This window comes from Pinus tabuliformis, chromosome 8 (assembly GCF_031772625.1).
Source record: "Pinus tabuliformis cultivar Carrire ecotype Pingquan chromosome 8, CPIR1, whole genome shotgun sequence".
Classification (NCBI taxonomy): Eukaryota; Viridiplantae; Streptophyta; class Pinopsida; order Pinales; family Pinaceae; genus Pinus; species Pinus tabuliformis.
The window spans coordinates 632,935,860-633,007,948 of NC_142294.1; the positions used below are offsets into that span (position 1 = coordinate 632,935,860).

General features: G+C 35.7%; 2 protein-coding genes across 2 annotated transcripts; one reads left to right on the forward strand and one right to left on the reverse strand.

Annotated features, from left to right (window-relative positions):
* Positions 1-17,570: 17,570 nt before the first annotated feature.
* On the reverse strand, positions 17,571-41,601 carry LOC149237102 (cysteine-rich receptor-like protein kinase 2). Its single transcript, XM_089369146.1, has 6 exons — positions 40,719-41,601; positions 32,404-32,543; positions 32,234-32,303; positions 31,672-31,906; positions 31,379-31,523; positions 17,571-17,903 (listed from the first exon to the last, which is right to left on the reverse strand). The coding sequence occupies exons 1-6, from the start codon at positions 41,599-41,601 to the stop codon at positions 17,571-17,573; spliced, it is 1,806 nt and encodes a 601-aa protein (XP_089225272.1).
* Positions 41,602-45,309: 3,708 nt separating this feature from the next.
* On the forward strand, positions 45,310-48,185 carry LOC149237103 (uncharacterized). The gene is made up of 5 exons (XM_089369147.1): positions 45,310-45,465; positions 45,553-45,927; positions 46,004-46,440; positions 46,874-47,021; positions 47,331-48,185. Exons 1-5 carry the CDS (start codon positions 45,310-45,312, stop codon positions 48,183-48,185), a joined length of 1,971 nt encoding a protein of 656 aa, XP_089225273.1.
* Positions 48,186-72,089: the final 23,904 nt, after the last annotated feature.

Consider the following 72,089-nt stretch of genomic DNA (forward strand, 5'->3'; position numbering starts at 1 on the left):
TTCGGCACACTCCAAACTTAACATATATTTTTTTCAATATTTTTAAACGTTTTATTTTTTAAAGATGATATAAAATTATGTTATTCCATATTAATATCTAAATGTTTTATTTATGCTTGAGAGTGAGAGCTATTTTTACAACATTTTTTGTGTTGTAATATCAACAGCAAACCAAGTGAATACAATGAAAGTAGATTATTGATATTTTATAATGTTTTTTTATTAAGGCTAATCATATATATATATATATATATATATATATATATAATTTTAATTATAAGTGAACAATATTTTTTTATTTAGAAAATATTTTATTTTTATTTTAAAATGGACACACTCAAGGAATTACACATTGGATCCATACTCAGATAAAGGAATTCCACAAAGCCCTCATACTTAGATGTAAAATGTTGTGCAATAATAACTTTTAAGAAATTGAAGAAAAAACTTAAATTTTATAAAAAATTAATAAATAAAATAAGATTATTTAAAAAAAATTAAGATAATTATTAACAACTATCATAATATTAATAATAATTATAATGGTAAATAATACTAATTAAATAAATGAAAAAAATTCTAATATTTTTCCATAAATCAATACTATTCTCATAGAATACTAATTGTTCTTTAAATTTTGAATGCAAATTTCAATCAATGGCCTTCGGGTGAGTGAAAGTTCGCAAGCCAACCACATGATCGGGTATGATAAATATTTCCTTACCTAAAATCACAATGTATTAACTGTTTCCCTGTACACTTGTCGCTTTGCTTTGCATAGGGTAGGACCCGCGGGTGCGCTGTCGCTTTTTAGGTTAAAGTGAATTCAATGTCTCGAGCTCCCCACTATCCGGGGCTGAACCAGTAACAGATGTGAGACCTAACCTTTATACATGATAGGCTTCCGACTGCAAAAGTTTTTAGACGATAAACGATTCCAGTGAAAAACGTCATCTGTAAAGGGCCATGAAGAGGTGGGCCCAACCAGCCACGTAAGTAGGTTATGGGAATGTGCAATCGGGATAAGGGTTGAAGTTATAGAATTAAATATCAGGCTCATAATCATTTTTCAAGGCCCAGTCCATCTCAGGACACGGACGTTCCTAAGTGACATTCTACGTGGAAGGACAGGACGTTCGACTTATTCGTGGAAGGGATTGCAGGCGTCGGATTGATTCGGCTATTGAACCCGATGATGAAAACCAGAAACAATGGGAAAATATGGACAGAAAAATTGTACTTCACTTGAGTATCAGCACTTTTTTTTTTGTTTTTATAACAAGAAAAAGCGACAAAAAGTTGTTACATACTAAGCGATATGATCCCCATGAGCTTCGGGAAACAAAAATGAAACGCCCAGAAAGGAAAGGAGATGCAAGAAGCATCAGCACTTATCTGTTGCATCATTGGATTAGCCGCTTCCGGGGCTGTCGATTTCCATCCGAGTGAAACGCTACCAACTCCTTGACATCATGATGGTTGCAGCTAAATAGAACATATAGCCTGTTTGACATACTGTAAACGTTATGGCCATCACACCCTCCTTCAGCTTTTTCTGGAAAAGGACAAGGTTTGTGAATCATCCAATAATTTCATTTTACTGTTCCTTTAATTTGTGATGTTTTGGTACGTAAATTACTGCTTCGAGCAACCGAAGCATCATTATGTTGCCCTGAAACCTGATTATTATAAAAGCGCTAACATAAAAGATTGTTTCAAAACTAATAAAGTTCAATGATTATTTTGTTTTTATAATGTGATCTTTCACACGGTGGTTAGGTCGAGAGAGGGCTGTCACTGATGACTTTCAGTTGTATAAATTTTCAGACCATCTCAAAAGGATGGGACTTTTGAGCATGAAATATAATTTCAATAAAATAATAAACAATTTAAGTGTAGGTTAGATGTGATGGTAATTCATAATTTTTTTATTTTTTCCTCCGGTGAGTTTGATGTCTTTGCGAGAGCTTACAGCTTTCTATTTAAAACGGAAACTTATCGCATGTGTGCATTAATCATATTTTAGGATAATGTAACTCATAAAACCATTTTGGAATGGTGTCAATCGTTTAGGATTCACTATTATAATTTTAAGCTTATTATACTTCTAAGCTTATTACAAGTGCGTATTGATTATATTTTAGGATATTGTAAGTCATAACACTATTTGGACACTATTTGGAAGGGTGGTAATGGTTTAGGTTTTAATATTATATTTTTAGTGATTATGTGTAAGGTTTGAATTCACTTTCTTATATTAAGTTTAGTATTTATTTTCTATTGGGTAGGATTTTCACTATCACATTCTAATCTTAATTGGTTTTAGGACTTTTTTTAGTTTTTATTAGTAAAATGTTGTTATTTATGTTTGATGAGTTTGTTTTTGCTTAGTTCAAGGTTTCCATTTATCTCAAGCATGTTTTATGATTTTTTAATTAAGATTTATTTGTTTTTATGAACATTGTGGTGTGGTATAATTTATTTGATATTTTTTTTATTATGATGGTATAAATATTAATTTTGGTTTTGGTTATGATATATTAATTTAAATTATTATTTTTAGTTATCATATGGTATAGTAAAAATATATAATTTAATTTGGAAATGAAAAAAATAATTTATTAATATATACTAGTATGGAAATAAAATAACGTACATGAAATACTATTCACATTCACAATTATACTATTTTGTAGAATTCATTGATGTTGGTTTTATGGCAAGGTCTAGTTTACAAAAGGTGTCTAAAGGATGGTTATAATACTTCCATGTGCATAACACTTTACGGACACTTTAAAACATGCACATACATAAAATTCAGCAATGATTTGAGCCTATGTTTCATACCTCTCTTTAAGTGAAGAATGTAAAGAGTTATTTCATTTTAGAGAACTATGTCATTGTGTGTAAGAGCATGTGCCATTCCTTCAACACATTGTAATATTGTTGCACATGTTGTAACTAGTAAAAGTGTAAAACCACTACTTTCTCTTGTCTCTCTAAGTTTGTATGTTGCGAATTTTATAGTTAGGTTATGATGCTTACATAAATTCATTATGATTTAGTCTAATTTATAGATGAAAAATAAAATTCAAGAAAGAATTTGATTTTTTGTTATTTAAAACACAATTTTTAAATACATAAATAATTTGGGCACCTTGAAAAACTCACGAGACACTCGAATTCTACGTATTAAACAACATAAACTCAAGTTTTAAATGTCTAAATCTTATGAGTCATATTCATCCTTTAGAAACTGCATTTAAACCTTTAAAATCATAAATACTCATGAAAGTACAATTGTAACAATTGTAAGTTCTATAGCATAATTTTTGTTGACACATATTTAGTAATATTGTTAATTATATTAAAAAATGTCTTATCATATTATTGATTATATCAAACTATTTAACATGTATATTAAATTTCAATTAAATATATGTAATGTTACATTAAATGGACAATTTCAAGCTATTGAACATATATATCGTCTGAATTATGATGTAATTAATGCTATATTAAACGAACAATTTTTCACACTGTATTTAGTTTGAAGCTTGGTTTTATTCCATGTACAAAAGACAACTACTAGTTGGAGAGAAATAAGTTAGGTTAAACTATAAAAGCTACTAAACCTTTAAAAATGCTAATATTATTTTATAGTTTTTATTTTTTTAATACTTTAATAATAAAATTTAAGATATTTGATTGTTTGAAAGAAGAGACCTAATGTTAATAACTTTCCAAAGTATTTTCACATTTCCTAAAATGAAAATTATTATTGATGATGATGATGATGATGATGATGGTTAACGTCCACTGAGACCAAATAATGGTCTATCGGACCTAAAGAAACAAATTATCTATTTTGATTTAAGATTTTATTCCTATGCTCAAAAAGCTTGGAGAGAAGCCTCCCGAGCTCACTATAATTTTGACATTGTAAAAGGCTAGGGAGGTCAGTATTGTAACAAAGATTGTGAAACTGAGATCTAATGTGGTTATACGCGGGGCACTCTAAGAGGAAGTGGTTTTCATCCTCGATGTTCCTATTCTTACATATATGGCAGATCCTTTCCGTCCATGGCGTTTTAGGAACTGCCCAACGACCTGTTTCACTATGGAGCTCATGAGAATTCGTTCTAATCTTTGCTATATTAATTTTCTTCTTTGAGCTAGTTAAAATAGAGAGATACTTTTGATCTTCTAGGGTGGGGTTGATGACCTTCTTATAATAACTTAATTTTCTTCTAGCCACTAAGTCTTTCTGACACCACATTTTTTCTTTGAACTTAGAAGTAACAATATCTTTAATGTTATTTATGTTTTGCAATGCATCATTTTCGTTGATCTCCCAATAGTTTAACCAGGCCCTTGTGTCTTTATGCCACCCTCGATTGAGCCTTAGGTGGTTTTGGCTAGAATTTAATTATTTAATATAAAATTTAGTTTAAAAAATATTATTTTTGAAATACATTTTGTTTGTAAAATTTAATTAAAAATATTATATTATATATATATATATATATATATATATATATATATATATATATAATTTTCAACTATTCACCCTATTAATTAATTTTTTTAAGGCTAAATTATTATGTCAAGCCTCTTTGTTTTAAAGTATTTTTATGGAATAATTTTTTTTTTAATTTGTAATTTATTTAATTATGGTTAATTATAATATTTAGGAATTTTCTTTTAACTTTTTAACTTTATGAGTTTATTCATTTTATTTTAATTAATTTAATATTTAATTTACTATCGGGAGCAAATTTTTCAATTTAAATTTTATTAATAATCTTTAAATTTTATTTTTTAAATTTAATATTTTAATTCTTTTTAATTTATTTCCATTAAAATAAATTGAAACCATCATAATATTTAATTACGCAGTAAAGTGTTCCTTCTGAAATGAACTCCCGTCAAAACTAGTGCTAAGTGTCTTTGTTAATCATCATCGGATCAAACGTTAGACAACTCAAATGTTTCCATCCATTGACTGTTGTCAACTGACTCCTTGATTTACGCTGTCAACTGAATTTTTCAGTTCAGCCGTTCCAGCGTTTTTATTGTGGGTTTTTAATGCAATTGGAGTCTTGACATCCACCGATCCGGATGTGCCATATCAAATTACCGGTTTCTTAATTGCAGTAAGCATTACCAAGAAATTCATCAGGTACTCTACTTCTTCATTTGAGCGGTTAGATGATGGGGTCGCTTCCATTATCTCATCGATGAATGAGCGTCGTTTACATTATCTGGCTGATGAATCAGCAGGGTGGTTGATTGTTTCATGGGCAAGCGATAATTTCTCCACATCGCGCGACTGTGAGGAAGATGACATTAGTTTTTACCATGAAATGCCATTGAAATAACATTGATTTCCCTGCCCAAGATATCTAGCGTTTTTGGGGAAACAATTTGAGTAGGTCAGAGTTTATGGCCTAGGTTTGAGCGATGGAGCAGCGAAGTAGCTTCACTGATTCTGCGTGAGATTTGAGCAGTGGAGTAACGAGGTAGATTTACTGGCTCTGCTCCAAATTTGAGCAGTGGAGCACCCACGTTATGATCCGATGACAACAATTGAATGGTTTTAGTGGTGTTATTGGTATGTTTTTGTGCCATTGCTTAATCTTGTTTCATGACTTTTTATTTATATGTTTATGATATGTTTTTCATTTTGTAACCAGGTTTTTGATAGATTCTATGTCCATCAGGGCGTTCAAGAACATTGAAGAATCTGTAGATATCCCATGCCTGAGTACTCCACTTCAGCCTTTAGAACGGGGAAAAATTAAAGGGGTCACATAAGGAGGAAGGGTTAAAACAAATTGGAGCAAAACTTTGTTTGTCGCCTCTTACTAATCTGTGAATGCATGCAGGGATATGGAGCTCCCTGCGTTCAAAATCGTAACAATGCCACTGCCAATAATATCAACAATGCTCATTTTGATTTTGATGTTGGAATGATAATTTCAAACTGCAGATTTTTTCTCTGCGGTGCGATCGCAGATCGCATATCGCACTTCCTTTCTTGCCAACCTTCACCACGTCCTCTAGATTGTCTGCGATTGCGATCTTGCGATGCGATCTGATCGCATATCGCAAATCACATGATTTAAAGGTTATAAGAGCGGTGGAACATCCTCTCTCTTCTTGCGATGCGATGGTGTGATAAGCCATGCATTAAATTCCAGAAAGATATTTTGAGCTATGTAATTAATGATATTTATTAGGGTTGGTAAATGTAGGTGAAATTTTAAATTTTATTATTTTTTATTTCACGGAAGTATGGGAAAAGCAACACGTATTGTAAAGATATTTTGTGTTGTTCATTATATAAAAAACAAGAATGCAAGAGCAGAGACGTGTGGAGAGTATTAGCAAGAAGAGCTCTTTCTTCTCTGCAACGCACAGCAGTGCTGAAGATATAATTTTCTAAGATAGTGGAATCAGATTCTGGAACTGAAGTTCCTGTTGTAAATCCCTCTAAGTCGAGGAAGACTATTTTGTAACAGTATTATCTTTGTTGTTTTCAAATAAAGATCCTATAGAAAACCAGAGCGTTGTTCTCTGTGCAAATTTCTTTTGTGTTTGAAATCAATAGAAATTTCCAACATGGTATCAGAGCGAGTCTAGGCACTCAGTGAGTAAAAAAAAACAGAGTTTGTTTTTTCACTGTAGGAGCTGTAAGAAGCTTATTGAGCATTTTTTTTTCTCTAGCAGAGAAAGTTTTTGCTTGTTTTTTTTTACAGTCAGTATCTCTTCTTTATTTTTTCACAAGTTAAGATGGCAGATGCAGGAACTGGTTTGACAAATCCCAACTACCACAGTTTAATGGGAAAAACTACAGTTATTGGTCCATAACAATGAAAGCACTGTTTGCTTCTCAAGGAATATGGGAGCTGGTTGAAACTGGCTATGCTGAACCTGTAGATGCAACAACACTGGCTGCTTTGACAGTAGCAGAAAGAGACCAGTTGAAGGGCGACAAGAAGAAGGATGCCAAAGCCCTCTTTTTCCTCTTCCAATCAGTGCATGAATGTGTTTTTCCGTGGATTGCAGCAGCAACAAAATCCAAAGAGGCATGGGATATTCTCAAAACTGCCTATCAAGGCATGGAGAAGGTGAAGACTGCAAAGTTGCAGATGTTGAGGAAAGACTTTGAAAATCTTAGCATGAAGGAATCTGATACAATAGATTCATTCTTCACTCAGGTTATTGGGTTGATAACCCAGATAAGATCTCATGGTGAGATTCTTGAAGATAGAAGGATTGTAGAGAAAATCTTGAGATGTTTACCCTCAAGGTTTGAATCTATTGTGGTAGCAATAGAAGAAACAAAAGATCTCTCACAGTTCACGGTAGATGAGCTGAGTGCTTCTCTTTTGTCTCATGAACATAGACTGAGTAGAGGAACAGATTCCTCATTTGAGCAAGCATTCAAGACTCAGATGTCTTTTGGCCAAAGAAGAGGTTGAGGTAGAGCAAATAACAGAGGTCGTGGAAGAAGCCAAAACAGAGGCAGCAATTATCCTGCAAGCACAAGCGGAAGGAGCTGCAATCAGAACCAAGATGAAGGTTCAAGCAAACAGCAAGCTCATGGACAAAGGTATGACAAATCCCAAGTCCAATGTCATTATTGTAAGAAATATGGGCACTATGCCAATGAATGTAGGAAAAAGAAAAATGACATGAATAATAGGCAAAATGCTAATTTTGCAAATGAAGAAGAAAAGAATCCAAAGAATGTGTTATTAACATGTAACATAGCACAAGACAAACAAGAAGATTTTTGGTTCTTAGACTCAGGTTGTAGTAATCACATGACTGGAAATATTGCAATGTTTGCCAATCTGGATGAAAATGTGAAATCTAAGGTAACAACAGGGACTGATGATACAATATCTGTCAAGGGTAAGGGCAGAGTCAGTATCCAAGCAAAAAATGGAGAACAGATGATTGTGCCAGATGTATACTATGTACCTGGTCTGAAATGTAATCTTTTGAGCATTGGACAGCTCATTAACAAAGGTTACAATGTGTTCTTCAAAGATGATTTGTGTACAATCAGAGACATACCTCCAGGTAAGAAGATCATTGCATAGGTGCAGATGACCAGCAATAGAACGTTTCCTCTCAAACTCAAGGTAGATTTGAAGGAAGGCAGAACTATTGCGGCTGTAACACAAGAAGTGTTTCAGGAACAACTGAAAGATGTGAATTGGTTGTGGCATTTGAGATTTGGACATCTCAATTTCGGAGGCCTGAATCTGTTGCACAGAAAGGGAATGGTAAAGAGATTACCATTGATCGAGAAACCAGACAGCCTGTGTGAAGGCTGCATCTTGGGCAAGCAACACAAAGAAAGCTTTCCAGCAGGAAAGAGTATAAGGGCAAAAGCACCATTGGAAATTGTTAATTCTGATGTGTGTGGACCGATGCAAACACCATCATTTGCCGGAAATAAATATGTTTTAACTTTCATTGATGATTACACTAGAAAGACATGGGTGTATATGCTGAAACAGAAGAGTGAAGTGTTTGAGAAATTCCGCCACTTCAAAACTCTTGTTGAAAAGCAGTGTGGGCATTATATCAAAGTGCTCAGAACAGATAGAGGATGAGAGTACATCTCCCAAGACTTTCTGCGTTTTTGCAGAGAGAATGGCATACAAAAGCAGTTCATCGCAAGGTATACACCTCAGCAGAACGGTGTTGCTGAAAGAAAGAATAGGACCATTCTTGACATGGTCAGAAGTATGCTGAAGGCAAAACACTTGCCGTATGTGTATTGGGCAGAAGCTGTTACTTGCGCAGTTTACATCTTGAATAGATGCCCAACTAAAGCTGTCATGAACAGAATACCAAAAGAGGCATGGAGTGGTCAAAAACAAACTGTCACTCACATGAGAGTATTCGGTTGTGTGGCATATGCACATGTACCGGATCAACTAAGGAAGAAGCTTGATAGTAAGGGCGAGAAGTGTGTCTTTATTGGCTATTGTAATGAGTCAAAAGCATACAAACTCTATAATCCATCCACCAAGAAATTGATAGTAAGCAGAGATGTGCAGTTCATTGAAGATGAAGCTTGGGATGGAAGCTTAGAGAAGACAGTGAAAGTGAAGACAATTGTGTCTCATGAAGAAGAAGAGGAAGGGATAGCAGCAAATAATCCTTCCTTGGTTGCCCCTCCCACACCACAGCAGGTAAAGCAAACCACACCACAATCTGGAATTCGAACAGCCTCAAGAAATCAAGGAAGTGCTTCTCCAAGCACACCACAGGGATCAGATATACCCTCAAGTTCGGATGGAACTCCAAGCACACCAAGAAGACCAAGATTCAGAAATCTGAATGAGATTTATGAACAAGGAGAGGTAAGTAACAATACTGGTCTGAATTCATTATTCGCTTTGTATTGTCATGTTGATGACCCAGTCCATTTTGAAGATGCTGTAAATGAAGATAAATGGATTGAAGCAATGAATGAAGAAATTGGTGCAATTGAGAAGAGTAAAACATGGGAGTTAGTGGACCTCCCTGAAGGCAAAGATGCCATTGGAGTTAAGTGGGTCTATAAGACCAAAAGCAATGCTGAAGGCAAGATTGACAGACACAAAGCAAGACTTGTTGTGAAAGGCTACAAGCAGCAACAAGGCAAAGACTATGATGAAACCTTTGCACCAGTAGCAAGGATGGAAACAGTCAGAACAGTGTTGTCTATTGCGGCACAACACAAATGGAAGATTTATCAGATGGATGTTAAATCTGCATTCCTGAATGGAGTGTTAAAAGAAGAGGTTTATGTTGATCAACCTCCGGGCTATGAAGTTGAAGGCCAAGAGCATAAAGTTTGTAAACTGAAGAAGGCTCTTTATGGGCTGAAGCAAGCTCCAAGAGCATGGTACAGCAGAATAGATGCTTATCTGATTGAGAATGGGTTTGACAAGTGTGATGGTGAACCCACACTCTACATAAAGGAGAATGACGGTAAGATTCTTATCGTTGTTCTATATGTAGATGATTTGATTTTTACAAGCAATGATGCTTCTCTCATTGCTGATTTTAAAGCAGTCATGAAAAGTGAATTTGAAATGACTGACTTAGGCTTCTTAAGATATTTCCTTGGAATTGAAGTAAACCAAAGTGAAAATGGCGTTTTCATTTCTCAAGATAAATATGTAGAAGCAGTGTTAAAGAGATTTAATATGCAGAACAGCAAAGCAGTTGTGACTCCAACTGTAGTGGGGTTGAAATTGACCAAAGAAGACAGCAGCAAATATTTTGATCCAAAACTATACAAGAGCATAGTTGGCAGCCTTATGTACTTGACTGCAACTAGGCCGGACATTATGCATGCTGTGAGTTTAATTTCCAGATTTATGGAAAGACCGAAAGAGACTCATTGACAGGCAGCCAAGAGGATTCTAAGGTATGTGAATGGAACGAAGGGGTTTGGTATTTTATACTCCTCTTCTGAAAGTTTCATGTTGACAGGTTACACTGACAGTGATTGGGCTGGAAGTGTTGATGATAGGAAAAGCACATCAGGATATGTGTTTCATATGGGATCGGGAGCCATCTCATGGGCTTCCAAGAAGCAACCAGTTGTGGCTTTGTCAACAACAGAGGCAGAGTATGTGGCAGCAACAGCAGCAACATGCCAAGCAGTGTGGCTGAGAAGAGTTCTCAGAGACTTGTGTCATGAACAAGGAAAGGGCACAACCATTTACTGTGACAATAGCTCAGCAATAGCATTGTCTAAAAATTCTGTTTTTCATAAAAGGACAAAGCACATAGACACCAAATTTCACTTCATACGTGAATTGGTTAACAATGGTGAGATTGTTTTGCAGCACTGCAGAACAGAGGATCAGCTAGCTGACATCCTGACAAAACCATTGGCAAAGAAAAGCTTTGATCATTTCAGGAAATGCCTGGGTATGCAGAAAAAACCCAGCAGTTAAAATTAAAGGGGAGTGTTGGAATGATAATTTCAAACTGCAGATTTTTTCTCTGCGATGCGATCGCAGATCGCATATCGCACTTCCTTTCTTGCCAACTTTCACCACGTCGTCTAGATTGTCTGCGATTGCGATCTTGCGATGCGATCTAATCGCATATCGCAAATCGCATGATTTAAAGGTTATAAGAGCGGTGGAACATCCTCTCTCTTCTTGCAATGCGATAGTGTGATAAGCCATGCATTAAATTCCAGAAATATATTTTGAGCTGTGTAATTAATGATATTTACTAGGGTTGGTAAATGTAAGTGAAATTTTAAATTTTATTATTTTTTATTTCACGGAAGTATGGGAAAAGCAACACGTATTGTAAAGATATTTTGTGTTGTTCATTATATAAAAAAAAAAGAATGCAAGAGTAGAGACGTGTGGAGAGTATTAGCAAGAAGAGCTCTTTCTTCTCTGCAACGCACAGCAGTGCTGAAGATATAATTTTCTGAGATAGTGGAATCAGATTCTGGAACTGAAGTTCCTGTTGTAAATCCCTCTGAGCTGAGGAAGACTATTTTGTAACAGTTTTATCTTTGTTGTTTTCAAATAAAAATCCTGTAAAAAACCAGAGCGTTGTTCTCTGTGCAAATTTCTTTTGTGTTTGAAATCAACAGAAATTTCCATCATTTGATTCATTGCATATTTCACATGAAATAGTGAAGGATAGTCACTGGTGCGACGTTGATTTAGGTGGCAAGAAATGACACAAGCCAACACTTATTGCATTACTCCATTGTGGCACATTCTATGTGGTAACAAGTAAATGTTTAGAATGTGAACAAGTCAGCGAAAAATTGGTTTCTTAGAAAAATGTTTGTGTGTTAAAAGCTTAAGTTTTTGGTGTTTTTATATGCCCCTCGTTTAATATTACAATCACGACCTATTCAAATATTAACTAATCAATACAAATTTTTGGCTCCGTCGTAGGCACATGTTTTAATTTTAGGCGTAAGTCATATTTACCAGACCTCATAATTTTACGAAGATCTTCGAGGTTCATACATTTTAATGTGTTACAGTAATGAGAAGGATTGTAACCATTTCATGTTCTATTTTATAATTCCCTAGTGTCGACTTGTCGTGACCATATTGTCAACTTGTCCTGACCCTACATGATAACAAAACGTAAACACAATTTACATGTTTAATCCTGCATTCGTAGCATTATTTTCCAAATTTCAAAATATATATAACATAGTATTATGGATGTTATTGACATATTGCACATTCTCCCTTTGCTAACCAACGAAAGAAAATGTGAATGCTGGTAGAATTTCCCTTGGAAATTAAAAGTTTATTCAAAATAATAAACAAAATAATGTTAATTATATGATATTTATAATGCAAATTTTTGCATTTAAATTATAACAAGGATCAATATTTTATAAACTTATAATATAATATTCACCCACATTACATTTATTTTTAACTATATTTTATAAAAGTGTGTATATTGTGCATTATAATATTATCTAGTAAAGTATTTATATGTAAAAATTCATTTTTATTAAAATAAATAAATAAATAATTATAATTTTATTTTAAATTATTGTTTTTTATTTATTTCTTTATTTTTCTTACACTTATACAATTATTTTATAATTTAAATTATGCATATAGTTAAACCTATAATCTTCAAATTTATTTGAAATATCTTTCCTACCATCCATCTATATATATTTTAATATAGTTTATTATTAATAATCATGCAACTTAGTTTGTTAGTAAATATAGCATTAAAATTATATTTTAAATATGGAATTATAAAAATGTCTCTTCACCTTGGTTTTTGTTAAACTTCAATCTCTCTTAGCTTGCCAACATCCTTATTAGTTGCCAAAGGATCATTTCCTTCTCATTTGTCACACAATGTGGGACGACTATATATATTAATGAGTTTGATAATGCATATTATAACCTATAGATTTACAACATATACATATCATGTAACATTATCCATATCATTTCACCTTGAAGAAGAAATAGTGATTCAATTTTTCTACGCGCTAAAAATTTCAAGAAATAATCAAGTTGAATTTCTTGTGCTTTGGAAGAGTTTGGAAATGGCTTCCTCCAGAAGTCTTCACCAATTATCACTTTTTGGAGACTCTATGATAGTGATCCAACATGTGATTAAACTTCAAGGAAATAATGAGCAGTTCCTCCTATGGACAAATGGGATCAGATTGAATTCTTCCACGTTAAGAGAGACCTTAATAAGGAAGCCAATGTCTTGGCCAATTACCAAGCACAACTGGAACAAGGAATATTAAAAGTTGATAATGTTGATTTTATAATCAAATCAATCCCATAATGATCAAAATTTATATGAGCCTTAATATGTTTATGGGGAGTGGAGTGGTAAGCATTGGTTATTGATCTGAGTTCATTCCTTCAATCTAGTAGCACATTATAAAGGATCTGCATTAATTAAGAGTTTATGGAGGTGAGTAGTCATAATGGAGAGATGTGTTGCAGAGGAAAATTGGAATCATAATGAGATCGACATAGAACAAATGGAGACTAACTGATTTAATACGTAGAGCATCTTAGATGTGGAAAGTTCAATTCACTACGTCTGGTCCTCACTTCATTGGAGATCTTCACAACGAAACTTGTCGTGTCTGCAATCTTTCCATAATGTAGTCTGCATATTTGGCATCAATACTCATATCTAGATATTAATGATGTTTGGAATGGCAATGTTGCTAAATCTAGATATTAATGATGTTTGGAGTGGGAATGTTGCTAAGAGGGACAAGCCAAATATATTTAAGATCGGTCGGGGTGAATTTGCAAGCAGTGGAATTATATTAAGGAATGAAATTTTTCATTTTCTCAATCATATTTAATATAATACCAAATTCATGGACTATAATGTAGGAGATACAGAGGAGGATTTTGGGCTTCTACTCGCAAGGGTGGCCGAAACTTTGGAGTTTGTAATCACCCTAATTTCCCACCATTCTAAGATGATTTTGGCAAAATCCAAGGCTCAAACTAAAGTGCTCTCCCAAAATTTAGGTATGTTAGATCTCAAGATGGATTGTTTACAACTTGCAAATGAGATGCTTGAATTTTGTGTGGAAAATAATCAATGGAATTTTACCTGGTGATTAATTACTAATCAAACATTGTTTTCCATGTTTACCTAATCTTGAGTTTTTGTACTTATGTATTTCTTTGTCTTTTGTTTTCTTGATTTAATTTTTTGTTTTTGTACCTATTTATGAGTCGGCGATTCAAATTATTCAAATTATTCAACCCATGCTGGAAATCCCTCACTACGTTGGATACCATGTTCTCTAGTAAGCTACATCAAGAATATCATGACAATGCTACCTTTTCTCTAGTACAGAGTCCCTTAGTACTATGTTGTTACCAACCTTCAAAATTCCTTAAGAATATTTTAGCTATATTTACATCATAATTTTGCATATCAAAGTTAATCTCTTTTTATTGGCTGCACTTTTGTTTTGTGGAGTTGAAATCTTCTTTGCAGCTTCATATTGATGGCACCAATCCTATAGCTAAAGATATTACCCGTCAGGTATAACTTTATTTGTGACATGATGTAGAAATTAGATAGTACTTTTAAGAAGATATCAATTGACCCATGCCCTTTTCAGCATTTATTTTGTACCGTTAACTAATTTTCAGTTCTCATTTTTCGAATATATCATTCCAAAAAAATTCCTAAACAACGCACATTAAGTGTCATATGGAATGAACATTTACAAAGAATTTGCAGAGTTTTTTAAACAATTTTCCTTTCACAGTGTTGTTATATTCTTCAAAATATTGGTTGCTCCTATTTTATAATGAAGATTTGTTTCTATGTCAGTGTGTTGTGTTCTCACATGAAATTCTCTATATTATCACATCTATTTCAAGCGATACAGTGCAACAAAAACTGAATTCAACATTTCTTCTTTTCATTTTGTTTAGCCTCGCAAAGCCTTAATTTGGTGAAGTGTTTCGCAATTTATGCTTTTTGTTTTCCAACAAATTTATTTTAAATACTCCTGGAATAAATTAAAACAACAATGAAGAATCACTTCGAAAGAAAAGATAGTTTCCTCAAAATAATTAACTAACTTTTTGTATATTTGTATAAAACATAGGTCTATTGGATGAAAAATAAGATCCTTAGAAGAATAGCCAATTCGAGTCAATTTTGTAGTACAAAAGGAAAGTTAAGTTTTGGCTTATTGAATCGATACTTCATTTCTTCTAGAAGCTGAATTAATTAAACATAATTGACAATATAACTTTTTTTCGTGGAACAAATTATTTGGTAGAATTCATTTGTAGCCTTTTCACTTGCAAGTAGTTCTTACAATTGGCATTAACACAACCTAATATGTCTTAGGTTTGCGACGTATGTTAGTTTTTACAAACATAGATTTACCAACTTTTATATTGTTTAGCTGGGAAATTAATACTATGTATCCTTTTAAAGTTGCTTTTTGTAATATGTTAAACAACATTATAACTAGCCTAGAAGGTTAGCCACTACACATGGCTTCCTTATGTCAGCAAAATGGCCCTTGAGAGGTTTGTCATTAGAAACAATTCTTTTCAATTTAGTTTTAGCAATTAATACTTAGCATTTGTTTTCATGTGCTTCCTTCAAAGTTAAACATTATAAGTGCTTGGAGAGGTTTGAGAGGTGTACCACTGAGCACAACTTAGAGAATATATTTCTCTAGATCAGAAATGCCCACTTATACGATCCCTTCTAAACTAAACATCTCAATTTCGATTTCATCATAAAAATAATAAATAGTTAAACATAATAACTATAATCTTTGTGGAATAATCTTGAAATCCATTGGTCACCTCCAACAGCTAGAAAAATTAAATCTTGCTCCAAACTAATTATCGAGTAGTATACATGCAACTCTTGGGAAATGTTTACTACAACTAGCCCTATCATATAATACGCTCACAGGGTACATACCTCATGAAATTGGGGGTCTCCATTTAGGTAGGGCCAGGTAAGCCTCTTGTAAAGTTAAATTAATTTATTACCTATTGTTATAGGCAATAATTTATGTTGCAAAGGAACAGTTCGAAACTAGACAACATCTATATCGCATAACATATCACATCTCTCTTCATATATGTTCTTCTTCCATATGCTACCAGCTTATGATGTTTCACTGGAGAAGGCCTCTTTTCCTAGTTGGTTGTGACAAGGCAAGGCATGTATTATGTGGATTAAAGTTTGGAGGAGTGGGATCATAGGATAAGGTGGTTTCTTTTTCCTATCGTCAATCTTTCCTATTCCTCCCGTTCCTATTCCATTCACTATGCATCCCTTCTTTGTAATGAGTCTCTGTACTAATATGTAAATTTTGGATCTTAGGTTTACAACAATAGATGATTTATGTTTGGCTATTATAGAAAGCGGTGCCAAAATGCTAAGGCATTTGAGCTTGGTAGGGTTTTTTGTGTGGTAATTTATTGAGATATAAAATGCACAACTTTGATTTTGGTTAGCTTATGCTAATCTTGTTACATATATGATTTTAACATGTTAGCTTGTACTATAATTTCATTCCATTCTTTGAATTAATTTTTATTAATCTAATATTCTTGGATTAGGATGCCAATTAGTGTATATATGGTGATATGTGGTATATTGAGATTAACCATTCAGATTTGAAATAGATAATGTATATTCAAATGATTTAATATTCAATAAAGTACTGTGTATTCAAATGATGAAATATTCAATAAAGTACTCTCTTAATTCCAGAGAAAGTAATTTTAGCAATGAACCCATCTTGCACTTATAATCCATGATATAGTTCAATTTTGTAAAGTTTAAATTTCAAAGTTTTGAACTTGCCACAAAATGTATATTGAGATTAACCATTCAAATTTAAAATAGACAATGTATATTCAAATGATGAAACATTCAATAAGGTACTCTCTTAATTCTAGAGAAAGTAATTTTATAAATGAACTAATCTTGCAATTATAATCCATGATATAACACAAGTTTGTGAAGTTTAAATTTCAATTTTTTTCTATGAAACATCATTAAATAAATAAAATTGCATAAAATTTGTAATTCTATCTTTTATACTATTCTTTTTGACCCTCCTACCTTACAGTGTTTCTTTTGCAACATGTGGTATAATTTCTAGTTTACTCTCACTAGTGAAAATTTTATTAGATAAAAATACACACTTAACTAAAAAAACGAACTTGTTACCCGCTCAATATATTCTTCGGCTAATAAAAGTCACTCGCTTAAATAGAAAAACACCCTTTAATTAAAAACGACCTTTTCATCTTGTTATGCACTAAATATATTCCCCAACTAATAAAAGTGTGATTACTCGCACCGTTGTCCCACTTATCATTCAACAGTCACTGGAGATTTTCTTCTTTACGCCGCTTCGAGCTTTACATCATAAACTTGGGTATATTTGAAGTGCTTACAATTATTTAAATCCTAACGGCCATCCATTGTTTCCAGTAGTATATGGAAACAGAGATACCATAATGGCAAGAAATATCGTTTGATTTTCACCTGGGCTCTAGAATGCCTGATGAAGGATCGGCCGCGGCATAATGGGTGTCGGAAGTTTCTGCTTCCCAAGGCCAAATACGTTTAATCTGGTCAGGTGTGCCCACACTCTCCAGATCTATGAAAGCAGGTTTTTTCGGCGGAGGAAGATTTTCTCGCTCACTTGGCAGCATCGACACCACCCGTGACATTGATGGGCGCAATGTAGGAGCTGCTTGTGTGCACAAAAGACAAATTTTAATCACTCTAATCCCTTCCTCGCGAGCATAGCTACCCTCCAATGTATGATCAATAATTTCTAAAGCTCTTTCTGCTTTATACAGTCTCCATGTCTATTAATCGGCGAATATCTGTTGGCATTATGATTCAGGTGTTGTCCTTGATGGCAAACCCATTCAGGGGATAAATCAAGAAGGACGCAGGAAATATGTTCAGCACGTGCGTCCCCGCAGGTATACCATACAGAACCCGCGTCCAGGGACGCAGGCCAGCCGTTCAGGAGGTGCGTCCGCCCAGTGCACACATTTCAAGGCAGAGAAATGAACGTGGGGGTTTCTTGTGTGGTATCTAGCCGACGGTTTTGTGTTTCTATGATGTCGGCTCGTGGTATTGTTCCATGTTTTGGGGAGAAGCTTGCCTATATAAAGCAGAGGAATTCATTTGGATTAGGCATCATCTTGGTTGATCATCTCTTGGTGTGATCTAGTCCATATCTTTAAGGGTAAATCTTCTAAAGGACTACGATCTATATGGCGCATGATCAGATCTGTGGATCTGAGTGTTTGGGTTGGTTCTGAAGTCCTCTTATCTTCTATATCTAAAGGGACGCAGATTCAGTGAAGGGAAAGTGCGCCGGGACGCAGTACAGTAAAGGATCAGATGCGTCTCTGAAGCGAAGGACGCGGCTCGACTGTGGTATTGGGTGCGTCTCTGAAGCAAAGGACGCGGCGCGACTGTGGTATTGGGTGCGTCCCTGAAGCAAAAGACGCGGCGCGATAGTGTTGATGTGTGCGTCGGTCGCAGACAAGCAAAAGTAACAGTGCGTCTGCACGCAGAACAGCATAAGGTATACTGCGTCCAGTCGCAGGCCACAGAAAGAAAATATGCGTCCCTGTCTCAAGATGATCTGTTAACTGTATATTTCTGTTCATAAGGTATTCTGGGTTGTTTCAGTAATTACTGATCTGATATCTGTAGTAGACTGTGTCTGTTGTATACTTGTTGATCATTTTGAAAAAGAAGTAGGGGGTTGTAGCTCCCTTCCAGGAGGAGTCTGGAAAACGAGAAAGAGTTGTAGCTCTTTGCAGGTTGCAGCCTGCGTGCTGGTAAAGGACTGCACCAGTACAAAATCATTGTAAAAAGAATTTCTTGAAAGAAGATAGAGACATTATTGCAGCAGGTGGTTTTTCTCCCGCATTGGGTTTCCACCTTACATCTTGTGTTCCTTGGTGTGACTGTCTATTTTCTTTATTCATGCTCATTGTTTTATGGTACTGATATGCAAGAATATTTCAAAAGATCAAATAAGGAAGATTTGGTAAATTGCTAGATAATACTGATTCCCCCCCCCCTCAGTATTATTTCCAACAATTGGTATCAGAGCAGGTCCTTCAAAACAGCTTGATCGCTTGAAGGTAGATCGTTCATCATGAGCAACTACGAGAGAGAAGCATCAATCAGGCCACCCGTCTTCGATGGGACAAACTTCAATTATTGGAAGGTAAGAGTTACTGCATATCTTCAATCTCTTGGTACAGAAGTTTGGAACATTGTAGAATCAGGCTATGCCTTTCCTTCAGTTACTCCTACAGATCCAGCTGAGAAAAAGCAGTATGAAACAAATGCAAAAGCAGTCAGTACTCTATTAGGAAGTATATCTCAAACAGAGTTCATGAAGGTCATGCACTTCAAATCAGCAAAAGAGATATGGGACAAAATGATCACTAGCTATGAAGGAGATGAACAGGTAAAAGAAGCTAAACTTCAAACTCTCAGGACTCAATATGAGACTCTCAAGATGTATAATGATGAAAGTGTGGCTAATTATTTTCTTCGAGTAGATGAGATTGTTAATTGTATGAAAAATTTGGGTGAAGAAATAAAAGAGACTATAGTAGTTCAAAAGATTCTAAGATCTTTATCTCCCAAATTTGAATCTAAAGTATCTGCAGTAGAAGAAAAGGAAAATCTCCGTGTTCTCACTATGTCTCAGCTGCATGGAATTCTAACTGCTTATGAAATGAGAAAGGGAGGTCCATCAGACAGAAGGGAAGCTGCTTTTAAAGCATCAGGCAAAGAAGATCACTATGAAGCATGTCATGTTCCAGAAGAAGAGGAAGAAGAATCAAACTTTGTCAGAAATCTTCAAAGGGGTTCTGGAAGGTTCAGAGGTAAGCTACCTTTCAAATGTTTTGCTTGTGGAAGAGTAGGTCATTATGCTGCAAAATGCTCTTATAAGGATAAAGGAAAGGAACCAGTTAGATGGAACAAGAAACAGGGTACAAATAAGAAAAGCTACTACACCCATGAAGATAGCGATGGCTTATCAAACAGTGATGAAGATGAACAAGGTAACAAATATAGATTGTTAATGGCATTTGAAGATGATAATTATGAGGATGCTATAGATGTGGATAACCTTTATGATGAAATTACTAGACTCAAGAGATGTATAGAAGAAAAGAACATGATTATTGATACTCTACAATTTCAGATTGATGAAAAGGAAAAACATCTTGAAAAATTAGAAGGTGAAATTGTTGGTCTTAGAAAAGAAATTGAGAAAACAAAAACTATTAATCTCAAGTTTATTAAAGGATCTGAAACGTTGAATGAGATTATCAGTGTGCAGCGATCTCCTCTAAATAAGACAGGTCTGGGCTACAATGGAGAAACTTCTCAAGCTTCCACTTCAAAAAGTTATCTTGATGCAGCAAGAAGAAATGAGCAAGAACACAAGGAAGATCATCAGGTAAAGCAGGGACGAACTTCAAACTATCAGGGGCAATCCAGCTTAAGGGTGAACAAAAGCCACAACCAGCCACAGGTAAAACCTTCTCAATTTGGTTCAAGAATAGATGAAAATAGAAATTACAATCAGTCGGCTGGTAGATTCAATAATCGCAGAAACTTCTTCAATGGACAATGCTTTTCTTGCCATAACTTTGGTCACAAAGCAGCCCAATGTGTTGCGTATAAAACAATCATGACTAGGGAAGCTCAAAAACAAAGAAGCATGACAGGGAATACAAAAAGGACCTATAACAATTTTTCAGCTCTTGAAAATGAAGTTGAATGCTCTATTTGCAATAATTTTGGACATGAAGATGTTGAATGTAGAAACAGGTTTCCGGAAAGAAAGGTACAAGAACAAAAAAGGGAACAAACCTCAGGCACCAAAACATGGAAAATAAAGGAACCTCAAACAGAAAGATGTGGGATAGCATTCTATGCAGAAGGACAAGAAAATCTATGGTACATTGACAGCGGATGTTCAAAGCACATGACAGGTGATAAAGAAAAACTTGAATCTTATTCTAATTTAGAAAAGGGAAAGAAAGTCTCTTTTGGAAATGATACTCCTGCAACTATAAAAGGAAAAGGTATTGCTCCTTTAAAAGAAGATGTTAAGGCTGGAAATGTTTTGTTTGTTGATGGACTAAAGCATAATCTTCTAAGTGTAAGCCAGATGTGTGATCAAAGAACCGAGGTTATATTCAGATCAAATGGATGTCTTGTTCGTGATCTTGATACAGGTAAAACAGTTCTCAAAGGAAAAAGAACTTCAAATAATCTATACATTTTTGATGAAGAACAACAACAATGCTATTTAAGCAAGGATGAAGAGCACTGGTTATGGCATCGAAGATTGGGACATCTAAGCTTCTCACAAATAAGGAAAGCTTGCAAATATCAGGCAGTTCGCGATCTTCCAGATATCAAAATTCCTGACAACACCATGTGCAGATCATGTCAGTTTGGAAAACAGACTAGAACTAACTTTCCAGAGAAAGAAGGATCAGCCAGTATGCCTCTTGAGCTAGTACATACAGATGTATGTGGACCATTCAGAAAAAGAACACCTAGAGGAGAGGAATACTTGATATTATTTATTGACGATTTCTCCAGGTTTGTTTGGTTAGGACTTATGAAGCACAAAGATGAAGCTTTCGAAAAATTCAAATCCTTCAAAGCCTTGGCTGAAAATGAATCAGGTCACAAGATTAAGTGCCTCAGATCCGACAGAGGTGGAGAATTTACTTCAAATGAATTTTTCGATTTCTGTGATGAACATGGAATAAGGAGAGAATTTTCTACAGCTAGAACTCCTCAGCAAAATGGAGTAGTGGAAAGAATGAACAGAACAGTCCAGCAAATGGCTCGTGCTATGCTTGATGAATCAGGAACTCCTGCAACCTTCTGGGGTGAAGCTGCACATGCGGCAGTTATTATTCTCAACAAGACAAATGTCCGAGTGAACAGCACTCAAACTCCTCATGAGCTCTGGAGTGGTAAAACTCCTTCAGTAAAGCACTTCAAAATCTTTGGGAGCAAATGCTATATCAAAAATACTGAGGAGCAGCTTGGCAAACTTGATCCTAGAGCAGATAAAGGAATTCTTCTTGGCTACTCTCCACATAGCAAAGCATACAAATGCTACAATAAAAGACTTGGCAGAATTGTTGAAAGCATTGATGTAGTGGTTGATGAAAAAGGATACATTCCTAGGCAAATACATCGTGAAGACATTGAAGAAGATGAAAGCTACCCTCAAAGACAGAATGATGAAGAAGAAGAACCGCAAGAACAATTTCAAGACGGACCTCACGAAGAAGCAGTAGAAAGAACAAGAATAGAAGAAAAGACTCCATCCAGATATGTTCAAAAGAACCATCCAGAATCTCAGATCATGGGACAAAAGGAAGCAGGTATACAAACTAGAAGAACAGTTGCAGAAGCTTCAAGTTATTTGGCATTACTCTCCTCTACTGAACCACAAAATGTGAAAGAAGCATGCAAAGATGAATGTTGGGTGAAAGCAATGGATGAAGAACTTGAGCAAATCGAAAAGAACAATACTTGGGAGCTGGTTCCTAGACCAAAGGATAAGAATGTTATCGGAACAAAATGGGTTTTCAAAAATAAATTGAATGAAAATGGAGAAGTAATTAGAAACAAAGCCAGACTTGTTTGTAAAGGGTATGCACAGCAAGAAGGGATAGACTTTGAAGAAACTTTTGCTCCTGTTGCAAGACTTGAGGCCATCCGAATGTTTCTTGCTCTCTCAAGTTGTCAAAACTTCAAAGTATTTCAAATGGATGTGAAATCAGCTTTTCTGAATGGAGACTTGGATGAAGAAGTGTACATTGAACAGCCAGATGGTTTCATTCTTGGAAACGATCCAAATCTTGTATGCCGATTAAAAAAGGCTCTCTATGGTCTCAAACAAGCTCCAAGGGCTTGGTACTACCGGTTGGACAAATATCTTCATCAACAAGGTTTTTCAAAAGGTTCAGCAGATAGCAATCTTTATATAAAAGTTGAAAATGACAAATTACTAATACTTGTTGTGTACGTAGATGACATTATTTTTGGCAGTAATGAAGAAGCTATGAGTCAAAGCTTTGCCTCAGTCATGCAGAAAGAATTTGAGATGTCCTTGGTAGGAGAACTGACATACTTTCTTGGTTTGCAAATCCAACAAAAGAAAGGAGGAATCCTTTTATCTCAAACCAAGTATCTCAAGCAGATTTTGAAGAAATATGGCATGGAAGATGCAAAACCAGTATGTACACCCATGGTTACAGGATGTAGTCTCAGTGCAAATGACGAATCTGCAGCAGTTCATCAACCAACCTACAGATCTATGATTGGAAGTTTACTATATTTGACAGGTACCCGACCAGACATCATGCATGCAGTTGGAATAGTTGGAAGGTTTCAGGCAAATCCAAAGGAGACTCATCTTCAAGCAGTAAAGAGAATCTTCAAATATCTTCAAGGGACTCAAAATTATGGCCTATGGTATCCTAGAGATACAGATCTCACTCTTCATGCTTATACAGATGCAGATTGGGCCGGAAGCGTGGATGACAGGAAAAGCACAAGTGGTGGTGCATTCTTTATGGGTTCTAGACTGGTATCTTGGTTCAGCAAGAAACAAAGTTCAATTGCCTTGTCTACAGCTGAAGCGGAATATGTTGCGGCTGCATCTTGTTGCACCCAACTTCTTTGGATGATGCAGACTTTGCAGGATTATCAAATCACTTGTACACCTCCTATTCCTATCTTATGTGACAACACAAGTGCAATCAGCATCTCAAAGAATCCGGTTATGCATTCAAAAACCAAGCACATACCAATCAAGTACCATTTTCTCCGGGAACAAGTACTTGAACAGAAGGTCAAGTTGGAGTATGTTCCTTCTAAGGAACAAGTTGCTGATATTTTCACCAAACCGTTGCCCAGGGACACCTTTGAATACCTCAGGCAAAAGCTGGGGGTTGTTGATGCATCATCTTACTGTTGATCATCTTCCTATTGGTGGTATAGGCTCAGGGGGAGCACATAATGCATTGTTGGCATTATGGAGAAGGAGATCTTGGAAATAGCTGCAATATGTCTCTATCTCCTTCATGATGGATTTCTGGTTACAAATCTGGAGATGCATGAGCATAGGGGGAGCATACCCTTTGCCCTTGATGTCAAAGGGGGAGAATGAAGCTGAAGATTATGTGGTTGCCATCAAGTCCAAAGGGGGAGATTGTTGGCATTATGATTCAGGTGTTGTCCTTGATGGCAAACCCATTCAGGGGATAAATCAAGAAGGACGCAGGAAATATGTTCAGCACGTGCGTCCCCGCAGGTATACCATACAGAACCCGCGTCCAGGGACGCAGGCCAGCCGTTCAGGAGGTGCGTCCGCCCAGTGCACACATTTCAAGGCAGAGAAATGAACGTGGGGGTTTCTTGTGTGGTATCTAGCCGACGGTTTTGTGTTTCTATGATGTCGGCTCGTGGTATTGTTCCATGTTTTGGGGAGAAGCTTGCCTATATAAAGCAGAGGAATTCATTTGGATTAGGCATCATCTTGGTTGATCATCTCTTGGTGTGATCTAGTCCATATCTTTAAGGGTAAATCTTCTAAAGGACTACGATCTATATGGCGCATGATCAGATCTGTGGATCTGAGTGTTTGGGTTGGTTCTGAAGTCCTCTTATCTTCTATATCTAAAGGGACGCAGATTCAGTGAAGGGAAAGTGCGCCGGGACGCAGTACAGTAAAGGATCAGATGCGTCTCTGAAGCGAAGGACGCGGCTCGACTGTGGTATTGGGTGCGTCTCTGAAGCAAAGGACGCGGCGCGACTGTGGTATTGGGTGCGTCCCTGAAGCAAAAGACGCGGCGCGATAGTGTTGATGTGTGCGTCGGTCGCAGACAAGCAAAAGTAACAGTGCGTCTGCACGCAGAATAGCATAAGGTATACTGCGTCCAGTCGCAGGCCACAGAAAGAAAATATGCGTCCCTGTCTCAAGATGATCTGTTAACTGTATATTTCTGTTCATAAGGTATTCTGGGTTGTTTCAGTAATTACTGATCTGATATCTGTAGTAGACTGTGTCTGTTGTATACTTGTTGATCATTTTGAAAAAGAAGTAGGGGGTTGTAGCTCCCTTCCAGGAGGAGTCTGGAAAACGAGAAAGAGTTGTAGCTCTTTGCAGGTTGCAGCCTGCGTGCTGGTAAAGGACTGCACCAGTACAAAATCATTGTAAAAAGAATTTCTTGAAAGAAGATAGAGACATTATTGCAGCAGGTGGTTTTTCTCCCGCATTGGGTTTCCACCTTACATCTTGTGTTCCTTGGTGTGACTGTCTATTTTCTTTATTCATGCTCATTGTTTTATGGTACTGATATGCAAGAATATTTCAAAAGATCAAATAAGGAAGATTTGGTAAATTGCTAGATAATACTGATTCCCCCCCCCCTCAGTATTATTTCCAACAATATCAACCAAACATAAAACTTTAGTTAGGAGGGGATCACACTGTTATGGACAAATTAGATAATTTACAATTCAAATATAAGATCATATTGTTGGAAATTTCTGTTCATTTCAAACACAAAAAAAAATAACACACAAAGAACAACGCTCTAGTTTTATACAGGATCTTAATCATATAAAATAATAATAAAAACTGTTACAGAATTGTCTTCCTTGACTCAGAGGGATTTACAACAGGAACTTCAGTTCCAGAATCTAATTCCACTATCTCAGAAAATTATATCTTCAGCACTGCTGTGCGTTGCAGAGAAGAAAGAGCTCTTCTTTCTAATACTCTCCACAGGTCTCTGCTCTTACATTTTTTTTTATATATATGATGAACAACACAAAATATCTTTACAATACGTGTTGCTTTTCCCATACTTCTGTGAAATAAAAAATAATAAAATTTAAAATTTCACCTACATTTACCAACCCTAGTAAATATCATTAATTACACGGCTCAAAATATCTTACTGGAATTTAATTCATGGCTTATCACACCATCGCATCGCAAGAAGAGAAAGGATGTTCCACCGCTTCTATAACCTTTAAATCATGCGATTTGCGATATGCAATCAGATCGGATCGCGAAATTGCAATCGCATACAATCTAAAGGATGTGGTGAAGGTTGGCAAGAAAGGAAGTGCGATATGTGATCTGCAATCGCATCGCAGAGAAAAAATCTGCAGTTTGAAATTATCATTCCAACACTCCCCTTTAATTTTAACTCCTGGGTTTTTTCTGCATACCCAGGTATTTCCTGAAATGATCAAATCTTTTCTTTGCTAAGGGTTTTGTCAAGATGTCAGCAAGCTGATCCTCTGTTTTGTAGTGCTGCAAAACAATCTCACCATTGTTAACCAATTCACATATGAAGTGAAATTTGTTGTATATGTGCTTTGTCCTTTTATGAAAAACATAATTTTTAGACAATGCTATTGCTGAGCTATTGTCACAGTAAATGGTTGTGCCATTTCCTTGTTCATGACACAAGTCTCTGAGAACTCTTCTCAGCCATACTGCTTGGCATGCTGCTGCTGTTGCTGCCACATACTCTGCCTCTGCTGTTGACAAAGCCACAATTGGTTGCTTCTTGGAAGCCCATGAGATGGCTCCCAATCCCATATGAAACACATATCCTGATGTGCTTTTCCTATCATCAACACTTCCAGCCCAATCACTGTCAGTGTACCCTATCAATATGAAACTTTCAGAAGAGGAGTATAAAATACCAAACCCCTTCGTTCCATTCACATACCTTAGAATCCTCTTGGCTGCCTGCCAATGAGTCTCTTTCGGTCTTTCCATAAATCTGGAAATTAAACTCACAGCATGCATAATGTCCGGCCTAGTTGCAGTCAAGTACATAAGGCTGCCAACTATGCTCTTGTACAGTTTTGGATCAAAATATTTGCTCCTGTCTTCTTTGGTCAATTTCATCCCCACTACAGTTGGAGTCACAGCTGCTTTGCTATTCTGCATGTTAAATCTCTTTAACACTGCTTCTACATATTTATCTTGAGAAATGAAAACGCCATTTTCACTTTGGTCTACTTCAATTCCAAGAAAATATCTTAAGAAGCCCAAGTCAGTCATTTCAAATTCACTTTTCATGACTGCTTTAAAATCAACAATGAGAGAAGCATCATTGCTTGTAAAAATCAAATCATCTACATATAGAACAACGATAAGAATCTTACCGTCATTCTCCTTTATGTAGAGTGTGGGTTCACCATCACACTTGTCAAACCCATTCTCAATTAGATAAGCATCTATTCTGTTGTACCATGCTCTTGGAGCTTGCTTCAGCCCATAAAGAGCCTTCTTCAGTTTACAAACTTTATGCTCTTGGCCTTCAACTTCATAGCCCGGAGGTTGATCAACATAAACCTCTTCTTTTAACACTCCATTCAGGAATGCAGATTTAACATCCATCTTATAAATCTTCCATTTGTGTTGTGCCGCAATAGACAACACTGTTCTGACTGTTTCCATCCTTGCTACTGGTGCAAAGGTTTCATCATAGTCTTTGCCTTGTTGCTGCTTGTAGCCTTTCACAACAAGTCTTGCTTTATGCCTGTCAATCTTGCCTTTAGCATTGCTTCTGGTCTTGTAGACCCACTTAACTCCAATGGCATCTTTGCCTACAGGGAGGTCCACTAACTCCCATGTTTTACTCTTCTCAATTGCACCAATTTCTTCATTCATTGCTTCAATCCATTTATCTTCATTTACAACATCTTCAAAATGGACTGGGTCATCAACATGACAATATAAAGCGAATAATGAATTCAGACCGGTATTGTTACTTACCTCTCCTTGTTCATAAATCTCATTCAGATTTCTGAATCTTGGTCTTCTTGGTGTACTTGGAGTTCCATCCGAACTTGAGGGTATATCTGATCCCTGTGGTGTGCTTGGAGAAGCACTTCCTTGACTTCTTGAGGCTGTTCGAATTCTAGATTGTGGTGTGGTTTGTTGTACTTGCTGTGGTGGAGGAGGAGCCACCAAGGAAGGATTATTTGCTGCTGTCCCTTCCTCTTCTTCTTCGTGAGACACAATTGTCTTCACATTCATTGTCTTCTCTAAGCTTCCATCCCAAGCTTCATCTTCAATGAACTGCACATCTCTGCTTACTATCAATTTCTTGGTGGATGGATTATAGAGTTTGTATGCTTTTGACTCATCACAATAGCCAATAAAGACACACTTCTCCCCCTTACTGTCAAGCTTCTTCCTTAGTTGATCTGGTACATGTGCATATGCCACACAACCGAATACTCTCATGTGAGTGACTGTTTGCTTTTGAACACTCCATGCTTCCTCTGGTATTCTGTTCATGACAACTTTAGTTGGGCATCTATTCAAGATGTAAACTGCGCAAGTAACAGCTTCTGCCCAATACTCATGTGGCAAGTGTTTTTCCTTCAGCATACTTCTGACCATGTCAAGAATGGTCCTATTCTTTCTTTCAGCAACACCATTCTGCTGCGGTGTATACCTTGCGGTGAACTGCTTTTGTATGCCATTCTCTCTGCAAAAACACATAAAGTCTTGGGAGATGTACTCTCCTCCTCTATCTATTCTAAGCACTTTGATATAATGCCCACAATGCTTCTCAACAAGAGTTTTGAAGTGGCGGAATTTCTCAAACACTTCACTCTTCTGTTTCAGCATATACACCCATGTATTTCTGGTGTAATCATCAATGAAAGTTAAAACATATTTATTTCCGGCAAATGATGGTGTTTGCATCGGTCCACACACATCATAGTTAACAATTTCCAATGGTGCTTTTGCCCTTATACTCTTTCCTGCTGGAAAGCTTTCTTTGTGTTGCTTGCCCAAGATGCAGCCTTCACAAAGGCTGTCTGGTTTCTCGATCAATGGTAATCTCTTTACCATTCCCTTTCTGTGCAACAGATTCAGGCCTCCGAAATTGAGATGTCCAAATCTCAAATGCCACAACCAATTCACACCTTTCAATTGTTCCTGAAAGACTTCTTGTGTTACAGCCGCAATAGTTTTGCCTTCCTTCAAATCTGCCCTGAGTTTGAGAGGAAACATTCTATTGCTGGTCATCTTCACCTGTGCAATGATCTTCTTACTTGGAGGTATGTCTCTGATTGTACACAAATCATCTTTGAAGAACACGTTGTAACCTTTGTTTATGAGCTATCCAATGCTCAAAAGATTACATTTTAGACCAGGTACATAGTATACCTCTGGCACAATCATCTGTTCTCCATTTTTTGCTCGGATACTGACTCTACCCTTACCCTTGATAGATATCGTATCATTAGTCCCTGTTGTTACCTCAGATTTCACATTTTCATCCAGATTGGCAAACATTGCAATATTTCTAGTCATGTGATTACTACAACCTGAGTCTAAGAACCAAAAATCTTCTTGTTTGTCTTGTGCTATGTTACATGTTAACAGCACGTTCTTTGGGTTCTTATCTTCTTCATTTGCTAAATTAGCATTCTGCCTATTATTCATGTCACTTTGCTTTTTCCTATATTCATTGGCATAGTGCCCATATTTCTTATAATAATGACATTGGACTTGGGATTTGTCATACCTTTGTCCATGAGCTTGTTGTTTGCTTGAACCTACATCTTGGTTCTGATTGCAGCTCCTTCCACTTGAGCTTGCAGGATAATTTCTGCCTCTGTTTTGGCTTCTTCCACGACCTCTGTTATTTGCTCTGCTTCGACCTCTTCCTTGGCCAAAAGACATCTGAGTCTTGAATGCTTGCTCAAAAGAGGAATCTGTTCCTCTACTCAGTCTGTGTTCATGAGACAAAAGAGAAGCACTCAGCTCATCTACCATGAACTGTGAGAGATCTTTTGTTTCTTCTATTGTTACCACAATAGATTCAAACCTTGAGGGTAAACATCTCAAGATTTTCTCTACAATCCTTCTTTCTTCAAGAATCTCACCATGAGATCTTATCTGGTTGATTAGGCCAATAACCTGAGTGAAGAATGAATCTATTGTTTCAGATTCCGTCATGCTGAGATTTTCAAAGTCTCTCCTCAACATCTGCAACTTTGCAGTCTTCACTTTCTCCATGCCTTGATAGGCAGTTTTGAGAATATCCCAGGCCTCCTTAGATTTTGTTGCTGCTGCAATCCGCGGAAAAACACTTTCATGTACTGATTGGAAGAGGAAAAAGAGGGCTTTGGCATCCTTCTTCCTGTCGCTCTTCAACTGGTCTCTTTCTGCTGCTGTCAAAGCAGCCAACGCTGTTGCATCTGCTGGTTCAGCATAGCCAGTTTCAACCAGCTCCCATATTCCTTGAGAAGCAAACAATGCTTTCATTGTTATGGACCAATAACTGTAGTTTTTCCCATTAAACTGTGGCAGTTGGGGATTTGTCAAACCAGTTCCAGCATCTGCCATCTTAACTTGTGAAAAAATAAAGAAGAGATACTGACTGTAAAAAAAAACAAGCAAAAACTTTCTCTGCTGGAAAAAAAAAATGCTCAATAAGCTTCTTACAGCTCCTACAGTGAAAAAACAAAACTCTGTTTTTTTTTTTTTTGACTCACTGAGTGCCTAGATCAGCTCTGATACCATGTTGGAAATTTCTGTTCATTTCAAACACAAAAAAAAAATAACACACAGAGAACAACGCTCTGGTTTTATACAGGATCTTAATCATATAAAATAATAATAAAAACTGTTACAGAATTGTCTTCCTCGACTCAGAGGGATTTACAACACGAACTTCAATTCTAGAATCTGATTCCACTATCTCAGAAAATTATATCTTCAGCACTGCTGTGCGTTGCAGAGAGGAAAGATCTCTTCTTTCTAATACTCTCCACACGTCTCTGCTCTTGCATTTTCTTTTTATATATATGATGAACAACACAAAATATCTTTACAATACGTGTTTCTTTTCCCATACTTTCGTGAAATAAAAAATAATAAAATTTAAAATTTCACCTACATTTACCAACCCTAGTAAATATCATTAATTACACGGCTCAAAATATCTTACTGGAATTTAATGCATGGCTTATCACACCATCGCATCGCAAGAAGAGAAAGGATGTTCCATCGCTTCTGTAACCTTTAAATCATGCGATTTGCGATATGCGATCAGATCGCATCACGAAATCGCAATCGCATACAATCTAAAGGATGTGGTGAAGGTTGGCAAGAAAGGAAGTGCGATATGCGATCTACGATCGCATCGCAGAGAAAAAATCTGCAGTTTGAAATTATCATTCCAACACATATGAGCCATACTCCTTCGATGAGAAAATCCATCTCATGAGCCAAACTTTGATTCTTTCTTCCGCTCATAATTTCAAGTACAAGCACTGCAAAGCTGAATACATCTATTTTCTCTGTCAGCTGTCCACTTAAGGCGTACTCAGGGGCCATGTAACCTCTGCAAAATGTTATCGACAGTGACATGTCAATAGCTTAACGCTCACAAAATTATGTTTTCAGATATATGATTTGTAATTGAAGGTTTATGTACTGAAATTTATAAAAATGAATTAGTTGCAAGACTGAACGGTCGAGAAATTTCTTACAAAGTTCCTGCAACTCTATTGCTAACATGGCTTTGATCTTTTGCAAATAATTTGGCTAACCCGAAGTCTGCTATTTTCAGTCGATGCTTATCATCCATTAAAGTATTACTCGCTTTAATATCTCTGTGGATGATCCGAATATCAGATTCCTCGTGAAGATAGGCTAGCCCACGTGCAGTTCCAACTAAGATTTCATACCGATCATTCCAGTCAAGTAAATGACGTTTGGTTGTATCTGCAATTAATGCATTATACAACTAAACACATTATTTGTTTGCGGTTGCATCTACAAACTCCAATAGATCCAGACACAAGTGAGCGCTTAAGGAGTAAAATGTATCACATACAGTAAAAACATTAGCAAGCTACATACACAAATTTGAACAAATCAACGATCTATGCAGCGATTAAGCAGTTAAAGAGTTAAAAGCAAACCGAATATAATCCTGTGGAGACTACTGTTCTGGAGATATTCATAAACCAGTAGCCTTTCTGAGTTTTGAATGCAGTAACCAAGCAACTTCACTAGATTCCTCTGTTGAACATGACTAATGAGATTTGCTTGCGTCTCCCTGCCTTGAACCCATATACAACCATTTGACTGCAACTTCTTTGCCATCTGGAAGAACCCCCTGCACATCAACGATCTCCAAATTTATATGTATGTCCATTATAACTTGAAGCTGCTACAGGAAATATCTAATTTAATTGGATATAATGTTAGTGGCTCACTTTAAACACGCATCCAAAACCTCCTTCGCCAAGCTTGTTCTCTGCTTTAAAATTGGAGGTAGCCTCTCTCAGAACTTCATATTTGAAAATAAGTTCCCGATTGGCTATAGTTGGCGACAATATAGATTCTCCATCATCACCTGCTTAAACAATTACAAGGAAACCATTTATCTGGCTATAATGAAATGGGTGAACAGTTCGCATGACAGCAACTTGAATGATTCAGCTGCAATTTCAAGACCTTTGGTTCGAGGATTCAGTTTCCTTGCACATTTCATAAGGTAGAAAAATATCCACTTCCAAAGGATTATGGCCATAAATAATCCAAGTATAGAGGCTACCACGCCCAGACATATCCCAAGAACCTCATATCTGTGGCGTTCTGCGAATTTCCAAAATAGTATATTATGTATATGAGCTTCCTAAAATGAAAACGGTTTAAATGATAATTTCAACTGCAACAAAAATTAAACAGCAACAGCAAACTGTTTTTCTTTTCCTTTGTGATGCGATCTTATCGCATATCGCAAATCGCTGCATGCCCTATTGTTTTTTTGTTACAACCTGTATTTTCCACAATTGCGATCTTGCGATGCGATCGCATATCACATATCACAACTTTCGCCCATTTAGCATTAAGCCCTCTGCTTTTGTATCCGTCGATTGCGATATTACGAAGCGATATCATCGCACATCGCACATCGCCGCTTCTCACCTCGCCTCATCCCCCGATAACGTTTTCTTTTTGCGATGCGATCCCACCGTTCATCTGTAGATGCGACGGCTGAGATTTGTTCTGGCTTGTGTTCGCCACCGCCATGCCTTATTTATGTTTTAACCTACTTTTTGTGTTCCCGAAGAAGAAAGAAGGCTTTGCACCATCATTGCTCTCCAACAACATTAAAGAAGAATGGCTGAGAACAAGAGGGATGAGCCTCGAGCAGCCAAAAGCATTGAAAGGTTATGGGCTTCATTTACTTTTTACTGCGTCTACCCAGAAGGACAGCAGAGCACCAGAAAGTGCCGATTTGTATCAGAGGCCCATGTTAGATTGTAAATGTGGTTGGTGGTCCATTATGACACCTCCACGCATAACCTAGAAGAGATAATTTTATACAGATTACATATATACCCAGAATAACAATGTAACTAGGACAGTTAGTAAGTTAGTGGTGAGTTGATGAGAGTTAGAGCACAACAGTGCAGAACGCAGCAGCGTAAAGAAAATTTTACACAGTAGTGTTGTTGTAATCCCTCTGATAGAGGAAGACAAAACTTTTGTAACAACAGTCTTTTAATGAATACAAAGTTTTTCTGTGTGTTGTTGAAAACTTTGTTCTCCAGCAAAACAATTTTTAGTTTCCGTTGTGTTAAGATCCTGTGTTTAAAACAGAGTTTTTTTTGTTCTGTTCTCTGTTCAGTCATTTTGTTTTGGAATTTACCAGAAAATTCCCAACAGTGGTATCAGAGCTTGTCCAGGCTCTTTGAAGGTATCAAAGAAGATGAAGGAAGGGTTTCTAGCTTCTCAAGCAGAGTGAAGACTCAGTCAAAAATCCAAGGTATTCCTCAAGCCAGTTATTTAAATACTTGACTGTATTTGAAGCATAGTTTAGATTGCAAGAATGGCCAGCACCAGCACCAGCACTAGCATGGGTATCCTTAATACTCAGCTCCCACAATTTGATGGCAAAAATTATGACTATTGGGCAATAACAATGAAAGCCTTGTTTGCTTCCCAAGACTTATGGGAAATAGTTGAAGATGGTTTTAAAGAACTAGCAGATGAAAATGAGTTTAATAATCTAACTCAGGCAGAGAAGGATCTGTTGAAGAGCTACAAGAAGAAGGATTCAAAAGCCCTCTTCTTCTTGTATCAAGCAGTGCATGGAAGCGTGTTTCCGAGGTTAGCAGCAGCTAAGACATCCAAAGAAGCATGGAAAACTCTCAAGACAGCCTATCAAGGCATGGAGAAAGTGAAGACAGCAAAACTACAGTTGCTAAGAAGAGATTTTGAGAATCTACGTATGAAGGAGTCTGATAATATTGACTCATTCTTCACACATGTGATTGGTCTAGTCACACATATAAGGTCTCATGGAGAAACTTTTGAAGAAAGGAGGATTGTGGAGAAACTATTGAGGGTCCTACCCTCAAAGTTCGATGTGATTGTCACCACCATAGAGGAGACAAAGGATCTCACAAACTTTTCAGTTGATGAACTTCATGCATCACTGATAACGCGAGCAGAGGTTGAGTAGAAATGAAAACTCATCTCTAGAACAAGCCTTCAAGACCCAGATGTCCTTTGGAAGAGGAAGAGGTCAAGGCAGAGGAAACAAGAGAGGAAGAGGCAGAAGCCAAAACAGAGGTGGAAGGAATAGGCCATCAAATGCTCAAGGGAGAGGCAACAATCCAAATCAGAACCAAGGCCAAGGCAGCAGCCAACAAAGTGGACAACATCATGCTAATGGACAAAGATATGAAAAATCCAATGTCCAATGTTATTATTGTAAAAAATATGGGCATTATGACAATGAATGTAGGAAGAAGTAGCACGATATGAATAATAGATCTAGTGCTAATATCACTAGAGAAAATATCAGCCAAGATAATGTGCTTTTAGCTTGTAACATGGCCGAAACAAATAGTGATTGTATATGGTTTTTAGACTCCGGTTGCAGCAACCATATGACAGGAAACATAGCCCTATTTTCTGCTTTAGATCAAAATGTGAAATCACAAGTCACACTTGGGACTGATAGTAAAATTTTTGTTATGGGAAAAGGAGAAGTAAAAACATTTACAAAGAAAGGTGAAAATAAAACCATAGCAGATGTCTATTATGTTCCTGGAATGAAGTGTAACCTCTTAAGTATTAGACAGCTTGTTCAAAAGGGTTACAATCTTTTCTTTGTGAATGCTGTATGCACCATCATGGATAGAGCACCAAGAAAACAATGTATTGCTGAAGTGAAGATGACTAGGAATAGGATGTTCCCTCTCAAAATAAAGGCAGATTTGAAAAATAAGGAAGTAATAACAGCTGTGACACAAGAGGCTTTCCAAAGCGTACCAAAGGATGAAAATTGGTTGTGGCACTTGAGATTTGGACATCTCAACTTTGGAGGTCTTAACCTATTGAGTAGAAAAGGAATAGTAAGAGAATTACCATTGATAGAGAAACCAGACAGCCTTTGTGAAGGTTGTATATTGGGGAAACAACACAGAGAAAGTTTTCCATCACGGAAAAGCATAAGGGCAAAAGCACTCTTAGAGATTGTCCACTCAGACATATGTGGACCGATGCAAACTCCATCACTAGCAGACAACCAATGTTTTCTAACATTCATTGATGATTTCACCAGAAAGACTTGGGTTTATTTCCTAAAGAACAAAAGTGAAGTGTTTGAAAAATTTTGAAATTTCAAAGCACTTGTAGAAAACCAAAGTGGGCTGCATATCAAAGTTTTGAGAACTGACAGAGGAGGTGAGTATATCTCCAAAGAATTTATACAATTTTGTAGAGAAAATGGTATACACAAATAGTTTACCACAAGGTACACTCCGCAGCAAAATGGAGTAGCTGAAAGAAAGAATAGGACAATCATGGATATGGCGAGGAGTATGTTAAAGGCAAAGCATTTGCCAAATGATTATTGGGCTGAAGCTGTACATTGTGCGGTATATATTTTGAATAGATGCCCTATAAAAGCAGTGATGAACAAAGTGCCGGAAGAAGCATGGAGTGGGAGAAAGCAAGGAGTCACCCACATGAAAGTTTTTGGTTGTGTGGATTATGCACACATTCCAGATCAGCTAAGGAGGAAGTTCGACAGTAAAGGGAAGAAATGTATTTTCATTGGATACTGTGAGGAATCCAAAGCTTACAGGTTGTATATCCCATCTACCAAGAAGTTTTTTGTGAGCAGAGATATTCAATTCATTGAGGAGGAAGCTTGGGATGGAAGCATAGAGAAAACAGTGAATGTTAAAAACTGTTTGTCTCATGATGAAGATGATGAGGAGATGAATGAAATACATCCCCAAACAGAAGCACCAACACAAGGATAGCAAGGGACAACCTTGAGGAGAAATGAAGGTGCTTCTCCAAGCACACCACAAGGAGGAAATTCAAGTGCGTCTTCAAGCACTTGTACACCAAATGAAAGAGGTAAGAAATAAAGAAATTTAAGTGACATTTATGATGAAGGTATGAATTCTTTATTTGCTTTATATTGTCATGTTGATGACCCTATTCATTTCGAAGATGCAATTAAGGACAAGAAATGGATAGAAGCTATGGTTGAGGAGATCAATGCCATAGAAAGAAACAAGACATGGGATCTGGTTGAACTACCAAAAGGTAAGGAAGTCATTGGAGTTAAATGGGTCTACAAGACCAAGAGTAATGCTGAAGGCAAAATAGAAAGACACAAGGCAAGACTTGTTGTCCAAGGATACAAGCAGCAGTATGGGAGAGACTATGAGGAAACTTTCGCACGCGTTGCAAGAATGGAAACAGTGAGAGCAGTCCTGTCCATAGCAGCACAAAACAAGTGGAAAGTTTACCAAATAGACGTGAAGTCAGCATTCCTAAATGGAGTGTTAATGGAAGAGGTTTACATTGAACAACCTCTAGGCTATAAAAAGAAAGGCCAAGAGCACAAAGTGTACAGATTGAAGAAAGCTCTTTATGCGCTGAAGCAAGCACCAAGAGCATGGTACAGTAGGATAGATTCCTATCTACTAGAAAATGGATTTGAGGAGTGTGAGGGAGAACCTACCCTCTACATCAAAGAGAATAATGGTAAAATTTTAATTGTTGTGTTATATGTTAATGATGTGATTTTTACAGGTAATGATGACTACCTCATTAAAAACTTCAAATCAATGATGAAAGAAGAATTTGAGATGATTGACGTGGGTTTGCTGAGATACTTCTTAGGAATAGAAGTAGATCAAAATGAAAATGGAATTTTTATTTCGCAAGAAAAATATGTAAATGAAGTGTTGGGCAGATTTAATATGCAAGACGGCAAGGCAGCAATCACTCCCACTGTAATGGGATTAAAACTCAGCAAAGAGGATAGCAACAAGGATTTTTATTCTAGCGTGTACAAGAGCATAGTTGGCAGTCTCATGTATTTGACAACAACTAGGCCCGATATAACGTTTGCTATTAGTTTAATTTCCAGATTTATGGAGAAGCCAAAAGAAGCACATTGGCAGGCAGCAAAAAGAATTCTGAGGTATGTAAAAGGTACTAAGAGATTTGGTATTTTATATACTGTTTCAAAACATTCAGATTTAGTTGAATACAATGATAGTGATTGGGTTGGAAGTGTAGATGATTGGAAAAGCACATCCGGTTATGTTTTTTCACATGGGTACAGGAGCCATTTCATGGGCTTCTAAGAAACAGCCTATTGTAGCATTGTCTACAACAGAGGCTGAATATGTGGCAGCTACAGTAGCAGCATGTCAAGCAGTTTGGATGAGAAGAATGCTAAGAAGCTTAGGCCAGGAGCAGGCAAAAGGAACGGTGATTTTTTGTGACAATAGCTCAGCTATTGCATTATCTAAGAATACAGTGTTTCATAAGAGAACGAAACACATTGACACAAGGTTTCACTACATCAGGGAATTGGTAAACAATGGTGAAATTGTTTTACAACATTGCAGGACTCAGGAACAGGTTGCAGACATTCTGACAAAGCCATTGGAACATAAAAGTTTTGAGTATTTGAGGAAATGTCTGGGTATGACTGATAACCCAGCAGTTGAAATTAAAGGGGAGTGTTGAAATGATAATTTCAACTGCAGCAAAAATTAAACAGCGACAGCAAACTGTTTTTCTTTTCCTTTGCGATGCGATCTTATCGCATATCGCAAATCGTTGCATGCCCTGTTGTTTTTTTGTTACGACCTGTGTTTTCTGCGATTGCGATCTTGCGATGCGATCACAGATCGCATATCGCAACTTTCGCCCATTTAGCGTTAAGCCCTCCGCTTTTGTATCCGCCGATTGCGATATTGCGAAGCGATATCATCGCACATCGCACATCGCTGCTTATCACCTTGCCTCATCCCCCAATAACGTTTTCTTTTTGCGATGCGATCCCACCGTTCATCTATAGATCCGACAGATAAGATTTGTTCTGGCTTGTGTTCACCACCGCCATGCCTTATTTATGTTTTAACCTACTTTTTGTGTTCCTGAAGAAGAAAGAAGGCTTTGCGCCATAACTACTCTCCAACAACGTTAAATAAGAATGGCCAAGAACAAGAGGGACGAGCCTCGAGCAGCCAAAAGCATTGAAAGGTTATGGGCTTCATTTACTTTTTACTGTGTCTACCCAGAAGGACAGCATAGCACTAGAAAGTGCCGAATTATATCAGAGGCCCATGTTAAATTGTAAATGTGATTGGTGGTCCATTATGACATCTCCACGCATAACTTAGAAGAGATAATTTTATACAGATTACATATATACCCAGAATAACAATGTAACTAGGACAGTTAGTAAGTTAGTGGTGAGTTGATGAGAGTTAGAGCACAACAGTGCAAAACGCAGCAGCGTAAAGAAAATTTTACATAGTAGTGTTGTTGTAATCCCTCTGATAGAGGAAGACAAAACTTTTGTAACAACAGTTTTTTAATGAATACAATGTTTTTTTGTGTGTTGTTGAAAATTTTGTTCTCCAGCAAAACAATTTTTAGTTTCCGCTGTGTTAAGATCCTGTGTTTAAAACTATGCAACTCCTGCTACATTTTGGATTTTATTAGGGACATTTTTCATTTCTAAGTAGATTTGATTACATGAGACAATATCACAATTAAAAGAAACCACAATCCATGTCTATTTCACGCGTGTTTATATAGTAATTTTTTAATTAATTAATTTAAAAAATAAAATTATAAAAATTATATAACTATTTTTATAAGAAATCTCCAATTTTTAATTTATAACTACTCTAAAAAAATTATATAATTACTTTTAAAATCAATTTCATCCTTTTAAACTTTTAATTTATAACTCTGATTTCTTGTCTTCAATCTTGGTTAAAAACTCACAAAAGACTTACAACCCTTCCATTATGCATAATTGGTCCATATGGTGCAGCAGAAATGCGCTTATTTTTTAAAACCAAATAGTGGTGATACTGGAAGATGTAATTAAGACTGTTGCATATTACAATGAAAACAAATAGTGGTGATACTAGAAGATGTAATTAAGACTGTTGCATATTACAATGAAATTGGTTCGATGATGAATATCCACAACTACAGAACATAAATGCAGAGACATTTGGTGAGAATTCCCATTGTATTTTTTCTTTTCATGGATCAAGCAATGGGAGGAAATGTGGGTGCCAACCGATGCAGAGACATTTGGTGAGAATTCCCATTGAATTTTTTCTTTTCATGGATCAAGCAATGGGAGGAAATGTGGGTGCCAACCGAGGTAGGTAAAAAAAAAAAAAATTCATGTGGGAAGAGGGACATGTTACAAACATCGAAGCAAATATCATAGTATTATGGGTGGACATGTTACAAACATTAAAGCAAAGATCAAAGATTATAGTATTATCATAGTATTATGAGTGGACATGTTACAAACATTAAAATAAAAATCATAACATTATGGGGAGTTTTTATTGAGGCAAAATGGCATTATGGGGAGTTTTTACTGAGGTAAAATGGCTTCAGCTAGAGAAAATATAAGTATATGAAAAACTAAAAGTTCCATAGATTGTTCTAAGAACCACACTAATTTCAACCCACCCATACTTACAAGCATAATCAGAAATTTAGTAAGCACCTTCCAACAAATTCAGTTTCACCCGGGAACAAAACAGCACCGCAAACCTACTGTCCAAGAAAGATATAACAAAGAAATCTAATAAGTTGTATTTCACAACTTTTAAACAAAGTGTTATGGTTAATGCGGGCAGCATTAAGTATTCATAGGAGACCATTACTGTTTAGAAGAGACTATGATTTATGTATTTTGAAATAATTTACAAAGATTTTGTTGTAATTTTGAGGCATATGAACGCTAAATCTGTATAGCTGATAGAAAGTGTGACGATAAGACTTACAATGTAGACAATTTTTGGAAATTTTTGGAAATAGATATATAGTAAAGAATTATCCGATACAATAGATAGCATAGAAATAAAAGATGGGTAAGGAAGGAAACTAACACAACTATATATAATATCTTTTTTAGTTTAATATAAAGAGAAGTTTTTTTTATCTCTGGAAAAACTACTCATTAAAACACTAGATTGATAAATTAAAAGTCTCGGACCGTCTTCGAAGACAGATATCTGTAGGCTAAGTCCAAGATACTCAGACCCATAGGCGTAGTTATGTGAAAGAAGATTACCAGATAGTGGAAAATTTTGTGGAGACACTTCTGGCGACAGAATGGAAGTAACGAAAAATCCATAAACTTCGTAACGCAAATAGCAGTTCTTAGACCCAAATTGTGCTCCGAGAGATCCCGTTTGGCATGCCAATATCTTTTCCAATGCAGAAGTTAGGCAAAACCCAAACTTTTGGGTGACAGATCTCTTCAACACTGAGCTATGCTGTAGAAATACCCCCATCGAAGAAGGAGCAGCAACTGAATCTGCCGCAAAAAGTTGGGGATCCTGCGCAGCTTTAGCGGTAAGATTTGAGAGCAGTGCCCTAACAGCATTTGTGAACTGCTCTGGCTGACTGTTTTTCCTACTGCTGCAAAGAACAACTATTGACTTCTTCTGCGAACTGTCAATATAGTCGTTGTAAAAATAATAATTGGCGTAACGTAAGAAGCAGCCTTCCAGCTGAATGAATCCAGAAGTATGGCGGCATCCCTGCACAAGCTTTACTTTGGCCATCGATGCGCACTGTGCGCAGTGGGTGGAATCTAAATCTCCCCTGCACTGCACAAGCCCATAAACAGTGCTATTGCTGGTTTGCCCCTCATCAACAACAAAAGATGTATTGAACCCACTGGAATAAACGTTGCCCACCAGTGAGTCCAGAACCAAGTTTAGGTTACGTTGGAAGGCGCTACCGTTTGTATATTGGCCCGTCTTCGCACATTCATCCCACACAATAGAAGTCACAAGCTCACCTGATGAGACCCTCAATAGAGTGACGATTAGTAATGCGCTGCTGATTAACTGTTTCAGCCTCACCGCCATGGCCATACCCTTTTTCTTCTTCTTTCTTCCCTCTTTGTCACCCGCACAGTTCGACCTTATGGCATTGCATTATGGGAGCAGAACGCTGCTCTTTTATATAATGTGACTGGAGCTGTTTCTGGCTAAAGTTTCCTTTTCTGATATGAGTGGAGTTGCTCCTACCGAATCCAATGACCATGTAAAGTTGAAGTTACTGAATTAAATTTCAGACTCGGAATCACTTTTCAAAGCCCAGTCGATTTCAGGACACGGACGTTCCAAGTGACATTCCACCTGGAAGGACAGGACGTTCTGAGAGAATTTATACGTGGAAGTGATTGCAGGCGTGCGATTGATTCGATGATTGAACCCGTTTGTGAAAATTAGAAACGAATGGAAAAATATTGACAGAAAAAATGTGTTTTATTTGAAAAGTAGCAGCACTTATCTGTTTTATCATTGGATTCGCCGCTTCCCTGGCTGTCGGTATGTAGAGTGAAATGCTACCAACTCGTTGACATATGATGGTTGCTGCTAAATAGAATATATAACCGGTTTGACATACTGAAAATGTTATAGCCATCATACCCTCAATCAGTTTTCAGGAAAAGGACAAGAATGGTGAATCATCCAAACATTCTCATTTTACTATTCTTTTAATTTGTGATGTTCTGCTAAGTAAATTACCGCTCGGAGCAACAGAAGAATCATTATGTGGCCCTCAAAAATATTATTATAAAGGAGTGTTTCAAAACCCTTATTTAAAAATAATAAAATTAAATGATTATTTTGTTTTTTGATGTCTTGAGAATCTTTCATAGGGTGGTTAGGTTGAGTGAGGCCCTTGTCACTCATGACTTTAGTTGTATAGATTATCAAACTCTCTAATGTCAAGAATGGGACGTTGAACATGAAATATACTTTCAATAAAATAATAGACAATCTAAGTTTAGGTTGGGTATGATGATAAATTACATTCTTTTATTTTTCCTTTGGGTGAGTTGGATGTCTTTGCAAGAGCTTCAAGCTTTGAAATTACCTATTTAAAAACAAAGCTTATTGCAAGCTAACAATGATCATATTTTAGGACAATTTAAGTGATAAGGCAATTTCTCTAACGGTGGTAATGGTTTATTTATATATATATAGTGATTATTTGTGAACGTTGAAGTTGGTCTTAAATTACTTTTTTCAATTATGTTGGATGTTTATGGGGGGTTTTACTATTACTTTTCAATTAAGTTTGATGTTTAGTATAATTATGTGGGTTTTAATATCACATTCCAATTGCAATGGGTTTCTATTTCAAATTGGTTTTGATTTCACTTTCGTAGAGTTGATTGGGATGTTATTTAGACCTTGTCTTTTTTTTATTTTTTTGTTTGATTAGTAAAATGTTATTATTCATGTTTTGTAAATGTGTTTTTGGGTTAGTTTCTATGTTCTAACGTTTCCATTTATCTCATGAATGTTTTATGATTTTTTAGTTGATTTTTATTTGTTTCTTTCATAAATAATGTGGTGTGCTTTAATCTATTTCTTTTGTTCATCATAACATTAATTTCAAAATTCTTTTCTTCACTCCCTATGTGATATACCAAAAATGTATAATTTGAGTTTGGAAAGCAATAAAATTTTTATTAATACAAACTATCATAGAAATAATGCACATCAAAATATTTTTCACATCCACAATTATATTATTTAGTAGAATTTATTCATGTTGGTTGTATGAATAGAAGATCCCAAATGGCTAAATAATCAATAGATCTGGGATATTTTAGCGTTCTAATTGGAATACCGACAAGCCAAACATAGAACACAAGGAATATAAAGGAATGCAACCCTTATTTATATTATTATTTGAAGAAAATAGTACCTGCCCATACAATAATATCAAAGCTCCTGCAATGACATGCAAGAATGTCCATCAAAGAGAAATCAAAAATATTGAAGCACAATCATGGACCCTGGATGGATCGACTAGACAAATCACACCCACAGGGTTTCCGTCCCTAAGATTAGACTAGAACTGGCCACGCGAAGTTCTAAGGAAAAACACAATAAGATAGATAGAATCAAGATTATCCCATTATTTTGTCCCTACCCGCTTTTATAGGCTTAATGGATTCTCTAGAAACATTATTTTTTTGTTTTCCTTCAAGAAACGAAGGCAAATACAATGGGTTGATACCATGGGCAAATACCACGGTAAATACCATGGGCAAATTCTATCCACTTTGACCATATCAAGAAAAGAGAATATTACAAATCCTCCCACCCAAAGATTGCTTGCTCTAAAGCAATCCACTTCTATCCATAGCAAAATTAGCTATATATTGATACTAGGATCCCATACAAACTAGTGTATTATCCCATGTGACGCAGGAGGATCCGAGCCAGAGGATGATGAGCTGTCAGATAGCACGTTGATGGGGATGAGACACCTTGAGCTAGCAGATCAGCGTAAAGATGGAAGGAAACGTTGATTTTTCCCTAACTGGGGGAATTTTGAGTGTGCTTCAATATTTTGGCCATAACTTTGGCTACAAGTATCAGAATCGCACATATGACCCAATCCGGAAAGCTCTTTTCGACATGCACATTGTGACCTCCCAGCTACGCTTGGTGGGCATTGTTTTCGACCTCAAATTCCACCGCTTTCCTTTCCAAATCCTTAATTTTAGTTTTTCTTTTCCTTTTATGGTAATTTTTCATTTATCATTTAGGAAGTGATTTTGACCTGATTTGGGCCTGATTTTTGGTAGACTATTTCTTTTGGCATGTATTTAATTTTTGGCGTGATTATTGGGAGTTTGCCAATTTTGGTAAAATTCCCTATTGGACGAATTTTAGCTATAAAGCCTAGATTGTGGGCTAGGGTTTGGACAATGCTGGGATAATTGATAATTCTCATTGATACCAAAGATGTTTTCTCTATATTTTGGGTGTTCTCTTGTTTCTTTCCTGTAAATTGTTGGTAGAAACTAGCTTGCAAAATCATCTCTATCCTGTCCGACATCAATTGGTATCAGAGCTTCAACATCTTCCTAGGGTGTGAGTTCATCAGTTTCAATGACTGGTGGTCGTGGTCGTGGTCGTTATGGGCAGGTTCTGAATGAGGAAGTCCCACAGCGTGATCGTAGCGTTCAAGATGTGATGATTTAGGATTTGCAGAGACAAGTTGCAGAGTTAACCCAACGTCTAGCGGCACAGGAATTTGATAATCGTGAGATGGAGGAGCACAATTCCGATTCTGACTCCAGATTCGTGAACCCGTATCACAATCATGCCCTATTCGAGGAGCATCGTGGTCGAGAGGATCATCATGGAGACCTCGGTTTCAGAGTGAATCTACCCGAGTTTTCTGGTACGTTACAGGCTGATGGATTTATTGATTGGTTGAATGAGGTTGAACATATTTTTGATTATAAAGAAGTCCCAAATCATGTAAAAGTGAAACTAGTCGCCATCAAACTCAAAGGTAGAGCATCTACATGGTGGGAGCAGTTGAGATGTCCACGGGAAAGGGAGAGCAAGGCCAAGATTACTGATTAGGGGAAGATGAAGAAGAAGTTGAAGGGTCACTTCCTTCCTCTCGGCTACACCCAATCCTTGTTCCAACGACTTCATTCGTTGAGGAAGGGCTTGAGATCAGTTGATGATTACATGGAGGAGTTCTATCAATTGATAGCGTGGAATGATTTATCTGAGACGGAAGAATAGATCATGGCGCAGTATTTTGGGGGTTTACGTCAACCCCTGCAGGATGCCCTCAGCCTGCACTTGCTATGGACCGTTTCTGACGCATATCAACATGCACTTGCTATGGAGAAACAACAAAATAGGAGGCCAGTGATCAGAAGCGAGCAGAGCAATCGACGAGTTCGCCCTCAAGAAGCCCGTCCTACCTCGCAACCACCATAGGGTAATTCTAACCCTAGTATTAAATGTTTTAGGTGTGGTGAATAGGGAAACATAGTGACTAATTGCAGGAAGCCTGCCAGACAAAAGGGCAAAAGTCTCGTGATTGGGGATGACATGGTAGACAAAACTGAGGAGATTGGAGAGCCTGTGTTTGATGATGATGATGACGAGGTTGATGTACTGTATGGAGATGGACATGAGACTCTGGTTGTTTGCAAGAGTCTACTGACTCCCAAGGATGATTCAAGGGACGATTGGATGAGGACCAATAGTTTTCACACAACTTGCACAGTTGTAGATAAAGTCTGCAAGATGATCATTGAGAACGTGGTGTCTGAAGAGACTATCCAGAAACTGCAGTTGAAGATAGATCACCATCCCAAGATGTACAAGTTTTCATGGCTGAATAAGGGCAGTGAGGTAAAAGTAGATAGGCGATGCTTAGTGTCTTTTTCGGTTGGTAGAAAATATTTTGATAATGTTTGGTGCGATGTAGTGTCTATGGATGCTTGTCATATTGTTAGGCAGGCCTTGGCAGTATGATCACAGTGTTGTGCATGATGGACAGAAGAATACTTATTCCCTTAGCATCAAAGGGAAGAAGATAGTGTTGGCACCTCGACGGGAAGGAACCACTCCTACCTTGGTGGCCAGTAATAATCACCTGCTTTCTATGTCCAGCTTCTTAGTTGAGATGGAGCGTGGAGATGTGGTTTATGCATTACTACCTTGTGGGAATATTGCAACAGACGTAACTACATATTTACCAGCAGAGGTGCAGCAACTGCTAGCAGACTTTTCTGACCTGATGCCAGAGGATCTCCTTCCTGGGTTACCACCTCTGAGAGATATTCAACATCAGATAGACCTTATCCCGGGGTCGAGTTTGCCTAATCGACCGGCATACCACCTCAGTCCTAAGGAATCTGAACGGTTGTAGCGACAAGAGGAAGAGTTGTTGGAGAGGGGCTATATCCGTGGGAGTATGAGCCCATGTGCAGTTCCTGCCCTGTTAGTGCCAAAGAAGGATGGCTCTTGGCGTAGTGTGTAGACAGCGGAGCAATCAACAGAATTACAGTGAAGTACAGGTTTCCAATTCCCCACCTAGATGATATGTTAGACCAGTTGTCTGGTTCTAAGGTCTTCTCAAAAATTGACCTTAAGAGTGGATACCACCAAATCAGAATCAGGCCTGGAGTTGAGTGGAAGACAACGTTCAAGACACAACATTGGTTGTACGAGTGGATGGTCATGCCTTTTGGACTATCCAATGCACCCAATAATTTTATGAAGTTTATGCATCAAGTTCTACGGCCTTTCATGTGGAAATTCGTGGTTGTCTACTTTGAGCCATTCTCATTTACAGCCAGACATGGGCATCACACTTTGACCACCTCCGTGTAGTTCTTGATATGCTGAGGACAGAGTGCCTATTTGTCAATCAAAAGAAGTGTTCCTTCTTCACTACTTCTGTCACTTTCCTTGGTTTTGTGGTGTCTACTAATGGTGTTCAGGTAGATCAGTCGAAGATAGATGTGGTCTTGGAATGGCCCAAGCCAAAGACCTTGCATGATGTCAGAAGTTTCCATGGATTGGCATCCTTCTACCGCAGGTTCATCAGAAATTTCAGCACTTTGATTGCTCCTATCACATAGTGCCTCAAGGGTCGTGATTTTTAGTGGTGTGAGGAAGCAGATGCTAGTTTTCAATTGGTCAAGCAGAAGATGACAGAGGCACCAATTTTGGCACTTCCAGATTTTGAGAAGGTGTTTGAGGTAAATTGTGATGCTTCTGGAATTGGTATTGGTGTTGTTATGAGTTAGGAAGGGCGTCCCATAGCTTTTTTCAGTGAAAAGCTCTCTGGATCAAAGAAGAATTACTCCACCTATGATCTGGAGTTCTATGCCATAGTCCAGTCCCTAAAGCATTGGCATCACTATCTAGTACAAACGGAGTTCATTCTTATCAGAGATCATGAGGCTCTGAAGTACATCAATGGCCAACACAAGTTGAGTAGGTGGCATGACAAGTGGGTGGCCTACTTACAAGTGTTCACATTTACACCGAGACACCAAGCAGGGAGCCTGAACCGAGTTGCAGATGCCCTGAGCCATCGCACGTTACTCCTCACCACCATGAGCACCAGAGTTGCAGGGTTTGATACATTCACTGATATGTATGCAATGGATCCTTCCTTCAGGAGGATATTTCAGGAGGTAACAGATGGTAAACAACATGATTTTGTCGTGCATAATGATTATCTATTTCGAGGATTACAGTTGTGCATTCTAGATTGCTCACTCAGGCAGCATATTATCAGTGAACTTCATAGCGAGGGTCTATTTGGGCGGGATAAGACTTTGGCCTTGATATCTTCTGATTATTATTGGCCCAAGTTGACTAGTGATGTGACCCATTATGTGGAGCGTGGTTATGTGTGTCAGTGGTCCAAGGGAATTCTCACTAATGTGGGCCTGTACACTCCTTTACCTGTTCCTAAAGGCCCTTGGTTTGATTTCAGTATGGACTTTGTGCTGGGTTTGCCCCATACACAATGGGCCTCAGATTCCATTTTGGTTGTGGTTGACAGGTTTCCCAAGATGGCCCATTTTGTAGCTTGCAGGAAGACAATGGATGCTGCCCAGATCGCCCATCTTTACTTCAAGGAAATTGTGTGATTACATGGTGTTCCTTGATCAGTCACTTCAGATCATGAAACCAAGTTTATTAGTCATTTCTGGAGGAGTTTATGAGACAAGCTGGGGACACAGTTGAATTTCAACAGTGCCTACCACCCCCAGATGGATGGTCAAACCAAGGTGGTGAACCGAAGTTTGGGCAACCTTTTGAGGTGTTTGGCAGGAACTAAGCCCAAGCAGTGGGATTTGGCATTACCTCAGGCAGAGTTCGCATATAATAGGTTGAAGAACAGAACCACAGGACTGAGCCCATTTGAGATTGTTTATGGTGAGAATCCATCCGGGGTGCTGGACTTAGCTCCTATTCCACGAGTAGGTCATCTGAACCCTAAGGTATATGAGATCGCTGAACATCTTAGGAGCATACATGAGTAGGTTAAACTGGCTATTCACAAGAGCAATGCCAAGTACAAGGCTCAAGCAAACAGTCATCGTCGTCAGGTACCTTTTGATGTTGGTGATTTTGTTTGGGTAGTATTAACTCATGATCGCTTTCCTGTTAGGGAGTATAATAAGCTTAAGGAGTGGAAGATTGGACCCTGTGAGATACTGCAGAAGATCAATGATAACACCTACAGATTGCACCTCCCTAGTCATTTGAGGACTTCTGATGTATTTAATGTGAAGCACCTAAGTCCTTGTTTTGGGGATCTTGATGACACTACTGTGAACTCGAGGACGAGTTCTTTCCAACCCGGGGCGACTGATGCAGGAGGATCCAAGCCAGAGGATGATGAGCTGTTAGATAGCACATTGATGGCGCTGAGACACCTTGAGCTGGCAGATCAGTGCAAAGATGGAAGGAAACATTGATTTTTCCCTAATTGGGGGAAGTTTGAGTGTGCTTCGGTATTTTGGACATAAATTTGGCTACAAGTATCAGAATTGTGCATATGACCCCAATCCGTAAAGCTCTTTCGGCGAGCACATCGTGGCCACCCAGTTACGCTCAGTGGGCATCGTTTTTGACCTCAAATTCCACCGCTTTCCTTTCCAAATCCTTAATTTTAGTTTTTCTTTTCCTTTTATGGTAATTTTTCATTTATTGTTTAGGAAGTGATTTTGACTCGATTTGGGCCAGATTTTTGGTAGACTATTTCTTTTGGTGTGTATTTAATTTTTGGCGTGATTATTGGGATTTTGCCAATTTTGGTAAAATTCCCTATTGGACGAATTTTAGCTATATAGACCAGCTTGTGGGCTAGGGTTTGGACAATGCTAGGATAATTGATAATTCTCATTGATACCAGAGTCGTTTTCTCTGTATTTTGCGTGTTCTCTTGTTTCTTTCCTGTAAATTGTTGGTAGAAACTAGCCTGTAGAATAATCTCTATCTTGTCCAGTGTCGCCATGGCTCCATGCTAAATGATCCTGAATGGATCCTTCGATCCTTGGATCTTGAACAATCCTTCGGCAAATCCTACCCTCAATAGATTCACATGGATCCCAATGTCACCTAAGTCCTGGGACCTGTGGCTTATGATACAATCTCAACCCTCCATCATTGCTTCTGCTTAAGGGCCCAAGCCACAATATGCCCTTGGTTATGGGTATCCTCCTAGGAATCATCCCATCAATATATTTCCAACTCATAATCTCTCGCCAATCCATCCCGTGGGAAGGATATAATGCATGAATGGTTGCACATGGAATAAGTCTACTATTCTGATGTTACCTACTGCTCAACTCATGCTGCTCCGCTCTGTCCCAAAATGACCCATCTGGAGAACTTTTCGTTGTTCTCCCCGATATATAAAGGCAAGTTGGTAGTTTTGCAAGCTTTATCTATCTACTCCTATAGAGGGCTACTCTGGAACTCCCAAATATATTCCTCATGCTGCCTTGTGAGGGACTTGAGACATTCCTCTACACTATAAAACTTCATCGCTCACTCAACACATATGCCTATGAGCTCCTCAATTTTTATATTCTCCTCTAAGATTATGTATCGTGTTGTCTAGACACACTGCTTCAACATCATAATATGTGTCTCGAAATGCATGATATTTCCATGAAAGTTCTTTACTTGTGATTTTGGTACCCTGCTAAATGTCTTTGTACATGTTTGCACTAGATGCCCAATGACCACAACTTCAACTTGAACCTTTGACCAACTCTCTAGGAATGGTTCACTTTGAACATTATTTCTGTCATGTTACTCCTCATGATCATTCTCATCATGACCATTCACTACTCCCAGCTCCTCACTCAAATTTCCTTGGCCTCCTCCATCTATGAAGACAATATGTTGTTCAGCCTCTTCAATTGTCGAACATAGATGCATTAGTGCACTATTATCTATACTTGGCTATTCATATTCTTTATGGACACCCCATGGAGACATATGGACTCATTTTTATACGAATCTACCTCATTAACACCATTAGGTAGAATTTCCTCATGCACTTACAAATGCTTGTTATCCTGTAAGTCTCCCTGAATAATATCGCATTGCTACTCTCCATCCTAAAAATGAATAGACCCAACTACAGGAGACTCCCCACAATATGAAGGAATCTCCTCTTGTTCTGTCTTTGTTGCCTCCTTCCTATCACTTGGACATGAATGGTTAAGGGTTAAAGGTCCCTTGTAGATAAACCATAGTCCTCTCCTCCTTAGTTCATTCTTGTTGCATGTTTTGTTCTTGCTTCCTCCATCAATCCTTCTCAACTCCTTCCTAGTTAGCACCCTTCTGAGCACTTTTTTGTTTTTCCTGACCAACTTCTTGACTAGATCATATGAAGATGGTGATATCTTTGGTTCCTTCCTCCAAATTGTTATCAATTTTGATCTTAGTATCTTGCAGATGTGAGCATCTCCTTCTAAGAATAGAAACACAATATTTTTCTTGGTTTTTTTGACACAGTCTGAATGAGTTGATGGAATGTTGGTGTGAAATCTTTTTCAGTAACGGAAAGATTAAGTCGTCGCATTCCAAATTTAGCATAGAGGTGCCAAAGCTAGACTCTGCCATGAGTTTTAAAATCATGTCCAACTTCTAAAAAGTAGGAAGCATGATGTTGTTCAACTGTTGAAGGGCTTCTACTATCAGCTACAATATCTCTCTCATGATATCATTATTCTAAGGTAGTAATGGTGATGTTAAATCTATGATCCTAATGTGGCAAGAAGAAACTATGAGCCTGACCTCTCCACAAGGATGCTCTAATATTTTAGGTTGTATTAATGCAAGAATAGATGACTTGAGGGCCCAACTGTGTTTATTCCATTCTTAAATGTCTAATTCTTCCAACTTATGAAGGTGTGTGTTGGGAAGATCGTATCTGTATGACAGGAAGGTCATTGAGAACAAATATCATTTTTTCAAAGAGGGAGTGGAATATATTATGAGATCCCATTGTAGGAAGCTTAATATATCCTTGGCAAGTGCAGGGAAAATGACGTGACTGGTCAATTCCAAAAAGAATCTCGTGCTCCTTATGATCAAGAAAAAGAATGATGTTAGCCTTTCTCTCATATGTTAAAAAAATTCTAAGTCCAAATAATTAAATGAATTAAAATCATGAAAGTTAGGATTTAATCCTACGTTTCTAGATTGAGTTTGTTCCTCATGGTTAGGAGTTAGTTTAGGCTTATTTGGTTGAGATATTCTCTCCAACTAATCAGGCTCTAGATTAGTGTTTGGTTGAGATATTTTCTCAACGATAGTGTCCAAGATAGACGTACTATCTTGATACAAACTTCCTCATGTATTTATTTGTACTATTATCATTATTTGTACATTACATTGTGAGTGTGAGGAATATAATACAGTGAGGCTCTCAAGCCTTTTCCTCCATGCCTGATTTGTATATTTCTGCTATTTATTTTATGAGTGTTTTATTAGTTGTTTATCAAATTTCTTTATTTGGTATCAGAGCAAAGTTGGGTTTCATAATCCACTGTGGATTGATGGTGAATTAGTGCTACTTGATGGAAAGGCTAGTGCTCATACAAATGGTGCAGAGCTCAACTTTATATATTATGTGCCTGAGCAACACTTTCTTATATTATTCAACCAATTGAGGCTTCAACAATAAGATCAAGATTGTTAAATCTCTGTTGAGTTAAAACTAATTTTTACGTCCAGGCTAAGGCGATTAATATTGAGACTTTGAGGCAATTTCATGGAGCTCTTATATTATGTGGAAGGCATTTAAAATCCAAGAAGCCAATTATTGGCTACATCGACAATAAGTTGATTGAATACAGATGAAGTAGATTCTTAGTAGTATTTATAACACATTCCATGGAGCCCATCCGTGAAAACACCTGCAGTAGTAGTATCCTAGTTCATATCAATTGCAGATATAAATTTTCGGATTAGAGGAAGAGCAGCGAACTCGAAGGCATATTTTGGTGAGTTTTTCTCTCCTAGATTAGATCGGATCTGGAGGAAGCTTGAATGCAGCACCATGATGGCCATTACTCACATGACCTAAACAGTATTTCTATGGAAGCAAGAAGTATAGTGAATGTTAATTTTCCATTTCTGAGGAAGCGCATCAAACACCTAAAACTACAATAGGAGAAAGAGAAATCGAAGAGCATCCATTGTCGAAAGCTCTGGAGTGGGTTCTTCTTCGATTCTCCGTTTTCTACACCATTACATGACTGGGTCACTTTATTCTTTGAATTTTCTATCAAACAACCCTTACATTGAAGGCGCTGAGCCATATTCTGACCATATTAAGAAGTTGAGTTATTTGCATTTTAATTTCGGCGATCTACACGGAACGTTTCGCTTTGAAGCTCAACAAGATCGGATATGATGTGACGTCATAATCACCATCTTCTGAGCTGGTGCATTAGATGTTTCATGCCAACAAACAGCAATGTCAAGGGGTGATGCATGCTCTAGACTACAAACAACCCAAGCTCCAAGCTCCAACAGTACCGAAAGCCCACCAATATATTGAAATGTCTCTACTAAACCATCATCTAAGTAAAAAAATTGATTCAAGTACCTGATCAGATATCTGGCGAAGGGCTTTGAGACATGATTTAATCATGTCCACTCTAGCCATAGCGATGGACAATTTAGCATCCATCATTCACAAGTTGTGAATCAAGTAACTCTTATATTCATCTCATTGTCCAATGCCGATAGGTCCATCTAGGAAAAATTCGAACTATAGAAATCAACAGTCACTTGAAGTAGCTTTGATTGAAGCAACATTCAAATCCATGTTCATTTAAAAGGTCTAAACTATTTTTCGCTTGCCATATTTGAGAAAACATTTTTTTTACAAATAAAATCCTTGTAAAAGTGTGGGATGAGTCAAAAGCTTAAATTGAAGTTGGTTTTCAAAAGTCAAAGTGAGGGTTGATGTGAAAGTTAAGTGGAGCAGAAATTGAAATTGAAAAGTGTATTTTTTTAATTATAGTGTTTTTGGGGAGAGATAAGGAGTGGATAAATAAATTTTTATTTGGGAGTCATAAAGGTGAATAAGGTTGATGATTTGTGGAATGACAAGGTGAAAGTATTTTGAATTCTGGAGTGATAAGGTGTGATTTATAAATATTTGGAGTGATAAGGTTGTAACTCATGGTTTGAAAAGTTATTTTTAATTTGGAAGAGAAGTTGCTTCAAGAATTTGTTAGCTTGGAATTCTCATTGTTTGAGAAATTTCAATCACAATGTTGTGAAGATTGATGTACTTCAATACTTAATAAAGACATATTTTTTGTGTGGTGTTGAAGCGTCCTAGATTCGCCCAAAATTGAATAAGGGGATCTTAGGTACATTGTGAAAGTGTTTGTGATCGTGCATGATTCTTGATATTGTTTATGTTTTGTGTCTAGTTTTGACACTAACCTTCATGTGGTATCCTTTTAATATCGTACACATGTAGCACACAAAAAATTAGCGAATTGCATGCACATAATCATTTTCATTCAAGCTTATGTAATCAAGCGAAGTACAAACAAATCAAGAAGCAACAATACATAATCAAGTTGTCAAAGACGATTCTACATCAATATCCAATCAAATTAATGAAGTTGTCATCTACATCAACAACATTTGCATCAATTCAAAAGCAATTTTTTGGAAAACAAAAAAATAATTCGATGCTTTAAAATAGAAGATCAGTTTAGCCCCAGTTTTAGCATTGTTGGATTTGAAACAACCATTTAAAATACAAACAGATGTTATTGACTACGCCATGGGTGCAATTCTTTTACAGCATGGTAAGCCCATTTCATTTCATTCTGAGATTTTTAATGGTGTTGTTATTAACTATCACACATATGATAAGGAGCTTTACGCATTGGTGTGAAGTGTGAAGAAATAGAAGCATTACGTGATGGGAAAAGAAACCATTATTCACACTGATCATCAACCTTTGCAATATCTACAATCTCAAACAAAATTGCACAATCAAGGCACTTTCGTTGGATGGGATTCTTACAACAATTCCACTTGGTAATCAGGTATAAGAAAGGTATTTATCATAGAGTCATTGATTTTCTTTCTAGGCCAGTTGTTAGTGTAGTCATTTTACTCAAGAATGATTCTGTTTTTCCTTAAAGTTATGTTGAACAATAAGCACATGGTGTTGACTTTCAAGAGGTATATTCAAACTTGAGTCAAGGCCACCAAGTTAAGGAATTAGACTACCATGTAGATGATAATCCATTGTATCATTTGGGAAAAAATTTTGTTCCACGGGGAGAGAGAGCAAATGTCACAAGGGAAGCACACACTTTTCTTATTGCTGGACATTTTGGTGTAAGTAAAACAATGACAAATCTTTGGAGGTATTTTTACTGCCCTCGTATGCTTGAAAGTGTGTCACGTTTTGTCATAGGTTTTTAATTACGCGCGGTCAGTAAGCCTAGTAATAGGAAACTAGGATTGTACACACCACTTCTAGTGCCTTCACGTCCATGGGAGAGTGTTTCTATGGATTTTGTAGGAGGTCTTCCTTTATCAAGAAAATGTCATGATTATTTGTACATAGGTGTGGATAGGTCCAGCAAGATATGCATATTAATGCCTTGTAAGAAAAAAATTACAGTTGAACAAACAACTCAACTTTTCTTTCAAAATGTATGGGTTCATTTTAGATTACCTACTTCTATTGTAAGTGATCGTGATTCCTGATTTATTGGGAATTTTTTGTCAAACTTATGGAACTTGATGGACACCAAGTTTAAGAAAAGTATAACCTTCCATCCGCAAACAAATGGTCAAACTGAAGTGGTTAATAAGACATTTATTCATTTGCTAAGAGGATATTGCAGCAAACATCCTAAGTTGTGGGATTAATAGTTGCATTATATTCAGCATGCTTACAACCAAGCAAAACACTCTTCTACTCTAACTTTGCCTTTTGAGGCATGTCTTGGTTATTTGCCTAAATCACCTTTGGATTTCATCTTTGAGAAATATGTAGTTGTAGATGGACATAGAGACATAGATAGAGCAAAGAAATTCATTCAACAAATTTAGTTGATTCACCAAACAGTTGAAGAACAACTAGAAAAGAGTCAAGGCAAGTATAAGACAAGGCATCATAAGCATCGTGTGGATCATCAATTTGAAGTAGGTGATGAAGTTAGGATTTACATTAGTAAGGAAATGCTTCAAGGTGAAGGTAAAAAGTTGAAACCAATATGTTATGGTCAATTAAAAATTTTGGAAAACATTGGTAATAATGCTTTCAAGCTTGATTTGCCTTCATATAAGAAAATTTATTGCATTGTTAATGTTGAAAATTTGAGATTGTATGAGCCTCCTTTGATTGAAGATTAAGGAGAAAGTGTATAAATTCCATCAATTGAAGATTTTTCTCCAAAATTTCTTGATGAGATTCAGCTAGACACCATACTTGACACAAGAACGAGGTCATCAAAGAGGGGAAAATTTGATTATCTTCAAGTGGGTCTCAAAGGTTCAAATCCATCAAAGACCAAATGGATTGAAGAGGGGAAGGTGAGGGAACAATACCCTCATTAGTTAAATAACTAAATATAATCTTTTGGGGTCCAAAAGGCTTACAACGGGGAGGAGTGATCAGGTGCTCAAGTTTATGCTCAAAAATCAAAGTGTCAGAGTTTTTTTAAACTCAGATTCAGATTGAAGATCTCATCATTCTAAATCCAATGGTGTGAACGACACTCAAATCCTATCTCATATGCAAAAGTTAGAGCAAGTCAAAGTTCATGTTTGACTTGTCTGCATGGCAAGATTGGATGATGTGGAAAGGACCCATCGAATGAGGAGGTGTTAAGTGGCATGCTGCCATTGGCTCTCGCATATCATAGGTCGTAGGTGGATCGGGTTAAGAATTAGCCCTCAGGAAGTGCCAATTATGATTTGTGATATAACATATCGTAATCGCAAGAAAGGAGGAGTTATAGAATTGGCCCTTGACACAGTCAGGGTTGTACTTGCCAATATATATATGATATAGGGATTATGCATCGATAGAGAAATGTGATGAGTTCATAGAGCGATAAGACCCCGTACGCAAGATGTTATGAGCCATATTTTGTACTCCCATCAGGGTTCATGATATCGCTATCACAACATTATGCCATGTTAACACGACCTTCAGCCTGCCAAACCTTGCCAATCGCGATTTGCGATACAGTTGACAGGTTATGGCCCATGATGCAGCCAAATTCTCTCTCAGTTAGCGGACTTTGGAGTGACTTTGTAGGATTATGTCGGTTTTGGAGAAATTTATGGGACAAATAGTGGGAGAACTAGCAGAAGAAATAACTTCTTTAGTTCTTATCCAAATTGGATGCAAAAAGAGGCTAGATAGCCATTTTTTAGTATTCTCAACTAATCGAGACAGGTTTCAGAGGCATTTGAGCATTTTAAACACACTTTTTTTTAAATTTTTAGCATAATAGAGAGGCCCAAGCATTGGAAGTTGGACCAAGGAGACGTAGCCCAAGAGGGGTGAACTCCTCATCAAATCTCTGTGTTGTGTGTTGTATTTTGATGTTCTTTGTTGTTATTTTTTTGTTGTTCAGCATATGTTTTATGTTAATTTTTTTATAAAATTTACATAAGAAACTCTCGTGGGAATCAATTAAATAAGCAAACATGATGAATCCTTAAGCGCATGATAAGAAAATGACAAACATCTTTTGTTTTATTCTGAATGGGGAATTAGAAAAACATTACTAATGTGCTCCATTTCAGATCACTTAGAGATTCATTTATGGTGTAATCTCTTATTTTCTTACCTTAATTATGGTTAAAGCCTCTATACCCACATCCCCACAATACAAAAAAAATCTATTCATGTCCATATCCACCTTGTATGACAAATATCCACTTTAGGTGTCTTTGTTATGGTATCATGGCCCATTAGCTCAAGTGACTTAAGTTATGGTGAAAATACCTAACTTCTTCTTTGACCATCATCTCATACTCATTCCTAGTGCGAAAAAACTCATATCAATATCCATATCCCACTTTAATAAGATGATATCCTAAACAAGGCATGTTGTGTGGCTTAAGGTCTTGCTCATGTCTCTTGGTTCTTAGAAGATTCACTTAGGACTCAAGGGCCTTATTTTCATGCCATACGCACTAGCAAGGACTTAGGACTCATCCATACAATGCAAGTCATTATAGGAGAAACCATATTCCACTTAGAGGCATGACATTCTCTCTTTCTAAGCATCCCCAATGAGTACACACACTAGTAGCTTGACTATAACCTTAAAACCAAATAATTATTATTATTCTTTATAATGAGAGAAGTTATGCTATATATGTGTGTGTGTGTTTATCTATTTAAAATAATGAGTAATATATGTATACATTTAAATATCAATGTTTTTCGTGGATTTGATAAGAAATATAGAAAATAGTTAATATATTCCCTTTAGTAAAATAAAATGGTTTCAATATTCACCGGTGTAAATTTATTTTAACCATGGATCTATCAATGAATGCTAAGGACTAAATCTGGGGGTATGTATTTCTTTTAGATTGTAATATAATATCTCTCATTGTTTAAATTGAGTTTTCTAACATATAAATGGATTCAACACCTTGAAAATCTCCTTGAACACTTGGATTGTGTAGGCTACACAACTTAAACTTACAATTCCAAGAAATCTTTACTAGATTTCAAATGATTGAGAAACATACCTAAAAGGAGCTAAAATATAAAATAGTGAAACTACTTGAAAAATTTTAATCATATTTTTTTTATTGAACTATTTTATTTATAACTCATTTTATTATTATTTTTTTAATAATTTTTATATTCCACATATTAATTTTATATTAAGTGTTTATGTATTTATATTCTTTCTTTCAGTTATGTATAGAGTTGACACTAAAATAAATTAAATTAGTTAGTATGGTAGTTTAATTATTGAAATATTTTAAAAAATGATAAGAATTATACATTTTCTCCATACTCAAAACTTGAAATATAATTTTTTAAATTCTTTTAATTACTTTATTTTTTGAAACTAATATAAAATTAAATTAACATCTAAATGTTTTATATATGCTTTATATATAGATTTGATATTAAAATAAAATAAATTAGTGAGTATGTCTATGTAAATAATTTATCTATATTGAAATATTTTTAAAAATATAAGAATATATATCTTTAGCACACTCCAAACTTAAAATATATTTTTTCAATATTTTTAAACTTTTTATTTTTTAAAGATGATATAAAATTGTGTTATTTCATATTAATATCTAAAGGTTATATTTATGCTTGAGAGTGAGAACTATTTTTACAACATATTTTGTGTTGTAATATCAACAACAAACCAAATGAATCCAATGAAAGTATATTATTGATATTTTATAAGGTTTTTTTATTAACGCTAATCATATATATATATATATATATATATATATATATATATATTAATTTTTAATTATAAGTGAACAATATTTTTTTATTTAAAAAATATTTTATGTTTTATTAAAGGGGACACATGTCAACTTGATTCTCATCTCTCTAATATTGGCATTGGCCTCTTGGAAAAAATATATATATACTACTTTTACTTTTTCCAAAGTCCATATAAAATGATATTATTTCAAGTGAACATCCAAATAATTTATTGATGGTTGAGTGTGAGTGAAATATTATTACCACATTTTTTTACATTTTTTGAGTTGCCTGAGAATAAGGTTATTGATATTTTATAATACTTTTAATTAAAAGTTAAAACTAACCACTAACCAAATAAGTATCTTCATTTTTGTTTTTTAATCATGGTGGACATTGTCTTTTATTTAGAAAATATTTTATTTTTATTTTAAAATAGACACACTCAAGGAATTACATATTGGACCCATAATAAGATAAAGGAATTCCACAAAGCCCCATACTTGGATGTAAAATGTTGTGCAATAATAACTTTTAAGAAATTGAAGAAAAAACTTAAATTTTATAAAAAATTAATGAATAAAATAAAATTATTTATCAATTTTTTTTATAAATTTAAAAAAAAATCTAAGATAATTATTAACAACTATCATAGTATTAATAATAATTAAAATGGTAAATAATACTAATTAAATAAATGAAAAAAATTCTAATATTTTTCCATAAATCAATACTATTCCCATAGAATACTAATTGTTCTTTAAATTTTGAATACAAATTTCAATCAATGGCCTTCGGGTGAGCGAATGTTCGCAAGCCAACCACATGATCGGGTATGATAAATATTTCCTTACCTAAAATCACAATGCATTAACCGTTTCCCTGTACACTTGTCGCTTTGCTTTGCATAGGGTAGGACCCGCGGTGCGCTGTCGCTTTTTAGGTTAAAGTGAATTCAATGTCTCGAGCTCCCCACTATCCGGGGCTGAACCAGTAACAGATGTGAGACATAACATTTAATACATGATAGGCTTCCGACTGCAAAAGTTTTTTCGACGATAAACAATTCCAACGAAAAACGTCATCTGTAAAGGGCGATGAAGAGGTGGGCCCAACCAGCCACGTAAGTAGGTTATGGGAATGTGCAATCGGGATAAGGGTTGAAATTACAGAATTAAATTTCAGGCTCATAATCATTTTTCAAAGCCCAGTCGTTCTCAGGACATGGACGTTCCTAAGTGACATTCTACCTGGAAGGACAGGACGTTCGACTTATTCGTGGAAGGGATTGCAGGCGTCGGATTTTTTCGGCTATTGAACCCGATGATGAAAACCAGAAACAATGGGAAATTATGGACAGAAAAATTGTACTTCACTTGAGAATCAGCACTTTTTTTTCGTTTTTATAACAAGAAAAAGCGACAAAAAGTTGTTACATACTGAGCAATATGATCCCCATGAGCTTCGGGAAACAAAAATGAAACGCCCAGAAAGGAAAGGAGATGCAAGAAGCATCAGCACTTATCTGTTGCATCATTGGATTCGCCGCTTCCGAGGCTGTCGATTTCCATCCGAGTGAAACGCTACCAACTCCTTGACATCATGATGGTTGCAGCTAAATAGAACATATAGCCTGTTTGACATACTGTAAACGTTATGGCCATCACACCCTCCTTCCGCTTTTTCTGGAAAAGGCCAAGGTTTGTGAATCATCCAATATTTTCATTTTACTGTTCCTTTAATTTGTGATGTTTTGGTACGTAAATTACTGCTTGGAGCAACCGAAGCATCATTATGTTGCCCTGAAACCTGATTATTATAAAACGGCTAACATAAAAGATTGTTTCAAAACTAATAAAGTTCAATGATTATTTTATTTTTCTAATGTGATCAGAATCTTTCATAGGGTGGTTAGGTCGAGAGAGGGCTGTCACTGATGACTTTCAGTTGTATAAATTTTCAGACCATCTCAAAAGGATGGGACTTTTGAGCATGAAATATAATTTCAATAAAATAATAAACAATTTAAGTGTAGGTTAGATGTGATGGTAATTCATAATTTTTTATTTTTTCCTCCGGTGAGTTTGATGTCTTTGCGAGAGCTTACAGCTTTCTATTTAAAACGGAAACTTATCGCATGTGTGCATTAATCATATTTTAGGATAATGTTACTCATAAAACCATTTTGGAATGGTGTCAATCGTTTAGGATTCAATATTATAATTTTCAGCTTATTATACTTCTAAGCTTATTACAAGTGTGTATTGATTATATTTTAGGATATTGTAAGTCATAACACTATTTGGAAGGGTGGTAATGGTTTAGGTTTTAATATTATATTTTTAGTGATTATGTGTAAGGTTTGAATTCACATTTTTATATTAAGTTTAGTATTTATTTTTTATTGGGTAGGATTTTCACTATCACATTCTAATCTTAATTCATTTTATGATTTTTTTTAGTTTTTATTAGTAAAATATTGTTATTTATGTTTGATGAGTTTGTTTTTGCTTAGTTCAGGGTTTCCATTTATCTCAAGCATGTTTTATGATTTTTTAATTAAGATTTATCTGTTTTTATGAACATTGTGGTGTGGTATAATTTATTTGATATTTTTTTTATTATGATGGTATAAATATTAATTTTGGTTTTGGTTATGATATATTAAATATTAAAATTCTTTTCTTTAGTTATCATATGGTATAGTAAAAATATATAATTTAATTTGGAAATGAAAAAAATAATTTATTAATATATACTAGTATGGAAATAAAATAAGGTACATGAAATACTATTCACATTCACAATTATATTATTTTGTAGAATTCATTGATGTTGGTTTTATGGCAAGGTCTAGTTTACAAAAGGTGTCTAAAGGATGGTTATAATACTTCCATCCACATAACTCTTTATGGAGACTTTAAAACATGCACATACATAACATTCATCGATGATTTGAGCCTATGTTTCATACCTCTCTTTAAGTGAAGAATGTAAAGAGTTATTTCATTTTAGAGAACTATGTCATTGTGTGTAAAAGCATGTGCCATTTCTTCAACACATTGTAATATTGTTGCACATGTTGTAACTAGTAAAAGTGTAAAACCACTACTTTCTCTTGTCTCTCTAAGTTTGTATGTTGCAAATTTTATAGTTATGGTTATGATGCTTACATAAATTCATTACGATTTAGTCTAACTTATAGATGAAAAAAAAATTCAAGAAAGAATGTGATTTTTTGTTAATTAAAACACAATTTTTAAATACATAAATAATTTGGGCACCTTGAAAAACTCACGAGACTCTTGAATTCCACATATTAAACAACATAAACTCAAGTTTTAAATGTCTAAATCTTATGAGTCATATTCATCCTTTAGAAACTACATTTAAACCTTTAAAATCATAAATACTTGTGAAAGTACAATTGTAACAATTGTAACTTCTATAGCATAAGTTTTGTTGACACATATTTAGTATTATTGTTAATTATATTAAAAATGTCTTATCATATTATTGATTATATCAAACTATTTAACATGTATATTAAATTTCAATTAAATATATTTAATGTTACATTAAATGGACAATTTCAAGCTATTGAACATATATATCGTCTGAATTATGATGTAATTAATGCTATATTAAACGAACAATTTTTCACACTGTATTTAGCTTGAAGCCTGGTTTTATTCCATGTACGAAAGACAACTACTAGTTGGAGAGAAATAAGTTAGGTTAAACTATAAAAGCTACTAAACCTTTAAAAATGCTAATATTATTTTATAATTTTTATTTTTTTAATACTTTAATAATAAAATTTAATATATTTGATTGTTTGAAAAAAGAGATCTAATGTTAATAATTTTCCGAAATATTTTCACATTTCGGAGAATGAAAATTATTATTATTTATTTAATATAAAATTTAGCTTAAAAAATATTATTTTTGAAATACTTTTTTTTGTAAAATTTAATTAAAAATTATATATATATATATATATATATATATATATATATATATAATTTTCAACTATTCACCCTATTAATTAATTTTTTTAAGGTTAAATTATTATGTCAAGTCTCTTTGTTTTAAAGTATTTTTATATTTTTATGGAATATATTTTTTTTAATTTGTAATTTATTTAATTATAGTTAATTATAATATTCAGGAATTTTCTTTTAACTTTTTAACTTTATGAGTTTATTCATTTTATTTTAATTGATTTAATATTTAATTTATTATCCAAAAGTAAATTTTTCAATTTAAATTTTATTAATAATCTTTTAATTTTATTTTTTAAATTTAATATTTTAACTTTTTTAATAAATTCACACCATCATCATATTTAATTACGCAGTAAAGTGTTCCCTCTAAAATAAACTGCAGTCAAAACTCCTCTGATGCTAAGTGTCTTTGTAATTCATCATCGGATCAAACGTCAGACAAGTCAAATGTTTCCCTCAGTTTGACCGTTGTCAACTGACTCCTTGATTTACGCTGTCAACTGAATTTTTCAGTTCAGCCGTTCCAGCGTTTTTATTGTGGGTTTTTAATGTAATTGGAGTCTTGACATCCACTGATCCAGATGCGCCATATCAAATTACCGGTTTCTTAATTGCAGTAAGCATTACCAAGAAATTCATCAGGTACTCTACTTCTTCATTTGAGCGGTTAGATGATGGGGTCGCTTCCATTATCTCATCGATGAAGGAGCGTCGTTTACATTATCTGGCTGATGAATCAGCTGGGTGGTTGATTGTTTCATGGGCAAGAGATCATTTCTCCACGTCGCGCGACTGTGAGGAAGATGCCATTATTTTTTACCATGAAATGCCATTGAAATAACATTGATTTCCCTGCCCAAGATATCTAGCGTTTTTGGGGACACGATTTGAGTAGGTCAGAGTTTATGGCCTAGGTTTGAGCGATGGAGCAGCGAAGTAGCTTCATTGATTCTGCGTGAGATTTGGGCAGTGGAGTAACGAGGTAGATTTACTGGCTCTGCTCCAAATTTGAGCAGTGGAGCACCCACGTTATGATCCGATGACAACAATTGAATGGTTTTAGTGGTGTTATTGGTATGTTTTTGTGCGATTGCTTAATCTTGTTTCAGACTTTTTATTTATATGTTTATGATATGTTTTTCATTTTGTAAGCAGGTTTTCGATAGATTCTATGTCCATCAGGGCGTTCAAGAACATTGAAGAATCTGTAGATATCCCATGCCTGAGTACTCCACTTCAGCCTTTAGAATGGGGAAAAATTAAAGGGGTCACATGAGGAAGGGTTAAAACAAATTGGAGCAAAACTTTGTTTGTCGCCTCTTACCAATCTGTGAATGCATGCAGGGATATGGAGCTCCCTGCGTTCAAAATCGTAACAATGCCACTGCCAATAATATCAACAATGCTAATTTTGATTTTGATTCATTGCATATTTCGCATGAAATAGTGAAGGATAGTCACTGGTGCGACGTTGATTTAGGTGGCAAGAAATGACACAAGCCAACGCTTATTGCATTACTCCATTGTGTCACATTCTATGTGGTAACAAGTAAACGTTTAGAATGTGAACAAAGCGAAAAATTGGTTTCTTAGAAAAATGTTTGTGTGTTAAAAGCTTAAGTTTTTGAGGTTTTTATATGCCCCTCATTTAATATTACAATCACGCCCTATTCAAATATTAACTAATCAATACAAATTTTGGGCTCCGTCGTAGGCACATGTTTTAATTTTAGGCATAAGTCATATTTACCAGACCTCATAATTTTAGGAAGATCTTCGAGGTTCATACATTTTAATGTGTTACAGTAATGAAAAGGATTGTAACCATTTCATGTTCTATTTTATAATGCCCTAGTGTCGACTTGTCGTGACCATATTGTCAACTTGTCGTGACCCTACATGATAACAAATCGTAAACACAATTTTCATGTTTAATCCTGCATTCATAGCATTATTTTCCAAATTTCAAAATATATATAACATAGTATTATGGATGTTATTGACATATTACACATTCTCCCTTTGCTAACCAAAGAAAGAAAATGTGAATGCTGGTAGAATTCCCCTTGGAAATTAAAAGTTTATTCAAAATATAATACAAAATAATGTTAATTATATGATATTTAAAATGTAAATTTTTATAACAACGATCAATATTTTATAAATTTATAATACAATATTCACATACATTATATTTATTTTTAACTATATTTTATAATAGTGTGTATGTTGTGCATTATAATATTATCTAGTAAAGTATTTATATGTAAAAATACATTTTTATTAAAATTAAAAAATTAAAAAATAAATAATTATAATTTGATTTTAAATTATTGTTTTTTATTTATTTCTTTATTTTTCTTACATTTATACAATTAACTTATAATTTAAATTATGCATATAGTTAAACCTATAATCTTCAAATTTATTTTAAATATCTTTCATACCATCCATCTATACATATTTCAATATAGTTTATTATTAATAATCATGCAACTTAGTTTGTTAGTAAATATAGCATTAAAATTATATTTTAAATATGGAATTATAAAAATGTCTCTTCACCTTGGTTTTTGTTAAACTTCAATCTCTCTTAGCTTGCCAACATCCTTATTAGTTGCCAAAGGATCATTTCCTTCTCATTTGTCACACAATGTGGGATGACTATATATTAATGAGTTTGATAATGCATATTATAACCTATAGATTTACCACATATACATATCATGTAACATTATCCATATCATTTCACCTTGAAGAAGAAATAGTGATTCAATTTTTCTACACGCTAAAAATTTCAAGAAATAAAAGTTGAATTTCTTGTGCTTTGGAAAGGTTTGGAAATGGTTTCCTCCAGAAGTCTTCACCAATCATCACTTTTTGGAGACTCTATGATAGTGATCCAACAAGTGATTAAACTTCAAGGAAATAATGAGCAGTTCCTCCTACGGACAAATGGGATCAGATTGAATTCTTCCACATTAAGAGAGACCTTAATAAGGAAGCCAATGTCTTGCCCAATTACCAAGCACAACTGGAACAAGGAATATTAAAAGTTGATAATGCTGATTTTATAATCAAATCAATCCCATAATGATCAAAATTTATATGAGCCTTAATATGTTTACGGGGAGTGGAGTGGTAAGCATTGGTTATTGACCTGAGTTCATTCCTTCAATCTAGTAGCACAATATAAAGGATCTGCATTAATTAAGAGTTTATGGAGGTGTGTAGTCATAATGGAGAGATGTGTTGCAGAGGAAAATTGGCATCATATTGAGATCGTCATAGAACAAATGGAGACTAACTGATTTAATACCTAGAGCATCTTAGATGTGGAAAGTTCAATTCACTACGTCTGGTCCTCACTTCATTGGAGATCTTCACAACGAAACTCGTCGTGTCTGCAATCTTTCCATAATGTAGTCTGCATATTTGGCATCAATACTCATATCTAGATATTAATGATGTTTGGAATGGGAATGTTTCTAAATCTAGATATTAATGATGTTTGGAGTAAGAATGTTGCTAAGAGGGACAAGCCAAATATATTTAAGATCGGTCGGGGTGAATTTGCAAGCAGTGGAATTATATTAAGGAATGAAATTTTTCATTTTCTCAATCATATTTAATATAATATCAAAGTCAACGAGTATAATGTACGAGATACAGAGGAGGATTTTGGGCTTCTACTAGCAAGGGTGGCCGAAACTTTGGAGTTTGCAATCACCCTGATTTCCCACCATTCTAAGATGATTTTGGCAAAATCCAAGGTTCAAACTAAAGTGCTCCCCCAACATTTAGGTATGTTAGATCTCAAGATGGATTGTTTACAACTTGCAAATGAGATGCTTGAATTTCGTGCGGAAAATAATCAATGGAATTTTACCTGGTGATTAATTACTAATCAAAAATTGTTTTCCATGTTTACCTAATCTTGAGTTTTTGTACTTATGTATTTCTTTTTATTTTGTTTACTTGATTTAATTTATTTATTTTTGTACCTATTTATGAGTCGACGCTTCAAATTATTCAACCCATGTTGGAAATCCCTCTAGACTATGTTGGATACCATGTTCTCTAGTAAGCTACATCAAGAATATCATGACAATGCTACCTTTTCTCTAGTAGAAAGTCCCTTAGTACTATGTTGTTACCAACCTTTGAAATTCCTTAAGAATATATTAGCTATATTTACATCATAATTTTGCATATCAAAGTTAATCTCTTTTTATTGGCTGCACTTTTCTTTTGTGGAGTTGAAATCTTCTTTGCAGCTTCATATTGGTGGTACCAATCCTATAGCTGAAGATATTACCTGTCAGGTATAACTTTATTTGTGACATGATGTAGAAAATAGATAGTGCTTTTAAGAAGATATCAATTGACCCATGCCCTTTCCAGCATTTATTTTGTACCGTTAATTAATTTTCAGTTCTCATTTTTTGAATATATCATTACAAAAAAATTCCTAAACAACACACATTAAGTGTCATATGGAATGAACATTTGCAAAGAATTTGCAGAGTTTTTTAAACAATTTTCCTTTCACAATGTTGTTATATTCTTCAAAAGATTGGTTGCTCCTATTTTATAATGAAGATTTGTTTCTATGTCAATGTGATGTGTTCTCACATGAAATTCTCTATATCATCACATCTATTTCAAGCGATACAGTGCAACAAACGCTAAATTCAACATTTCTTCTTTTCATTTTGTTTAGCCTCGCAAAGCCTTAATTTGGTGAAGTGTTTCGCAATTTATGCTTTTTATTTTTCAACAAATTTAAAATACCTGGAATAAATTAAAACAACAATGAAGAATCACTTCGAAAGAAAAGATAGTTTCCCCAATATAATTAACTAAATTTTGGTATATTTGTATAAAATATAGATCTGTTGGATGAACAATAAGATCCTTGGAAGAACCACCAATTCAAGTCAATTTTGTAGTACAAAAGGAAAGTTAAGTTTTGGCTTCTCGAATTGATAGTTCATTTCTTCTAGAAGCTGAATTAATTAAACATAATTGACAATATAACTTTTTTTCATGGAACAAATTATTTGGTAGAATTCATTTGTAGCCTTTTCACTTGCAAGTAGTTTTTACAATTGGCATTAACACAACCTAATATGTCTTAGGTTTGCGACGTATGTTAGTTTTTACAAACATAGGTTTACCAACTTTTATATTGTTTAGTTGGGAAATTAATACTATGTATCCTTTTAAAGTTGCTTCTTGTAATATGTTAGACAACATTATAACTGGCCTAGAAGGTTAGCCACTACACATGGCTTCCTTATGTCAGCAAAATGGCCCTTGAGAGGTCTGTCACTAGAAAAAATTCTTTGCAATTTAGTTTTAGCAATTAATACTTAGCATTTGTTTTGATGTGCTTCCTTCAATGTTAAACATTATAAGTGCTTGGAGAGGTCTGAGAGGTGTACCACTGAGCACAACTTAGAGCATATATTTCTCTAGATCATAAATGCCCACTTATACGATCCCTTCTAAACTAAACATCTCAATCTCGATTTGATCATAAAAATAATAAATATTTAAACATAATAATTATAATGTTTGTGGAATAATCTCGAAATCCATTGGTCACCTCCAACAGCTAGAAAAATTAAATCTTGCTTTGAACCAATTATCGAGTAGTATACATGCAACTCTTGGGAAATGTTTACTACAGCTAGCCCTATCATATAATACACTCACAAGGCACATACCTCATGAAATTGGGGGTCTCCATTTAGGTAGGGCTAGGTAAGCCTCTTGTAAAGTTAAATTAATTTATTACCTATTGTTATAGGCAATAATTTATGTTGCAAAGGAACAGTTCGAAACTAGACAACATATACATCGCATAACATATCACATCTCTCTTCATATATGTTCTTCTTCCATATGCTACCAGCTTATGATGTTTCACTGGAGAAGGCCTCTTTTCGTAGTTGGTTGTGACAAGGCAAGGCATATATTATGTGGATTAATGTTTGGAGGAGTGGGATCATAGGATATGGTGGTTTCTTTTTCATATCGTCAATCTTTCCTAGTCTTCCCATTCCTATTCCATTCACTATCCATCCCTTCTTTGTAATGAGTCTCTATGCTAATATGTAAATTTTGGATCTTAGTTTTACAACAATAGATGATTTATGTTTGGCTATTATAGTAAGTGGTGCCAAATTGCTCAGGCATTTGAGCTTGGTAGGGTTTTTTGTGTGGTAATCTATTGAGATATAGAATGCACAACTTTGATTTTGGTTAGCTTATGCTAATCTTGTTACATATATGATTTTAACATGTTAGCTTGTACTATAATTTCATTTCATTCTTTGAATTAATTTTTATTAATCTAATATTCTTGGATTAGGATGCCAATTAGTGTATATATGGTGATATGTGGTATATTGAGATTAACCATTCAGATTTAAAATAGATAATGTATATTCAAATGATTTAATATTCAATAAAGTACTGTATATTCAAATGATGAAATATTCAATAAAGTACTCTCTTAATTCCAGAGAAAGTAATTTTAGCAATGAACCCATCTTGCAATTATAATCCATGATATAGCTCAATTTTGTAAAGTTTAAATTTCAAAGTTTTGAACTTGCCACAAAATGTATATTGAGATTAACCATTCAAATTTAAAATAAACAATGTATATTCAAATGATGAAACATTCAATAAAGTACTCTCTTAATTCTAGAGAAAGTAATTTTATAAATGAACTAATCTTACAATTATAATCTATGATATAACACAAATTTGTGAAGTTTAAATTTCATTTTTTTCTATGAAACATTATTAAATAAATAAAATTGCATAAAATTTGTAATTCTATCTTCTACGTTATTCTTTTTGACCCTCCTGCCTTACAATGTTTCTCTTGCAACCTATGGTATAATTACTAGTTGTGAAAAATTTATGAGATAAAAATACACACTTAACTAAAAAACGAACTTGTTACCCGATCAATATATTCATCAATATATTCTCCGGCTAATAAAAGTCACTCCCTCAAATAGAAATACACACTTCAATTAAAAACGACCTTTTCATCTTGTTACGCACTGAATATATTCCCCAACTAATAAAAGTTTGATTACTCGCGCCGTTCTCCCACCAATTCAAAAAATTATCATTCAACCGTCATTGAACTGGAGATTTGCTTCTTTAGGCCGCTCCGAGCTTTACATCATAAACTTGGGTATATGTGAAGTGCTTACAGTTATTTAAATCCTAACGGTCATCCATTGTTTCCGGGAGTATATGGAAACGGAGATACCATAATGGCAAGAAATATTTTCTGATTTTCACCTGGGCTCCACAATGCCCGATGAAGGATCGGCCGCGGCAGAATGGGTGTCGGAAGTTGCTGCTTCCCAAGGCCAAATACGTTTAATCTGGTCAGGTGTGCCCACACTATCCAGATCTATGAAAGCAGGTTTTGTCGGCCAAGGAAGATTTTCTCGCTCACTTGTCAGCATCGACACCACCCGTGACATTGATGGCGCAACGTAGGAGCTGCTTGTGTGCACAGAAGACCAATTTTAATCACTCTAATCCCTTCCTCGCGAGCATAGCTACCCTCCAATGTACGATCAATAATTTCTAAAGCTCTTTCTGCTTTATACAGTCTCCATGTCTCTTAATTGGCCAATATCAACCAAACATAAAACTTTAGTTAGGAGGGGATCACACTGTTATGGACAAATTAGAAAATTTACAATTCAAATATAAGATCATATGAGCCATACTCCTTCGATGAGAAACTCCATCTAATTGACCCAAACTTTGATTCTTTCTTCCGCTCATAATTTCAGGTACAAGCACTCCAAAGCCGAATACATATGTTTTCTCTGTCAGCTGTCCACGTAAGGCGTACTCAGGGGCCATGTAACCTCTGCAAAATGTTATCCACAGTGACATGTCAATAGCTTAACGCTCGCAAAATAATGTCATCCATTTTCAGATATATGATTTGTAATTGCAGGTTTATGTACTGAAATTTATAAAAATGAATTAGTTGCAAGATGAACGGTCGAGAAATTTCTTACAAAGTTCCTGCAACTCTAATGCTAACATGGCTTTGATCTTTTGCAAATAATCTGGCTAACCCGAAGTCTGCTATTTTCGGTCGATGCTTATCATCTAGTAAAATATTACTCGCTTTAATATCTCTCTGGATATCCGAATATCAGATTCCTCGTGAGGATAGGTCAGCCCACGTGCAGTTCCAACTAAGATTTCATACCGATCATTCCAGTGAAGTAAATGACGTTTGGTTGTATCTGCAATTAATGCATTATACAACTAAACACATTATTTGGTTGCGGTTGCATCTACAAACTCCAATAGATCCAGACACCAGTGAGCGCTTAAGGAGTAAAATATATCACATACAGTAAAAACATTAGCAAGCTACATACACAAATTTGAACAAATCAACGATCTATGCAGCGATTAAGCAGTTAAAGAGTTAAAAGCAAACCAAATATAATCCTAGCCTTTCTGAGTTTTGAACGCAGTAACCAAGCAACTTCACTAGATTCCTGTGCTGAACATGAAATGAGATTTGCTTTTGAACCCATATACAACCGTTTGACTGCAACTTCTCTGCCATCTGGAAGAACCCCTGCACATCAACTATCTCCAAATTTATATGTATGTCCATTATAACCTGAAGCTGCTACAGGAAATATCTAATTTAATTGAATATAATGTTATTTGGTCACTTTAAACACGCATCCAAAACCTCCTTCGCCAAGCTTGTTCTCTGCTTTAAAATTGGAGGTAGCCTCTCTCAGAACTTCATATTTGAAAATAAGTTCCCGATTGGCTATAGTTGGCGACAATATAGATTCTCCATCGTCACCTGCTTAAACAATTACAAGGAAACCATTTATCTGGCTGTAATGAAATGGGTGAACAGTTCGCATGACAGCAACTTGAATGATTCAGCTGCAATTTCAAGACCTTTGGTTCGAGGATTCAGTTTCCTTGCACATTTCATACGGTAGAAAAAT

Bases quoted from the DNA above. Each gene is read 5' to 3' on its own strand.
- LOC149237103 (XM_089369147.1), top strand. From the start codon at position 45,310: ATGGCGCAGTATTTTGGGGGTTTACGTCAACCCCTGCAGGATGCCCTC. The intron at 45,466-45,552 runs GTTCGCCCTCAA...TGTGGTGAATAG, and splicing joins GCGAGCAGAGCAATCGACGA to GGAAACATAGTGACTAATTG. The intron at 46,441-46,873 runs GTTGTAGCGACA...TCTCATTTACAG, and splicing joins AGTCCTAAGGAATCTGAACG to CCAGACATGGGCATCACACT.
- LOC149237102 (XM_089369146.1), bottom strand. From the start codon at position 41,601: ATGGCGGTGAGGCTGAAACAGTTAATCAGCAGCGCATTACTAATCGTC. The intron at 32,544-40,718 runs GTCCGAGACTTT...TTGTTTAAGCAG, and splicing joins GATATCTGTCTTCGAAGACG to GTGATGATGGAGAATCTATA. The intron at 17,904-31,378 runs GTATGGCTCATA...GCCGATTAATAG, and splicing joins TGGATTTTCTCATCGAAGGA to ACATGGAGACTGTATAAAGC.